This window comes from Balaenoptera physalus (assembly GCF_965194825.1).
Source record: "Balaenoptera physalus genome assembly, chromosome: X".
NCBI classification, from domain to species: domain Eukaryota; kingdom Metazoa; phylum Chordata; class Mammalia; order Artiodactyla; family Balaenopteridae; genus Balaenoptera; species Balaenoptera physalus.
Genome location: NC_138903.1, coordinates 133,180,496 through 133,242,058, shown reverse-complemented (window position 1 = coordinate 133,242,058; position 61,563 = coordinate 133,180,496). Strand labels below are relative to the sequence as shown.

General features: G+C 53.1%; 1 protein-coding gene and 1 long non-coding RNA gene across 4 annotated transcripts in view; both read left to right on the top strand.

Moving 5' to 3' along the window:
* The first annotated feature begins 5,332 nt into the window (after positions 1-5,332).
* Positions 5,333-29,977, top strand: L1CAM (L1 cell adhesion molecule). 3 transcript variants are annotated; one of them, XM_082446723.1, is made up of 28 exons: positions 5,333-5,454; positions 14,903-15,094; positions 17,805-17,819; positions 18,427-18,532; positions 18,775-18,977; positions 19,937-20,059; positions 20,165-20,335; positions 20,605-20,716; positions 20,849-21,033; positions 21,174-21,305; positions 21,426-21,569; positions 22,264-22,375; positions 22,487-22,653; positions 22,766-22,922; positions 23,134-23,258; positions 23,404-23,514; positions 23,769-23,966; positions 24,153-24,223; positions 24,398-24,620; positions 25,227-25,342; positions 25,556-25,757; positions 25,848-25,970; positions 26,082-26,255; positions 26,355-26,474; positions 26,604-26,759; positions 27,270-27,404; positions 27,780-27,852; positions 28,564-29,977. In XM_082446723.1, exons 2-28 carry the CDS (start codon positions 15,019-15,021, stop codon positions 28,793-28,795), a joined length of 3,762 nt encoding a protein of 1,253 aa, XP_082302849.1. In that variant the 5' UTR covers positions 5,333-5,454; positions 14,903-15,018; the 3' UTR covers positions 28,796-29,977. The 3 variants fall into 3 exon arrangements, with proteins under 3 accessions (XP_082302849.1, XP_082302851.1, XP_082302850.1); XM_082446724.1 differs by lacking the exon at positions 5,333-5,454 and adding an exon at positions 5,484-5,674; XM_082446725.1 differs by lacking the exon at positions 17,805-17,819.
* A 6,383-nt stretch (positions 29,978-36,360) lies between these two features.
* The window catches only part of LOC309652852, a 29,704-nt gene continuing 4,501 nt past the window's right edge, over positions 36,361-61,563 (top strand). Inside the window, exons 1-3 of the long non-coding RNA XR_014258907.1 lie at positions 36,361-37,293; positions 40,802-50,859; positions 59,486-61,563. The exon at positions 59,486-61,563 is cut by the window's right edge and continues 4,501 nt beyond it. This is a non-coding gene — a long non-coding RNA (uncharacterized lncRNA). The remainder of the gene's footprint in view (positions 37,294-40,801; positions 50,860-59,485) is intronic.

Below are 61,563 nucleotides of genomic sequence, written 5' to 3'. Positions count from 1 at the left end.
TCTTGTTTGTTCTCTCATGGATATTCATCCTATTATCTCCCTGAGGAAATTAAGGAGTTCTTTTGTTTGTTTGTTTGTTTATAAATTTAATTATTTATTTATTTTTTGGCTGCGTTGGGTCTTTGTTGCTGCGCGCGGGCTTTCTCTAGTTGCGGTGAGCGGGGGCTACTCTTCATTGCGGTGCGCAGGCTTCTCATTACGGTGGCTTCTCTTGTTGGGGAGCACGGGCTCTAGGCACAAGGGCTTCAGTAGTTGTGGCTTGCGGGCCCTAGAGCGCAGGCTCAGTAGTTGTGGCGCACAGGCTTAGTCGCTCCTTAGTATGTGAGATCTTCCTGGACCAGGGCTCAAACCTGTGTCCCCTGCATTGGCAGGCGGATTCTTAACCACTGTGCCACCAGCGAAGTCCGAAATTAAGGCGTTTTTAAGAAAATATTTCTTATCCCTTACAATCCTGTTTCCCACCAATTGTTCTCTTCTTCGTTTTGATCTTTATCTTTTATGCTTTCATGTTGGAGCGTCCTCAGATGTCTAGTGAGCCTTGGTTGTCATCTCATATTTAAGGATGGGATACTAAAAAGCTTACTGGAAGGGATGGGCTTGTCAAGTATGGGCTTCATTGTAGGGTGAAGTACCTGGGCTGTTTTCGTGGGGAATCCCACTGTTACCCTCTTTGGTCCCTTCCTTTTGGAAAGCTAAATAGCCCAGAGAAACACCCAACACAGCCCCAAATAAATAAGTAAATAAATAAATTTTAAAAAATAATAAAAAATAAAAGACAACCCAAAGCTGAGGGAATGGCTGGGATGGTCACTGGTGCTCAGCTTTCAGTCCTAACTAACTCCTTTTTTTTTTTTTCAACTTATTTATTTATTTTGGCTGTGTTGCGTCTTTGTCACTGCGTGTGGGCTTTCTCTAGTTGAGGCAAGAGGGGGCTACTCTTTGTTGAGGCACACAGGCTTCTCATTGTGGTGGCTTCTCTTGTCGCAGAGCATGGCACACGGGCTTCAGTAGTTGTGGCTCATGGGCTTCAGTAGTTGTAGCACGTGGGCTCAGTAGTTGTGGCTCGCGGGCTCTAGAGCGCAGCCTCAGTAGTTGTGGCGCACGGGCTTAGTTGCTCCGTGGCATGTGGGATCTTCCTGGACCAGGGCTCAAACCTGTGTCCCCTGCATTGGCAGGTGGATTCTTAACTACTGCACCACCAGGGAAGCCCCCCAATTCCTTTTTTTTAAAGTACTTTTTACTGGAGTATAGCTGATTTACAATGTTGTGTTAGTTTCTGCTGTACAGCAAAGTGAATCAGTTATACATATACATATATCCACTCTTTTAATTTCTAGCCCCATATAGGTTATTACAGAGTATTGAGCAGAGTTCCCTGTGCTATAGAGTAGGTCCTTGTTGTTTATCTATTTTATATACGGTAGTGTGTCAGTCCCACCTTCTTTTAATGTGCCTTCGTCCTTACTATCCAGGTGGGGCGGTTCCCAGACTGTGCAGCCGGGCTGTGGAAAGCAGGTTGGGCTTTCTCAGTTAGGTGCACCCACATGAGATTTGGAAAGCTGAAGGAAAGGGTGTCTGTCTTTCTGCTGTGCGGAATTGTTTTGCTGCTGGATGTCAAGGCCAGGAGGTGTGGGGCTTTGGCAGCAGAGGCCCTGTGCCTGGCCTATGTTTCTTGTGGCAACAATCCCCGGGTCATGACCATGGTGATGTGTTCTTGAACTCAGCAGGTAGACCATGGCCGCCTGTGCCCCCACCTTGCTGCTGGGGGCAGAGGCAGCAGCCCCTCTGGGGAGCCAGTGCTGTGGTGGTGTCCTGGGAAGCCCGCCCAGAGCATTCTCCGCAGCCCCTCCAAAGGCTGTGCTCACTTCCAGCTCCCCGCACAAGATCTCTTTTTGTGTAAGACGGTTGGACTGCTTCCTGCCCCTAACCTTCACTGATAGAAAGTGGGAGTGGAGGGAGAGAAGTTTGGAAAGCAGGACAAGTAGAAAGGACTTAATAAGTGGACAAAGATAAATCCAAACATACAGCAACCACCACCAGTGTAATCAACTAAACCCTACAGGTAAAGGACAAAACAGGGAGACAAATTCACCATACGATGCAGTGATCCCACTCCTCAATGGTTGCCTTACAGAAACGAAAGCACGCTCAACCAAAAACCTGTATGTTAATGTTTAGAGCAGCTCTGTTCATCGTTCCCCGAAGCTGGAAACAACAAACTATGCTGTATCCAAACAATGCCATACTACTCAGTAATCAGAAGGAACAAACTGCTGGCACATACACACACAGCAACATGGGGGCAGAGTCCACACTGGACGATTCCATTTGCAATACAGTCCAGCAAAGACAGAAGGCAGAGCAGGGGGCTCCAGGGGTCAGGGGCTGGGCTGGAGGGAGTGGCTGACTGCAAAGGGACATGAGGGAATTTGGGGAGGTGATGGAAATGTTTTCAATCTTGATTTTGGTGGTGGTTACACGACATTTATCAAAACTCATTGAACTGTACACCTCAAAAGGGCGAATTTTACTGTCTGTAAATCATACTTCCGTAAAGCTGATTTAAAAAAAAAAAAAAAAAAGACAAGGATTGCTAGACTGGATCAAACTAAACCAAAACCCAACTATATGCTGTTTCAAGAGACACGAAGACACAGAAAGACGGGAAGGAGAAGAATAAAGACACGTCATGCTCAGGAGCCCATCCTGCTAGCCCACTGGCGCTTTCTTCCCCCAACACTGGCTTCTGTGATTCCCGCCCCCTCATCACATGGCCCTTCATCTTGGGGGCGTTCTGGCAAGACTCTGGGGGGCTGCCCTCTCCAGCTGACTGTGCCCAAGAGGGGTGAGTCACGGGGGCTGTGAGGAGCACTTGCCCTCGAAGCGGGTGTGGCTGGGCAAGACCCCGCCGTCTGTCTATTCAGTGCCTCCCAACCTCCCGGCAAGCATGCAGCAGTGGAGGGATGGCTTCCCTCTTATTCGAGGCCAACCCCTCCTGCTTCCCCTGGGACTTGCTCTGCCCGCAGTCCTCCGTTGTTCCTGCTGGTGCTCCCGCTGGTCCCTCCATTTCTGCACACGGCAGCCACATAGAAGAAAGTTCAAATCCCAGCTCTGCCATTTACCTTCTGGGAGATCTTGGGTAAGTCACTTGACCGGTCCGAACCTCAGTTTCCTCATCTGTGAAATGGGGGCAATACTGGTGCCTACTTAGAGTGATGGACTGAGTAGCAGGTGGGTGAATGCCTGTGGAGTGCTCAGCACAGAGCCTCCCGGCTGCGTGATTGCTCCTCTGCCTCTCGGGCTCTTTGCTTGGAGAGGTGGGTAACAGAACCTTCCTCACAGGGTTACCTGTGGATGCAGTGAGCTAATGAGACAAAGACACTCTTCCCAGTCTTGCTCCCTGGGCACATTCCTTGAGCTCTTTGGGCTTCGGTTTCCTCATCTGTGATGTGGACTAATGGTTGACCTCTCTGGTTGGTGTGTAAAATAATTGTGCCAATACATGACATGTGCTTATAACTGGCAGGCCCGGGGCAATGCTCAATAAATGGGATTTAGTGGAATAATAGTAATGAATATAGTATAACAAATGGAGACTGAACCCATCACTATGCACTTAGTAGGAGCATAGGAAATGGCTCTATCCCCTTCTTACTTCACTCTAGTCATTCTCACCCCAGGGATCAGCATGGAACCCTACGCTCCTTAAAGGATTTGTGGAAGTTGGGGCTGGAGGTAGAGGTTGGGAACTTGGCGGGGAGGGTGGTGAGTGGAGGCGGTTGGAGAGCAGAGAGACCAGGCCTATCGGAGGTCAGATCAGAGCAGGCAGGAAGTGAACCGCAGCTCAGTGCCTCATGGAAAATACCCCCTCTTGGGCGCCCAGGCCTGCCCTCTGGCCCAGCTTCCTCCGCGCCCAGCGCCCCGCCCACCAGCCTAAACCCCACCTCCCCAGCCCCAGCCTCCTCACTGCTCCTGAAAGGGCTGCAACCGTGGCACAAGGGCCCAGCCAGCACTCCTACCCTGGGTCTGCTGGAACCAAAGGGTGGGCCACTGGCAGCTCTGGGGAACACCCTGCCCCCAGCTCCCTGGTCCCCCCCAACTCCAGCCCGCACTTTCACTCAAGACTCTAGTCTTGTCCACGCCCCTTCTAAAGACACCTAGAAACCTGGCGTCCAGACCTTCCCCGAGGGCAAGTGGGGCCACTCCAGGCCTCCCCTTCCAGGAGAAACTGAAGCTGGCGGGGAGATGGTCGGATGGGAGGGGGACTCCAGGCCCCTTCCCACGTGGGCCCCCTGCATTGCTTGGAGGGTCTGGGGAGGCTGAGCTGAGGGCCCGGGCATGCTTCACTGGGCAACAGGCATGCCCATAAAAATACCGTGGCCAACAGGGCCGCAATCTGCCATCTGGGCCCTAGGCCTTCCTTGCCCTGCGGCTGGGCTCGGCTCACTCCGGAATAGCTATGCCCTCCGCCTGGCCTCGGAGGTCACGGCCGCGAGCCTGTGGGGGGGGGCGCTGGGGAAGAGATGCTTCCCCTCGCTTTCCAGTGAGAGGAGTGGGGCCGCCGGGAGAGGTCGGGATGGGGCCAATCCCCACGACAAAGAAATACGACGCCGGGGAAACCGACAGGGAGTCGGAGGAAGATCTGGGGATGGGTTATTGCAGCTCGAGGGGCGCCCTCTCAGCAACCTCCCCGCCCCCCCGCCCCGGCTCTGGGCTGCGCAGGAGCCCGCGCCCCTCCGCGCCTCCCTGGCGGGCTGAGATCGACGCCCGCGCGCCCCTCCCGGACCAAGCGCCTAGGATGGAAGGGGGGTGCTTCCGGGAAGAGCCCAGGGCCTCGGGAATCCTGCCCTGGGTGGGGGGGCGTCCAAACACCCCACGGCCAGGGCGCGGCCGAGACCGCGTCGCGTGTGGGTGCAGGTCGCTCGCCAGCGCCCTCGAGGGCCGGGTGGAGGCTGAGGGGATCTGTTTCCCCACCCGACTCCTCTCCCCACCGCCCAGCACCGCGCCCCGGGGGCACCCCTGCCTCGAGATTCCTGCCCGGAGCCTCCACTGCGGCGTGGGTGCCCTGCTGCGGGGCACTGCCGGGCCAGGGACTACAGAGCTGCGGGCGCGGGTCAGGCGGGACCCGGCGGCGGGGGTCCCACTGAGCTCCCTCCCGGAGGGGGTCACCGCGGTTCCCAGTGCCGGCCTCGGCAGCCCAACTCCGCCGGGACAAGGGGCGCGGCGGGGCGGGGCGGGCGGCCGGGGAGGTGATCTCACTCCCCCTCCCCCGCCTCCCCAGCGCTCCCCTCCCCCTCCCCTGCGCGCACGCCCGCCCCGCCCCGCCCCGCCCCCGCCCCCGCCCCGGCGCCGCGGCCGCCGCAGCATCAGCATCGCAGACGCGCTCGGGCGGCGGGTCCGAGGCCGGCGTGTGCGGAGGCTGGGCGGGTAGCCCGAGCGGCGGCCGCAGCGCAGGTAAGGCGGGCAGGCCTGCCCTCGCGCCGGGGCCGCGCCTGCAGCTCCCCGAGCCTCCCGTCCCAGCCCTGCCCCGGGGGCGAGAGCGGGGAGCCCCACCCGGACCAGCCCGCGACCACCGGCGGAGCGGCCAGAGCCCCACCCAGGCCGGGCACCCGGCTCCGGGCCCCGCGGAGCGCAGCGGGGCAGGGAAAGGAGGCCGGGGCCCGCAGCCCGACAGGTGAAGAGTACCTGGGCGGCGCCCGAAATGCCGACCCGGGGAGGGGTGCTCCGGGGGAAGTCAGGCAGGGTCTGTGCGGGCTGGCGGGGGCTGAAGGTGGCACGTCCCTCCGGGTGTGTGAGTGGGTGAGAAGGGGAGCGCGGTGGGCCGTGACCCCCACCCCCCCATCGGCCGCCGTGGGGTGTGGCCCGGGGCGTGGCTGCCCCCCTTCCCCAGTCCAGAGTCCTGTTTGGCCGAAAATCCAGCTGCCGGCACGGTTGGGGGGAGGTTAGACTAGGCTGCCCCTGCGGTGGGGGGCAGGGGAAGGAACTGGGCTGGGCGCTGCCTGGCCCTCAGCCCCAAGGTGGGGAGGGGGGCTTTGTTCTCCTCCTTTCTAAACCCCAGCCTGGACTCCCCGGGCTTCCCCTCCCAGCCTGCACCAGGACCAGAGTCTCCTGCCCTGGAAGCGTGGGGTGCCTCTGGGGCCGCAGATTCTGCAGGCTCTTGTGGCCGAGGAAGGGCGCACTGAGTGAGGCTGGCCTGGGCACCCAGCAGGGTGCGGCTGCGCACATGAGTGTAGAATGTGGGCCCAGTAGGTAGGGGGACGCGGGGAGGGCCTCAGCTCCTGGGGCCCTGCCTTGCCCACTGCAGGTCTTTCGCCCATTGCCAGGTCTCCCTATCGCTGTCTGGTTATGAGAGGGGTCTGCAATTCCTCTTCCCGCCTTCCTAGGGCAAATTTTGGGGGACTCTTGGTTGGCAGGGGTTGCAAAGAGCCCCTAGTACAACCTGCTGCCCCTACAGGGTATCTGGAGCCCAGCCCATCGCTGCCTGTCTCAGGAAGGCAGGCCCAGGGCCATCTACCCCCACCCAAGAAGTGGGGGGCCTGACACCCCCCCTCTAAGTAGGTGCCCTGCTTCCAGTTAACTCCACCCAGAGGCAGGGGCTTCTGGGCAGCCTGGTGCCATCTCTGCTGACTCACGTGGCCTCGAGGGTGAATAAGCCAGTCACCCTTTCTTCCCAAGAACTGCAGCCGAGCCCCATCTTTCTTGTCCCCTGTGAGGTGGCTGGGACAGGGGGCGGCCTGGGGCCTCTCTCCTCTGACCAGCTCCCTGCTGCAGGCGATGGGACTCAGCCTGGCCTGGCCTCTCACCTGGTGCAGCGCCCATGCAACACCCACACGTGCCCCCATGGGCTCCCTAGCTTTCGGGGGGGCCTTAGCTAATCTGTGGCCACATGGCAAGTGCTTGTCAGTGCTGAGGCTGGGGACCCCCCCCAACCCGTCCCCGGCTCCTGGACATTTTCTTTGCTGCATCCTAGTCTCTCTCTCTTCCTACTTATTTGTGTCTGTGTGTGTCCCAAAAGTGATACATCTTACTGTGGTATGCTTGAAATATACAAAAAAGAACAAAAGAAATTAAGGATCCTGGGTGATCTGATCACCGAGGGAGAATCCCGCTCAGCACACCCCAGCCTCAGTCTGTAGCTTTGCTACAACCCACTCCCAAGAGGCTCCTCCCCCAACACCCAGCGCCCAGCCCCCTGCAAAGCTCGGAGCCGGCGCTTAGCGCGCAGTAAGGAGCTCCTCCCAGCCCAGGAGCTCAGTGGCCCACGGGGCGGGCAGTCATTCGCTGGGCAGCTGCACTGCCAAGGTGCCTGCCTGGACCAGGCTCGGGGTTACCCGTGGAAAAGCCAGTAACAAACTGGACCAACACCGTCTTTGTCTTCAGGGGGTGTGGATTGGTTTTCTGTTTTCCTTTGTGACTATTCGCAGGGAAAGGGGAGGCCGGGATTGAGGTTGTGCCCCCATCAGCCTCTTCCCGTGCTGGGGCGCATGCCTTCCACGGTGCGCACTTGGGCGAGGCCAGCTGGGGAGGGTGCAGGGGCGGCCCGTGTGCCACACCCGCCATTGCCCACCCCAGTGACATGGGACCCTCAGTCCTTTCCCCTCTTTGAGTCTCAGCCCTCTTGGCTATCACATGGGGCATGGACTCGTTAATCTCCAAGGTCCCTTTCAAGGCAAACGGTCCCTGGTGCCAGTCTGAATGGCTGCAGCTGGACAGAACGTCTCCTGGGGCACTCTTTCTGCCAGCGGGGCAAGTGGCCTTGCCTTGCCGGGCCTGCCTTCAGGAGAGTCAGGGCGAAGGTGTGAGGGGAGCTCTCCCCCAAGCCCTTCTCGGGGCAAAAGGTTGAAACGGGTCTGGAGTGAGGAGGGGGGCTGCTTCCCGGGGGTGCCCTGGGCCTAGGAAGGGCCTGTTCTGGGGAGAATGGAGCAAAGGGGGGCCCTGGGCAGACGTTGGCCAAGATGGGCATCCCAGCCAACTGCCCTGCTCCGCCAGGCCCCCCTCTGTGGGCGTGAGTGGCGACCCGGAGCGCCATCCCAGGGGTTCTGTCCCACCCTGTGATGCAGACCAGCGGGCGGCTGTCTTTGCCCTGCCCCTCCTCCCATAATTGGGAAGGCTGGGTTGAGGCCCCTGGGGGGGGCTTTACCCCCCACCCCGGTCTTTCTCCCTCCCGCTCGCTGACCTGGCCCATCCTGGATGCCCCGGTCCTGCTTCCCCTGCCCTCGCCTTGCTCTCGCTGCCTCTTTACACCTCCACTCCCACACCTTCGCCTTTCTCCTCCCTGCTCTGTTGGAGTTTTTCACAGCCCTGCCCTCCTCTCCTTCCCCTGCTTCTGCCTGCCCCACCCCTCCCTGGATGCCCCTGTCCCCATCTCCCCACTTCCCCTTTTGTCCATCTTCTCTCTCTGCACCTGTCCCTGCCCTGATTCCTAAAGCCCAAGCTCGGCCCGGCTCTGCACCTCAGCACGGGGGTGACCGCCACCCAGCACACGTCCCCTGGACTCTAGGCCTTCGGGTTGGGCCCAGACCTCCCGTGGGGGCCTCGTCTGACCTGGAAGGTGTACAGGGGGCACCTGGTGGCCCCCAGCAGAGGACCCTGGGGGAGGCGGTGGGCGGTTAGCCAGGCCAGCCCACCTTCCCCCCAGATAGCAACAGGATCTTTGTGGCTTCCTAGAGGCTGTGGTCTGAGAGAGGGAGGAGCCGGGGAGGGTGGCCTTCCTCTGCAGGGGGAGGGTCTGGATGGACTGCTAGTCTTCCCAGAAGGTTTTCTTTGTCCAGTGCCCCCATCCAAGGCCTCGGGCTACCGCCTACGCCCCCCCTCCGTGTTCTCCCCAGGTCACGAAGCTGTGGGGGCGGACCTGGCGCTGTCCTGCCGGTCTCTGGCCCTACACCCGGCAGGGGCGGCCTCGGATGGGGTGGAGCAGGAAGGCGCCAGTGTCCTGGGCTTTGCGCACTCGGCTGAGGGGCCCAGAAGCTGAGGGGCCCTTCTGAGCCGGGCCGTCTTCCTACCAGTCTGATGGTGGAGCTTGAAGGGAGGTGATGAGTCCCCGGGAGGCACACTTCCCTCTGAAGTGTTCAGAGCCAGGCAGATTGGGAGCGGGCCGCCGGTCCGGAGGTTTGCACGGGGCGGCTTTGGGTGTGGGAGTGTGTGCATGGCGTCCCGTGTTCCTGTTCGCACGTGTGGGCATTAGCCATCTGGTTGCACGTGTGCCATCGTGAGTGTATGTGTGTGCTGGTGAGAGTGCGCGCACAGGTCCTCCTGTGCCCGCACTGATCCTGTGCTGGGAAGGGGCGGGGCTGCCGGTGGTGGTGGCTGCGGAGGCCGCAGTGTCTCCCTGTAAGTCGTGGGGCTTCCCGCTGGGGGGGGGGTGGTGCCCTCTGGCCCTTCCCCTGGCCGCCTGCGTTCATGCCTTAGGAATGCTGAAGCCCAGGGAACAACAGAGGCTCCATTGTCCATTCCCAGGCTTCCTGTGCCCCTCTGCTCTTTAACCCTTTGGAATGGGGAGCCCCAAGGCGGCTGGAGGGGCCTGGCAGTGTCTGAGCTTCTTCCAGGCGCCCCCTGCCCTCCTCACTTGGGCCAGGTGTCCCAGGGCCGGCAGGGCTGAGCAGCTCCGGGTGGGCCTCGGGCTGGGCCCCTCCCGCCTCTCTGTTTGCCTGGCACCTTCCCTCCCCCGCACTGCCTGCCTTCCCTCCTCTGGGTCCTGGGGCAGGCCCTGCTGGCCCATAGGAGCCGATATATGTCGCCCCCTCTTGCCCGGCCCCTGAAGCCCCCCGCTGGTGCCAGGTTCACTTCTCAGGTTGGGGGCTTCTGATCTTGTTCTAAGCCCACTTTCCAGAGCTGGAAGGAGGGCTTAGAGGGGGTGAAAGGGCACAGTTTTTAGGCCGTGGGCGTCAGTTTCCCCAACCGTGCATCGGCAGCTTGGCTATACTGCTTGCATTCTAGGGGCCTGGGAGGCCGGGGTCTTGGCCCCCGCTTCACTGGACCTCAGTTTTCCCTTCTGCACGGGAAGGGAGTCCGTGCTGTGCCCGAGCTCTGTCTGGAGAGAGGGGCCTTCCAGGTAGCCAAGTGCTCTTTGTGAGGGGGCCCTGGAGCCTTTGGTTTTGAGAAAGCGGTCAGAGCCACCCAAGATTCTGCATAGCCAGGGCGGGGAGCAGGAAACCCAGGCTGTCCTTCCCTTGTGCAGAGTCCGGGGGCGGGTTGAGGGGTACGGTGGTTCCTGCCCTGTGCTGAGGCGTGATGTGGGTCACATCCTACTTCCGCGCGGCCTCCTCCCAAGATTTCCCTCCCAGTTCCCTGCATTTGCCTGCCATCTGCCTAGCAAATAGGCCCTTCCCCAGGGGGCAGGCCGGCCTGGAGCCCGTCCTTGTCCAGGCCCTGGCCCTCTGCGAACGCAAGCAGGCGTACATGTTGGGATGCCTGAGATGCTGAGAGGCGAGCTAACCGCCCGAGTTGTCTTCGGCGGCTTTGGGTGCCTCCCCCCAACTAGAGCCCCATACCTGCCGACCATCAGTGCTACCTCCGTGACCTTGGACATGGTGCTCCGGTTCTCTGAGCCTCAGTTTCCTCAATTATAAAATGGGGATAATGGTAGTGGTCCTTCCCCAGGGTGATTTTAAGGATTCAACGAGTAATACGTGTAGGGGTGTTTAGAAGAGTCCCTGGCGTGCGGTAAGTGCTCTCCGCGAATTCAGTTAATAAAATGGGGGGGGGGAGACGTCTGTCTGGCTGCCGATGGTGAGATACCCCCTTCCTTTCTCAGTGGAGACTCTCTGTTCTCCCCACTCTCCCACAAAGGGTTAACCTCTGTCCCGCCCCTTCCTTATCCTGTAAGGAGAATGGTCCATTACAGGTGAGCTGTCGTTGCCTTGGAGACCGAAGCCTTAAGGGGGCTGAGGGCGCGCTCTCCCTTAGGGAGGGGCGAGGCAGAGAGCACCAAGGACTAAGCAGCCATCCTCGAAGACTTCCGGGGCCCCCGGGTACCTGTGGGGGCTCCCACCCAGCAGCCTCTTTCATGTATTATCTAAATAACCCATTAGGCTGCAGCAAGCTTTCCAGCATCTCTGCCAGTGGAGGGAGCTGGCTCCATCTCCATGGAAACCCGCCAGCCACAGCCTGGGGGGGGGAGAGTGAGGAGGAGCCTTAAAGGAACACAGTGCCTGGGGTGTAGGTGACACCCACACCCTCATATACACACCGACAGGCTGGAAGGCCCCCAGCAGCCCTGCTGAGGGGACAGCCCAGGCATAGGTGCCGCCAAGTGCCCCCACAAGCCTACAAGTACGTGGACCTGGCACTCACACTCTGACCATCGCACATACCAGGGCTGAGCCCCCAGCGCTGCCCCCACTCGGAACAGACGGGCTGGGCTACCTGCCTGTGACTTCCCCTTGGGCAGGTGCATTTCTCTCAGATGGGAGGGGCAGAGAGGACTCCAGGCAGGACCTGGGAGCTGGCAGGCCTGTGTGCAGCGAGCATGCACAGGGCACCCTTGGAGGTTCCCAGGGTGTGTGTGTGCACAGAGAGAAAAGCAGCCATCCCAGGTCTCAGCCTGGGTCCACGACCTCCCAAGTGTCCCCCACCCCCCGGTCAGAGGACGGAGGCCAGAGGAGAGGACTGGCCGTGGGACCCAGAGTGTGGCCAGGGCTGGCGCTCTCCTAGGGTCCCACTGAGCCCCTCCCTGCTGGCTCTTCCACCTCAGAGCCCGCCACACCCTTTCTCCTTCCCTGCCCCCGTGAGTGTGTTCGTGAGGCCTCCAGAGAGGATGGGTACTCGGCCTGCCTTGGTCGTCCCCTCCCCCAGCACGTGGGCACTCACGGTTGTGCCGGCCCGTGGACGCACGGGCACCCCCTCAGCCAGGCGGCTGCTCTCTCCATGCCAACAGCAATCTTGGAGGGAGCCACTGGGGTCCTCTGGGTGCTTCTCCCTGCTCCCCTGTGGGGATCCCCACCTGCTCCCTGAGGGCTGGCCAGCAGTGGCTTGCTCAGCTTGCCTATAACCGTCTCCTTGCCCTAGTGCCACAAGTGGCCAGGGACGTGCTGCTCTGTATCTGTCGTTGTGGGCTTTGTTTGTCTGTGGTCCTGGCTCGCAGCTTCTCTGCCTTCTGTTTGTCTCTCCACCCTGCCTGTCAGTCCAACCTCACCTCCAAGCCCAAGAAGCTCACCTCCTCTGACTCAGGTCCATCTCTCCTCCTCTCCTGTCTCTTGCCTGGCACACCCCCCAGGGACAAGGATGCCGAGGAGGCGCCACTGGGCTTGTGCGTAGGTGTGCACGCGCGCGTGCGCACACCCCCCCCCCAGTCTTCTTGCTCTTTCGGCCATTTCTCATCAGTGCTTTCTGCAGCTGTCTCTCATCCTTTGTACTCCTTTCCTCTCTTCTCTTCCTTTCCCCGCTGCCTGGGTCTCTGTTTCTGGATTTCTCCATCTTGGTTACTGAGGTGGTCCAGCATCCGTCTTTGTCTCCCATTCCCTGCCCTCCCTCCCCCCGCCCTACTCCTCTGTCTCTCCTGCTCCCTCCTGCCTCTTTCTCACCCTGTCTGTCACCCTTCAGTCTTCCCCAGCCTGCCCCCCCTTTGCAGACATGGCCTTGGCTCCATCTGTACACCAGCTTGTGGAACACTCCCCCGCCTCCTTTGCCCCTGGAGGTGCTGATGGGGGGGTGGGGGCCTGCCGAGCTGACAACCTGAGCTGCTTGCTCTGTAATTGCCTGAGGAATGGGGAGAGATCAGAGAGCCGGCAGCAGTGGGACGGGAGGAGGCAGAGCCCCTCCCAGCTGTCATGGGCCTCTCAGCCTTCTGGCTCCTGCCCTTCTCTGAGTGCCTGGGAAGGTGGTGAGCTGGGTGGCAAATACCAGAGACTAAAAGAGGTTGGATGTGAGACTGTGGGGTGTTGGGATGGGGCAGAGAGTGGGGACCAGGGGGTTTGGGGGTATCACATATCCCCTGCATATACACTGGGGTACACATGCCAAACCCCATTCTGGGAACGTAGTTTGGGGACAAACAGCCATCATCATTCCAGCAAAGGGAGTGCTCTAGTCTCCTCTCCTGCGGGGAGGTCCGCCTTTGAGATTCTCTCTCGTTTCTCTCCCCTCCCCCTCCTAAGACCAGAGCGCTCAGAGCTCCCAAGTCTGCCGTTTGATCACCTGCCCTCTGATCTGAGTCTCCTACTGCTTCCTACAGGCCTTGGAGCTGAGGCCAAGGCTGCATGGCGCCCACGCTGCTTGCACTGGCTTTGTGGAGGAAGGTGGGGGCAGAGCAGGGCCGCTGTTGCTCCTCCTTTCTGGGCCCCAGCTTGGCTCTTGCCAGTTGGGAATTGTCCGCGCCTTTGCCGCTTCTTACCCTCCAAGTCACTCTCTTGGCCTTCAGCCCGTCCACGTTGACCCACCCTGGCGCTTCTCCCCCTCCCCCTCCAGCTTTGGGTCTGAGAGCTCTAATCTAATTGCTATTCGCCCCCGTCCATTTTCCCTGCCCAGTCCCCAGGCAGTCTGCTGAATTCACCACTCTTCTCGGGTCACCTTACGCAAAACCAACATGTGGCTTCTGGTTGCCTCCTGACAGTCTGGATGTCTTAGTATGGCGTTCCAGGCCTCCCCACCCACCCCTTCAGCATTCTGGCTGAGGCTTGGTGCACGCTTTCATAAGGTCCTGGCTGGGCACAGCGAGGATGCCCGGGATGGACTTGGTGAACGCATCCAGACCCAGGCCCCAGCCTCCAAGCTCTCAGTCACCCAGCCACCTGTTCTTGCCCTTCTTGCACTTTTACCATGGTCTCTTTCTCACACCTCTTCTTGGAGTCAAAACGATCTGTCTTCTTGGGAGTGTCTTCTCTTCTAGTCATTGGCAGAGAAGCCCCCTCCCCCGGGCCCTCAGTCGTTGGGGCTTCTTGCATGCAGCTGGGATGTGCATATAGCTGGCATCACTTGGGCTTGCGGTGGACACATCTATCAGTTGAGCCCTGAAGGCTCAGAAAAAGACCCAGAAGGTGGGCTTGCCAGACACTCGAGATGTCAGAAACACTGTCCCAGAGCTTTTCCTGACCCCTGCTCTGACCCTGGCCTGGAGCATCTCGAAGGGGAGAGGCCACAGTCGCTTCTATTGTCCCCCCAGGAGCCTGAGGGACAGCAGGGAGGTGCTTTCCTCCTTGCCTCCCTCCTGCCACTTTTCCTCACCCTGTTCTGTGAAATGCAGCCTTCTTGGGCCCCTTTCCTTCTTTCCGTGTTCCCACTCCCCAGGTCCCCCTTGCCCCCCACCAGCTTTTTAGGCCTGAACAGCGCGCAGGGATCAGTTGGCTGTGAAACGCACAGCAATGAGACGGTGACAAGAGTTCTTCTCCGCATATGTGCGCAGGCATGCTTGTGCGTGCAAACAGATAGCAGACATGAGGATTCATCCCGCACAGATACAGACACACAAGACATGCACATACTTCTGCGTGCACACGCCCACGCGTGAGTGCGTCCACCTTCGCGAGAATATGAAAATGGACACACACGGCCACAAAGACACTGATGTGCATATTTGGCTACATGCAGACCCACATGCACACTCATGCCCGTAGGCATCTGCTTGCTGGGATGTTGAGTCACACATGGGGATGACATGCACAGAGCAGCCTGTGGCATGCCCAGGGGAGCTGATGGGGCAACAAGTTGGTGCTGGAGAGGCAGCTGGCGGAGGAGGCACAGACAGAGAGTAGAAAGGGGATGAAAGGGAAACTGGAGCCCCAGCCTCTGCTGTCTCTTGCAGGTTGCCTTCTCCAAGGTGGGGGGGAGGGAGGGATGGAGGAGCCGGACAGCCGGGGGCGGGGCTGGGGGCGGGGCCAGGAGCCCAGGCTCGCCCAGATGTTAGTCACTAACATCCGTCCGTTCTCTCTCCTCCCTTACCTTTCCCTTCCCTCCTCCCCTCTCGCAGTGTCCCCACCCCCGGCTCCCTCCCCAAGCCGCCCACCAGCCCCCTTCCCTCTGGCCGGAGCTTGAGCCGAGCCCGGCCGGCTTTTGCCGCGCCGAGCCGCCGGCGCCGCCGGGAAGATGGCCGTGGCGCTGTGGTACTTGTGGCCTCTCCTCCTGTGCAGCCCCTGCCTGCTCATCCAGATCCCCGAGGAATGTGAGTAACCGGAGGGAGCCGCGGCGCCTCCCTTCACCGCCGCGCTCGGCTTCTCTTTATCTTCTACCTCTTCACCTTCTCCCGGTTCCGGCCCCTCACCCCTCCTTTCCTGGGCATGGAGTGGGCAAGAGGTACCCAGGACGTTGAGTACCTCTGGAAAGGACAGGGTGGAAGGCTCGGGGTATCTCAGTACCACGGACAGGGACCAGAGGTGAGGGAGGGCCGGTGAGATTTCAGCACCACGGACAGCAGGCCAGGCCCTGGACCCTCCTCCTCCGGGCCTCCGCGCTCTCCTTCGGCCCGCCCCAGCCCTCCTCCAAGGATGGGGCGGGCAGGTGAGTGGGGCCATCCCCAGTCCTCAGCTAGCTCGATCTAGCCTCACTCCGGCTTCTGGCTTGGGTAATCCTATCTTGGGCCCTTGGTAGCCCTTTCTGTGAACTGAGACAGGAACGGACCCCTTAGCCTTCTGGATCCTCGCGATTTGATGTGTAGTTACTTGGTGGGGCTGGGGGTGGGGCTGTTGGAGTATTACCTTTGGGGGGGTCACGGGTAGGCGTGTGGGTGTTGGGGAGTGTGGCTGGAGGTTTGTGACTGAACATGAGTATTTGTGTATGCTTTTGAGTTGGCCAGACGTTATATTTGTCTAGATGTATTTGCGGATGTGTGTGGTGTAATGGGCTAAGTGTGGGTATTCCCGAGTGTGAGTTTGATTTCCTATATGGGTAAGTTTGTGAGTCAGTATAACCGTTACTTACTGGCCACATTTGTGAAGGTCTGTAGGTATTTGGCTGTTGACACTGGATGGTAGTGGGTCGTGTGTGCATGTGAGTGCCTGTGTGTGTGTGGAATGTGTGTTACTGTGATGACATTTTCTCCTGAAAACACACCGCTGTAAGTGGCTGTTGGGCTTGGGGGAGGGGCGGTATCCTCGGTAGCTCCACTCCCTTCCCCCCTCACCTTTCCACCTTTGTCTCTGAGCCTGGACCTATTGGAGGCCAGCATCACTGAGAGATGAGCCCTGGGCTGAAGGTGGGGACTGTCCAGGCCAGGAATGGGACAGGGGCTGAGGGAGGTGGGCTTGGAAGGCGCCTAGCACTGGGGGGCAGTGAGGGTTTGGAGGAGGTGGAGAGGGGCTGATGGGAAGAAAGGTCGGGGATGTCTCCTTAGATACACACACGTAGGTGCATGCAGTCACGCCCGTGCCACTCCCCCAGCTGCGGATGCACACGGACAAGTACGTGGGTAGACGCGGATGAGCCACCTGTATCCACCCAGGCGCAGAGACTCCGAGAGGCACAGTGAGAAGTCTAGATACAAAGGGACACAGTCATCCACACAAACACAGAAGTGGGCGTGCAACACAGAATTGCACACTGAATGTAAGCAGGCACACACAGCCTGCAGACGCACTCCGGCAAGACACACCCGTGTACAGACACATGAGTGGATGGACGTGAGATGGCACTCACAAAGTCACTGCAGCTCAGCCTGGAGCACCCACGCACGTGCCCGGACTCCCCCTTTTCCACATTCCCACACACGTGCTTGTCCTCCTGCCCCTGCTTCTCCTCTCGATTGCTGTCAGGCCTTGCCCTGAGCATCAGCCTGCCCTGCTACACCTGTGTGTGGAGGGGCAGGGAGAATTTGCAGAAAGGCAGGGTAGAGGAAAGAGAAGTAGATCAAAGACCACGGCAAGTCTGAGGCTGCCCTGGGCACCGGCTGGCGCTTGTTATTGACCCCAATACAATATGGCGGGCGGTCTGGTGCCTCCCTGTTGGAAACTATCCTCCAGCTCTCTCCCTCCCCGGCCACTCCAGGCCCCTTTGTCTCCTTTCCTGCTTTCCCCATCCTGTCGTCCCTCTCTCTGTCTCTGGCTCTTGGGCTGCCTTCACTGGCCCCTTCCCAGCGCAGGGCCCTCTCCGCAGTGTCCCCAGGGAGCCCCCTCTTCTCTCCTGGGGGCCTTACACTGAGGTCCTCAGCAGAGAAAGCCCACTGCTCTCCACCCTTCCCTCCGCTCTCTCCCCTCCTCACAGCCACCCTGGCCAGTGCTGGGCTGAGTCCAGCGGCACTGGGGGCAGTAGCTCTGGCCTCAGCTCCAGGGAGCTTGGTGGCAGGCTGAGAGGAAGGAAGGGGAGAAAATGAGGGCTGGCGCCGGCCCTGCAGGCAATGGAAACTCAGATTCAGCAGGGCCTTTGGGAGGGTTTGGAGGGGAGGGGGCAGCTGGGCTCTGAAGGCTGGGCCTGGGTAATTGAAAACACTGAGCTGTGCTAATTGGATTAGGAGGGAAGCGGGCTGGAGCAGGGGAGGGTGCCCTGGCTGAGGACTGTCTGCCTCCCAGCCTTCTGAGGCATCCTGCGTGGGGTGGGGGTCAGTTCTGCAGGCCCTGCCAGGAAGATGCAAGGATCTGTTCAAAGCACACTCTTTGTTAAAGTCACGGATTTCTTTCTCCCTGCCTGCTGGAGCCGAGGCCTGGCTCCCCCTGGGCATTGCCCCACCCCAGGACTGGTGATGCGGGCTGGGTCCCCTCTTTCTGGGTCTCGGCTTGCCACAGCTCTAGGCCGGCACGTGTCCCCACATTACACCTCCTCTCCCGGCCTCCCCTCCCACAGGGGTGCCTTCCCGCACTTACTTCTTCCCGTGCCAGGGCCCCCTGCTGGGGTGGCATGTCAGCTTTTCTCTCCCTCTCTCCCTTGCTGCCCGGATTTCTCAGATGAAGGACACCACGGTAAGTTGCGGGGAGGGTGGGAGTGTTTCCCAGAAGGCCAAGGAGAGAGGAAAAGGGGGGGTGTCAGCACGCCCCTCCCCCTCTCCTGCACATGCTCAGCTCTCCCTGTGTGCCGTGCGCCCTGCGCGGGTTGCAGTCTTTTCTGGTCCTTGGGTCCTGTGCTGGAGGCCTGGAGGCCACATCAGCTTCCCTCCTCTCTCCTGGGGTGCCTGGGGGGCATCTTTGCTCTGTGTCCGCTGGGTTTCCTGCCTCAGTTTCCCGTCTCTCTCTGCTGCTCCGCCCTTCCCTCTGGTCCCCTCTCTGCCTGTGAGGGGTTTGCCCTTTTTGGTTTCTGTCTTTGGCTTTTTCCTTGTCTCTCTTCTTCCTTTCCCACTCTTTGTCCTTCCCTTTGGCTTCATCTCTCCCCTCTGGTTTCTTTCTCGGTAACCTTTAGTGCCGTCCTCTCTCTATCCTGTCTCGTCCCGCATTTGCCCCAGCAGCTTCTGGCCGGGCTTCTTCCTTCTCTCCTCGAAACCCCATTGCCGTGGGGCCTATAAGGCTCCAGACCTTGCTTCCCTCACCACGGAGCAGGCCATCCTCACCACCGCTGTCCCCATCCTGTCCCCAGTGATGGAGCCCCCTGTCATCACGGAACAGTCCCCACGGCGCGTGGTCGTCTTCCCCACAGATGATATCAGCCTCAAGTGTGAGGCCAGCGGCACACCCGAAGTGCAGTGAGTGACCTTCACCCTCTAAGCCCTGGGGTTGACCACTGACTTTATCTCCAGCCCTCGTGTCTCCCAGGGCCTCCCAACTGCTGGGCGCAGACACCCCAGATCTCCCTCGTCACGCTTGGTCCTCGCCCCACCCCAGCCCGTCCCCGGGGCCCCTGGCGGCTTGCAGCCTTGCCTTGGCCTGTGCCAGCCCCGGTCCTGGGCTCCCGACCTCAGGCCTCTGAGCCTTTTTCTGCCCGCAGGTTCCGCTGGACTCGGGACGGTGTCCTCTTCAAACCCAAGGAGGAGCTGGGTGTGACCGTGAACCAGGCCCCCCACTCTGGCTCCTTCACCATCACAGGCAACAACAGCAACTTCGCCCAGAGCTTTCAGGGCGCCTATCGCTGCTTTGCCAGCAACAGGCTGGGCACCGCCATGTCCCACGAGATCCAGCTCATGGCCGAGGGTGCGAGGCGCTGCAGAGACCGGGGAGGGCCTGGGGCACATGACAGGGTCCCCAGACAGGCCTGGGGAGCTCGTGTGGGAGTCCAGCCTCAGCTGGCTGTTAAGTGTGCCCGTAGCCACGTCCTCCTTCCTTGCCTTGTTCTTTCTCCGCTCTTCCTGGTCGGCCCCATCTCCCCTTTCCTCTCTTCTTCTTCTGTGCTCTACCCCCTCTTGGCCCCGGGGGCCTGCCGCCTGGGGGATGCACGTGGGCTTGGGCTTGTTGACTGACTGAATGGGTGGAGGATTGAGCCTGTCTGAGCCACTACCTGGGCTTTGGCTTCCGCCCCGTCCATCCCCGAATTACCATCTCTCTACCACTCTCAGGTCACCTCCTTCCGCCTCCCCCATCGCTCTGTCTCCTCTCCCCTCTGCTTTCCACCTCTCACCTGGCCTCTCCAGCTCCCTCCTTCCTGCTCTCTGGCTCTGTCTTTATCTGTGTCGCCCTTTCCCTGGGGTTTTCCCTCTGCATTCCATCCTCCCTGAGCTTTCTGCCTCCTGAGCTTGCACTCCTCTCCCCTCTCTGCCCCTCCAGTTACCTTGGGAACCGTTGCCATGGTTTCTGTGTCAGGATGATGGAAGGGTCTGTGACTCCAGCATCCCTCCGCAGCTCCCCTCCCCCCACCGCCGCACCTCAGCCTTCCCCCACCCACCCTCATCCTGTCCTCCTGGTGGGAGCTGAGAATTGTGGAGAGTTAACCCTTCACAGCCATCTGGCCTCCTGCCCGTCCTCTCCTCTGCATGGAGTGCCGGTCTCTGCCTTGAGCCCAAAAAGAACCCAGAGTCTCTGCCTGCTTTACGTGAACTTCCTCATGGCTTGGCCCTCTGACCCACCCCCTTGGCTAGCCCTCCTCCTTTCCCCTTCTCTGCCTTGGCCGGGAGGAGACTTGAGACCCACAGTGCCAGCCTCTCTGTCCCTTCTAGGTACCCCCAAGTGGCCAAAGGAGACAGTGAGACCTGTCGAGGTGGAGGAAGGGGAGTCGGTGGTTCTGCCTTGCCACCCGCCCCCCAGTGCAGAGCCGCTCCGGATCTACTGGATGAACAGCAGTGGGTGCCCACGAGGGGCTGCTGCCTGGGGCGGGAGGGTGTCAGTGGGTGTGACTCCTGGATGGGGGTCCTGACCTCTGCCTCCTTGCCTCCCGCACCTCGCAGAGATCTTGCACATCAAGCAGGATGAGCGGGTGACCATGGGCCAGAACGGCAACCTCTACTTCGCCAATGTGCTTACCTCGGACAACCACTCGGACTACATCTGCCATGCCCACTTCCCTGGCACCCGGACCATCATTCAAAAGGAACCCATTGACCTCCGGGTCAAGGCCAGTGAGTCCCGAAGGCTCTGATATACCGCCCTACTGCTCTCTCACCTTCAGGCATGGCCCATCCCATCGGTCAGGCCCCCCCAGCATTCCTCGAAGACAGCTTGGCCCAAACGCCTCCCCGGGTGGGGAGGGCAGAGATGGGGCCCTCTCTTTAACAGAGGAGGAAGCTGCAGCCCTGGGGGCTCGCTGGGGTGTCCAGAGTCACCCAGCCTGGGACCTTCGTGGGCGGAGGGAGGGGTCAGCCACGCCGCCCGCTCTGTGTCCTCACAGCCAACAGCATGATGGACAGAAAGCCGCGCCTGCTCTTCCCCACCAACTCCAGCAGCCACCTGGTGGCCCTGCAGGGGCAGCCGCTGGTCCTGGAGTGCATCGCCGAGGGCTTGTGAGTCTGCGCCCCTTGCGAGGGGAGGGGGCGGGGCGGGCAGAGCCTTTGCCGCGGGGCGGGGCTCAGCGGCCTGGTCGTCTCTCCCCTGTGCTCTCTCCCTTGGCCGCCGTGCACCGTGGCCCCGGGCAGCCCCACGCCCACCATCAAATGGCTGCGCCCGAGCGGCCCCATGCCAGCTGACCGAGTCACCTACCAGAACCACAACAAGACCCTGCAGCTGCTGAACGTGGGTGAGGAGGACGACGGCGAGTATCGCTGCCTGGCTGAGAACTCCCTGGGCAGTGACCGGCATGCCTACTACGTCACCGTGGAGGGTATGGTGCCTCTGCCGGCTCATCCCATTCGGGCTCCCCAGAATGCAACACCCGCTGTCACAGGGGTGGGCAGGGTCTGGGCCAGGGCCAAGAGCCGGCTGCAGGCTGCGGGCTCAGGGCAGCTCTCCCCTTCCTCGCAGCGGCCCCGTACTGGCTGCACAAGCCCCAGAGCCATCTGTACGGGCCGGGAGAGACTGCCCGCCTGGACTGCCAAGTGCAGGGCAGGCCCCAACCAGAGGTCACCTGGAGAATCAATGGGATCCCTGTGGAGGGTGAGCGGGGCCTCGGGCAGGGACAGGGAGTGAGCCCTGGGGACGGCGGGGACGAGGAGGGGCCTTGGCGTGGCTCACTGCTCTGGCCCTGGGCCCGTGGGCCACCTCCCACACACACAGAACTGGCCAAGGACCAGAAGTACCGGATCCACCATGGAGCCCTGATCCTGAGCAACGTGCAGCCCAGTGACACGATGGTGACCCAGTGTGAGGCCCGTAACCGGCACGGGCTCCTGCTGGCCAATGCCTACATTTATGTTGTCGGTGAGTGCCAGCCAGCTGGACCCAGCCGCCGCCGCCTCTTTGCCTCGTAGCCCCCAGTCCGTCCCTGCAGCCCACCGGGCAAGGCCACCAGACTGACTCACCCAGCAGCTGGTCTGTCTACCGTGGCTGCCTTTCTCCTCTCTGGAGCCTTCCCCTCTTCTCCCGCCCAGCCTCCCAACAGCGGGGTGGGGACCATGGAGGAGAGGCAGGCTCTTGTCGGTATTTCCAGGCGAAGAAGCAGCCTCAGAGAGCGGTCTGGCCCACCACAGGTCACTGAGCAGAGGCTCACCCTGGCCAGGGTGTGCCCGAGGCCAGCCTAGTGGCTCCTGTCCCAGAGTCTTGGGGAAGACTAGGGGGCTAGGCCTGGGGGGCTTTGGGGAAGAGGTAGACTGTCAGGGGGACCTCAAATAATTGGTACGACCTGGGTGGCTGGGACGGGAGGCGCATCTGAGGCAGAGGGGATGGCGTGTCCTAAGGCCGAGAGAGGCTCAGCCTGGCGAGGGCCAGAGCCGGGTGCGGGCAAGCAAGATGGGCAGGGCTCTTGGGGGCCTGAGAACGCCTGGAAGGGTCACTGGCAGCTTCCAGAGGCTGCGAGCCCTCCTGGGAGAAGCTGCCCTGCCAATCCCTGCATGTGCCTCGTGATCGCGCGTGCGCACTCACCCGGCCCTGAGTCCTGCCATGTCTCCTCCCTCAGAGCTGCCGGCCAAGATCCTGACCCCAGACAACGAGACGTACATGGCGGTCCAGGGCAGCACCGCCTACCTTCTGTGTAAGGCCTTTGGAGCCCCTGTGCCCAGCGTCCAGTGGTGAGTGCCCCAACCCCGGCGGGGGGCACCATCTTCTGGCCCAGGGAACCAGGGAGGGCCGGGGGGCCGAGCCCACTGGCGTCTGAGCCAGGCCTGCCCTGCTCGCACCAGGCTGGACAGGGAAGGAAAGACGGTGCTTCAGGACGAGCGCTTCTTCCCCTACACCAACGGGACCCTGGGCATCCGAGACCTCCAGGCCAATGACACTGGCCACTACTTCTGCCAGGCTGCCAACGACCAAAACAACGTGACCATTGTGGCTAACCTGCAGGTCAAAGGTCCGGTGACACCCCCGCGCCTCGCTGATGTGATCAGCAGCCCCTCCAGGAGGGAGGGTCAGGGTCTCTGGAGGACCCCGGAGTGACCTTCCCCTCCCGTCACTGCCCTCAGATGCCACTCAGATCACGCAGGGGCCCCGCAGCGCGATCGAGAAGAAAGGCTCGCGAGTGACGTTCACGTGCCAGGCCTCCTTTGACCCCTCCTTGCAGCACACCATCACCTGGCGCGGGGATGGTCGCGACCTCCAGGAGCTCGGGGACAGTGACAAGTGCGGGCCCAGCCCCAGCCTCGGCTCGGTGGGAGGCGGCAGAGTGGGGAAAGCAGGACATCCAGACCTCCTGGCGTCATCCATGGGGGGCGTGCCCCACTTTGCGGGGGAAGGTTCCGGCAGGAGAGGGAAGCGGGCGGGCAGAGTGCAGGTGGCAGGAAGTAGCGGGTCCGCTGGGAGCACAGGACAAGCGTGCCCCCACCCCCTCTAGGTACTTCATAGAGGACGGGCGCCTGGTCATCCACTCCCTGGACTACAGCGACCAGGGCAACTACACCTGCGTGGCCAGCACCAAGCTGGACGCGGTGGAGAGCAGGGCAGAGCTCCTGGTGGTGGGTGAGTCCCGGCATGGTATCGGGCTCGTGGCCCAGAGGTGTGGGGGGCACGGGAGCCCAGGCTTACACTGCAGGGCCCTTTCGGGCAGGGGGCTGGGGCGGCCGGCTTGTGAGTGGGCCCGAGATCTACCCTCTGTGGCCCTCAGGGAGCCCCGGCCCCGTGCCTCAGCTGGAGCTGTCTGATCGCCACCTGCTGAAGCAGAGCCAGGTGCACCTGTCTTGGAGCCCCGCTGACGACCACAACGCCCCCATTGAGAGTAAGAGGCCCACCAGCATGGCGCCCCATTAGCCCTCCCTCCTGGCGGGCCCACCCGTCTCCCAGAGCTGCGGCTCCGTGACCGCCCACCTCACCGAAGCACGCACTTGTGTTCGGGGGCTCCAGGTTGGTCACAGGAGCCTGAGAACACCAGTTGCCTGGGGCCCCCTCTCCCTTCCTCAGGGAGGGCCAGACTTTGCCGCCCCATCACCGCTCCCCCACTGGCCACACGCCGATTACTCCACTTCTTGGCAGAGTATGACATTGAATTCGAGGACAAGGAGATGGCGCCTGAGAAGTGGCACAGTCTGGGCAAGGTGCCCGGGAATCAGACCTCCACCACCCTCAAGCTGTCGCCTTATGTCCGCTACACCTTCAGAGTTACTGCCATCAACAAATACGGCCCCGGGGAGCCCAGCCCAGCCTCGGAGACTGTGCTCACGCCAGAAGCAGGTGAGCACCCGGGAGGGGCCTCAGGCGCCGGGCCCCCTGGGCTCTGCAAGGAGAGTCTAGAGAAATGACTGTGCCCAAGCTCCTCTGCTTCCAGGGCCAGAACGGCTCGTTGCTTCCTTGGTCCTCGGCCTTCACGGCCTCAGCAGGAGCCCCACAGCGTTGATGTGTTAACACGTTACTTTGCAGCCCCGGAGAAGAACCCCGTGGATGTGAAGGGGGAAGGAAACGAGACCAACAACATGGTCATCACTTGGAAGGTGAGGGGGTCCCTGGGCTGAGCTCACCCCCAGACATAAGACCGGGACCCAGGTATTTGCAGCTCCCCCTGGCTGTCCTAAGGGCCAGGGACCTGAGGCTGGGCTGGGGAGCGGGTCGCAGGGCGGGGAAGGGGCTCTTGGCCACCCGGCTCCTCTTCTGCTCTCCCGCTCCAGCCGCTGCGGTGGATGGAGTGGAACGCCCCCCAGGTTCAGTATCGCGTGCAGTGGCGCCCTCAGAAGACGCAGGGGGCCTGGCAGGAGCAGATCGTGAGCGACCCCTTCCTGGTGGTGTCCAACACTCCCACCTTTGTGCCCTATGAGATCAAGGTCCAGGCCGTCAACAGCCAGGGCAAGGGCCCGGAGCCCCAGATCACCGTCGGCTACTCTGGGGAGGACTGTGAGTATTGGGCTGGCCCCACCCACACCCGGGGGTGGAGCCTGCATGCGCCGCATGGCCCACTCCCCTCCCAGCCCTCAGGGGTCCGGCCAGGTGCCCAGCTCCTACCTCTTAATATACAATAGTGCATTTCCTAAGAGTAAGGATGTTTTCTTACATAACCAAAGTGCCGTTATGAAAATCCAGAAAGAAATTTACCATCAATAAGTTGGCATCTATAACTTTGCATCTATCTGGGTGGCAGCCGATACCCCCGTGTGTGGACCAGTGCTGTCTTTACTCCAGTCCAGGGTCCCATTCAGGATCCTGCATGGGGTCTAGTTATCCTGCTTCTTTCCTTTCTTTGAGTCTAGAACGTCACCAGATGTTAAGTGTGATCATCCAGTCAAGATCTTGTCTAGTTACTCCTCCATGTAGTTACCGTTTTCCCTCGCGACTAATAAACAGCCTGCAGGGAGAGACCCTGAGACCATGCGAACGCCCTACTCATCAAACTGCCCGCCCCTCACATCGCATCCAAATCCACCTTCCCCCTGCGGGAGGGCAGGGTTCTGGGCTGGCCTCAGGATGCCACAGGCCCTCATCCATGTCATTGGCCGTTTCCAGACCCCCAGGCAAGCCCTGAGCTGGAAGGCATCAAGATCCTCAATTCGAGCACGGTGCTGGTCAGGTGGTGGCCTGTGGACCCAGCCCAGGTCAAGGGCCACCTCCGGGGATACAATGTAAGAGTCCAAGGCGTAGGGGCTGGGGAGGTCCCCCGGGTGAGGGGTGAGGCTACCAGGAGTGACAAGATTGGGGGCAGGCCTCTGCCAGCTGCTCTCCCGGAAGTCCTCAGGTTGGAAGAAAGGCTCCCCTGGGAGGGCAGTGGGGAGCACGTGCCCCAGGGTCACTGCCAGAGGCCTTCTGCCCTTTCGGGGTCTCCTGTCCACCTGCAGGTGACGTACTGGTGGGAGGGCAGTCAGAGGAAGCACAGCAAGAGGCATGTCCACAAAGGCCACGTGGTGGTGCCTGCCAACAGCACCAGCACCATCCTGGGAGGCCTGCGGCCCTACAGCTCCTACCATCTGGAGGTGCAGGCCTTTAACGGCCGGGGACTGGGGCCCGCCAGTGAGATGACCTTCAGCACCCCCGAGGGAGGTGAGCTTTGCGCCCTGCACCCCTGCCCCGCCCTCCGCCCCACCCGGGTTGCCAGGGCGACGACCTGCCTCTGGTCTCTGTGCCCCGCAGTGCCTGGACACCCCGAGGCGCTGCACCTGGAGTGCCAGTCGGACACCAGCCTGCTGCTGCACTGGCAGCCCCCGCTAAGCCACAATGGCGTGCTCACGGGCTACGTGCTCTCCTACCAGCCTCGTACGTGTGTCGTGGGCCCAGAGCTTCGGCGCAGCCCGGCTGGGAGGTGCGGGGGAGCCGGGGGATGGGCAGTGCTGGCGGCCGAAGCCGACTCCTCGCCTGTCCTCGCAGTGGATGATGGGGGCAAAGAGCAGTTGTCCTTCGACCTCCCGGACCCTGAGCTGAGGACGCACAACCTGACCAACCTCAGCCCCCACCTGCGGTACCGCTTCCAGCTCCAGGCCACAACGAAGGAGGGCCCTGGAGAGGCAATCGTGCGGGAAGGAGGCACCATGGCCTTATCTGGTGAGCTGGAGGGGGCTGAGGAGGCGGGCTAGGCAGCCGGGCCCACGAGGGTGGCCCGGGGGCTGCCTCAAGGTCCCACACCCTCCTCTCAATCCCCAGGGACCCCGGATTTTGGCAACATCTCGGCCATGGCTGGCGAGAATTACAGCGTGGTCTCCTGGGTCCCCAAGGAGGGCCAGTGCAACTTCGGGTTCCAGATCTGGTTCAAAGCCCTGGGGGGTGAGCGCAAAAGGGGACCCCGTGGTAGGGGGGAAGGGGGCTCAGGGCCCAGAGGGGCTGGGGGGTGGCGTGGAGCCAGGGTGCTGCCGGGCCCTCCCATTCACCCCTGCTGCCCTCTCACCCCTACAGATGAGAAGCTGGGCGCTCATCTCCCGCCGCAGTACGTCAGCTACAACCAGAGCTCCTACACGCAGTGGGACCTGCAGCCTGACACCGACTACGAGATCCACTTGCTCAAGGAGCGGGTGCTCCTGCACCAGATGGCCGTGAAGACCAACGGCACTGGTAAGGGAGCCTCGGGCACTGACTGGCCAGCTTCCCTCCACCCCCGGCCAGGCTACAGCCACCTCAGGCCCCGGGTCACGGCTCCGCTCTTTCTCCCAGTACCTGGGTGCCCCTCGGCCCAGGGTGGAGAAGTCTGGGTCCCTGGAACGATCCCTTTTTGTATCCTCTGTTTGAACTGTTGCCAGGGCAACCATTTTTGCAGAAGGTCCTCCTCCCTGCCCCCCAGAGGGTCCCCCGCAAGCATCAGCTACAAGCACGCTTCGCCCCAGCTTATCGCTCCTCCTGGGCCCTCTGGCATCCGTGGGCCTGGCCCTCACCTGCCCTTGCCCAGTCCCCGGGGGTGGAGGGGTCGGAAGTGGACCGATGGAACTAGGGGCTCTGAGGGAAGCCCGCGCACAAGGCTGGGAACTGGCGGGGTGGGGGCGGGCTCAGGTGGTGCGTCTGCAGCGCCCGGGACCCAGCATCTTACCCCGGGCCTGGGCTCATTCTCCTTCCCACTGTCCCTGCCAGGCCGAGTGAGACTCCCTCCTGCCGGCTTTGCCACGGAGGGCTGGTTCATCGGCTTCGTCAGCGCCATCATCGTCCTGCTTCTCATCTTCCTCATCCTTTGCTTTATCAAGCGCAGCAAGGGTGGCAAGTACTCAGGTAACTCCTGACCGCAGGGCTCAGGGAGGATGGTCGCGCCGAGGGCCCCCCTTCATCCCTCCTACGAGTTCTCCTTGGTCCCGGGAGCCCCTGGCAGGATGGGGTGGGTGTGTTGGGGGCGTGGGCGTGTTGGGGGCGGGCAGGAGGCCTAAGGGGAGTTTGTGCACACACCGGAGCGCGTGGTAGCCAGGCCCACGTGGGGTGAGCGGTCCACCCTTGAAGGCTTCTCGGTTCCTGAGAGCCGCTGAAACAGGGTGCTGTCAGCGTTCAGAGCCCAAAGGGACAGCCTCACATGCGTCCCCGCCTGGGGCGAGGCCCATTGTCCAGTGAGAGGCTGGGGCGGGAGAAGCAGCTGGGCGCTGTCTGTGTCTGCAGTGAAGGACAAGGAGGACACCCAGGTGGACTCGGAGGCCCGGCCCATGAAGGACGAAACCTTCGGCGAGTACAGGTGAGCCGGGGCGGAGCAGGCGTACAGGTGGGCGCACAGGTGAGCCGGGGCGGAGCAGGCGCTGGCGGGCCGCCCAGCCGCTCACCTTCAGGCCTGACCCCGTCTCTCTCTCTTTCCTTTGTGCTGCGGGGTGCCGGCAGGTCCCTGGAGAGGTAAGGCAGGGCTGTTGGGAAGATGCTGTTAGGCTGCAGGGCCGGGAGCCTCCCGTGGCCGCCGTGTGCCCGGGAGTGCGATTGGCCCCTGCCTGCCGGGCCTCTGCGCTCCCCCGCTCTCCGGCCCGGCAGCTCCCGATTTCAGGGAGAAGCCAGCACTGACACTCAGCCCCCGGGCCTGCCTGTCCCCATCCCAGCTCCCACTCTGGGCTCTGCCGGGGCCACAGCTGTACAGGTACCCCTGCCCATCTCGTCTGCAGATGGGAGCCAGGCCCCGCGAACACCCCACCTCCCCCAGGATCCAGGGCACACCCAAGCCTCGCCCCACTCGTGCTATGCACGCCACCTGCCCTCCCGGCAGTGTGTCCAAGCTGAGGGCCTCTGCCCCAGTGCATTCAGAGCACACGGAAGACGGAAGACGGAAGACGGAAGACGGGCGGAACCCAGGCCCCTGGGGCTCTGCCCCGCCCCCAGCCAGGCCTCCTTTCGCAGGCCAGCCCCTGCCAGCTCCTGGGCACTGCTGGCCAGCCTCCCACTCCCTTCCGCCCTCCCCCTGCAGTGACAACGAGGAGAAGGCCTTCGGCAGCAGCCAGCCATCCCTCAACGGCGACATCAAGCCCCTGGGCAGCGATGACAGCCTGGCCGACTACGGGGGCAGCGTGGACGTCCAGTTCAACGAGGACGGCTCCTTCATCGGCCAGTACAGCGGCAAGAAGGAGAAGGACGCGGCAGGGGGCAACGGCAGCTCGGGGGCCGCCTCCCCCACCAACCCTGCGGGGACCCTGGAGTAGCAGGCTCCACCCAGCCAGGCCAGGCCGAGCACAGCCCAGGGCCAGGCCGCAGGGGAGCCAGAGGCCAAGACCCCCCAGTCCGAGGCCTGTGCTGGGTCCCTGACCTTGGGACTGAGGCCCCTCCCTCTCTTCACCAGGCTGTGGCCCGGCCCTCTGACCCTGAGCCTGAGGGAGGCTTAAGTCGGGGGCAGAGAAGAGGAACTCACTGCCTCTAATCCCCTTCTGACTACCTGGTCCCCACTTGATTGCCAAAACCCAGCTGCACCCCTTCTTGGGCACACACTGCTTTGCTCCAGCTCAGGGGCCAGTCACCCACACGTCAGGTGCTGCCTCGCCGGCCTTTGGGCAGAGGGAGGCTGTGGTCAGGGCAGAGGAAGCGGGGCTGCTGCCTGGTGGGGCCTCCTCAGGACCACGGCTGGCACCTGCACCCCCAGCCGTTCCTTGGCCAGCCTGGCTGGGACAGGGGACAGGACTCGGTGTCCCCACCATCTGCTCCCTTTTCTTTGCCATCTCTGCTCCAACTGGGATGGGAGCTGGGCAGGCTGGCCATGGGTGCAGAGGAGGCCATCTGGAGAGCCCAGAGTCCCACCTGCCGGTGTCGCACTCGGCCCACCGCACCCTGCGGCCGGCTTTCAGGAGTTCCATACACACGCTGCCTTTGGTACCCACCAGACGACATCCAAGTGGCCTCCGTCACTGCCCAGGTGCAGGGCAGGCTCACCTCCTCCCCCTGGCCCCGGCCTCTCCCAGCCTCCACCGCACCCCAGGACCCCTTAGCAACCCCCCGCCCCCGACCCCAGTCTGAACAGTCCCCTTCCTCAGCCTCCCCCAGCCCCACCTTGGGAATGTAAATACACCGTGACTTTGAAAGTTTGTACCCTTGCCCTTTCCCCATATGCCACTAGTGTGTAGGCAGATGTCTGAGTCTCTAGGTGGTTTCTAGGTTTTATAGCAATTAGCTTTGATGATCCCATCCCAGGAAAAATAAAAACAGACAAAAAAAAAAAAAAAAAAAGGAAAGATTGGTTCTCCCAGCTCTGCTGCGCTCCCGCCCAGCAGCCAGCATCTCCCCATATGCCTTTGCTTGGTCTGTTGATGAGCCCTTTACAAAAAGCAAAAGTATATATATATATGTACATAAATATCAGAATTATAAAAGGCAAATAAAAACCTGGAAACAAAGAGGAACTGCTGTCATTTTACCCAACACCCTGTCCCCTACCGTGTTCCACACGGCAGTTCCACCCGCCCCGCCAGGCCCGGCTCTCTGCGCCCTGGGGCCCTGCTGCCTGCTCCTGGCTCGCACTGGTGTCCGGGGGAGCCGAGCTCTAGGCTCTCACCACGGCTGGGCCCCTTGTTCCCGCAGCTTCGGGCCCCAGGGGAGTAATGCTCCCTGGGCTGCCCAGCCCTCTAAAGCAGTAAAGCGTGCTTTAAACCAGTGACCAAAAACCTCAAGTGGACCCACAGGGACAGCCAGCCTACCCTGGGGATCTGTGCGTCGGTTCACTCCCAGGCTTTCCCAGGCCCGATTCCCGCACCTCTCCCCAGCCCCTGGCCTCTGCACTCAGCCAGGCCTTGGTTTCATCTTTAACTGAGCCACTAGAAACCACCAGAAGAGGCCGTCTTTGCCCATGTTCCCACCATCAAATCTGTCCCCCCCACCCCAGCCCCAGCCCCAGACCCGAACGCTCTGTCCTCCGGCCCCTGTGGGTGAGCTGAAGTCTGAGGTCAGCCCACCACCCAGGCACTGGGTCCCGCCCCACCAGGACCCATCAACGACTGTTCTCCTGCTATGTCTTCCTTGCCTTTTCTGTATCTCTAACTTTTCTGTCCCTGTTGATCAGTTCCATGGGCAAACATGCTGTAACAGCCTCCATCGCTAGAAACACCCACGACTAACACCACGCGCCCCTCCAGCTCTTGCCCACTTCTCTGCCCCTATTGACCGCACCGCTGCTCAAGAGCTGTCTACGCTCATCAGCCCCACTTAATCTCCACCTGTAGCAGCATCTGCTTCTTGTCTGCAATACCTGTCTTCTTGTTGGTGCATAACGATAGAATTTCGCTCAGCTGAAGATACATCTCCCAGACTCCTTTGCATCTAGGCGGGGCCAGTGGAATGTGAGTGCAGGGGCGACCTCTGGGCTGTGCCCTTAAAGAAGCACAGCGTGCCTTCCCCTGCCCGGCTCCATCTCCTCCCCAGCCTGAGAGGAGGGCCATCCTGCACCGCTGGATGGAACTTGGCTGTTGAGGATGGCAGAGCGGCAACATAAAAAGAGCCTGGGGTCCTGCTGAGGTGCAGCTGCCATGTCTGCCCTGGGCTGCATCCTTGTTTTTAAGAGCAATTTTAGGTTTACAGAAAAACTGAGCAGAGAGTAGAGAGTTCCCACATAGAGTCCCTCAGTCCCGTCCCTCAGCAGTTTCCCTCATTATTCATGTCTCACATTTGTTACAAGCGATGGTCCGGTAGTGATTCGTTTTCATTAACTGAAGTCCACAGCTTACATTAGCATTCACTCTTGGCGTTGCATGTTCTATGGATTTGGACAAATGTACAGTATCATACAGAGTAATTTCACTGCCCTAAAAATCCCCCCAAAATGTCATTGTTGGGAGTTAGCACGCATGACATAAGGTGCACACCTGCATTTTTCACTTTTGAATCCACCACTCAGAACATTTGCGTCACTGCGGAAAGCCCCTCTATGCCCCTACCCGGCCAACACCTCGCTCCAGAGACAGCCCCTCTTGTGACGTCATCCCTCCCATGCACTGCGGGGGGGTATCCATCGTATGGACGCACCGCAATTTGCTCATCCATTTGCCTGTTGGTGGACATTTGGGTTGTTTCCAGCTCTGGCTCCTCTGGGTACAGTGGATCTGTGCAGTCCGTTTTTGGGGGTGTATGCCCTAGGAGGAGCGTGGCTGGGCCAGGTATTAAGCCATTGTCTCTTGGGTCCCAACCCACTTTGCTGTCCTCTGCTTCTTGATGCCTGAGCAGAGGCTCTGCAAGCCACGTTCCTGCTTTGCCAGCTGGCCCCATCTCAGGCTCTGCTCTCGCAGGGTGTGAGAAGGAGACTGCGAGGCCAGAAGAGGAAGAAGGGATGTGCGCCTCGCTGGAAGCATCACCCTCGCGAGTCCTCTTCAGCCTAGCTGTCAGCAGCTCATTTGCATGGCACCAGCCGAATCCAATTTTCAGATTTCCCAACACTTGCAAAAACAGCTTTGTTGCATCCCACTTCTGAGACACCAACACCAGGCAACCAGTGCCCCTCCTCCTCACAGGTCTGGGTCCCCGCCCCCTGGGGCTCTTTTCTGAGCTCAGAGACCCCAGCACCAGCTAGGCTCTGCCCCTACTCGGACACTGAGTGTCACCGATCAGGGCCCCTGTCCAAGCTGCTAAGTTTGAGGAGTCGCAGCCCCTTCCCTTCCTTCCAGGCTTAGGGGCTGTATGAGTTTGTGGGGCTGCTGTAGCAAAGGACTACAAGCTGAGGGGCTTAAACAGCAGAAATGAATTGTCTCCCAGTTCTGGAGGCTGGAAGTCCAGGATCAAGGTGTTGGCAGGCTTGTGCAGGGCGCTAGGGAAGGACCTGCCATCGTTTCTGCTTCCTGATTGGATCTAGGCTGATGGAGAAACTGGTAACAGGGGTGGTGTCAGTAATCACATCCTGAGAGGGGCTTTGGGGATGGGTTTGTTTGCATCTTTCGGCTTGAAGGTACCATTCACTCCTCCCCACCCACTGCCCTGCCTTTCACATGAGAAACGTGGAGAGGCTGGGAACTCATCTGACCTTGGGATTCTGCAACCCGCACAATGAAACGTTGCGCTTGATTTGCAGCACTTTCAGCTACACGGCTACAAAAAGTAAGAGAATTTTTAGGGCTGTCGTGGAAGCTCTCTGATGCTTTGCAAGGGGACACCTATTCCCCTCAAGACCCGTTGCCATTAGACCCATGACTAACGCCCAATCTTAGCATGCTCTGGGGGGACAGGCACAGGCAAGAAACAGGAGGAAATAGCTCATACACCAAAAGAATGGCAAGATTTCTGCTAGTTAATACTGGCAGAAATCTGGGAGAATATGTGTGGGAGTGGATTCTAAGGATGTTATACCAAGAGGATGGAATGTAACATTGGGTTAGACACAATTTATTGAGCTGGGTGCATTTATCAGAGAGTCAATATATTTTTTAAAATTTTTATTTATTTATTTATTCTTTTTTTTTTGGCTGCGTTGGGTCTTCGTTGCTGCGTGCAGGCTTTCTCTAGTTGCAGCGAGTGGGGGCTACTCTTCATTGCTGTGTGCGGGCTTCTCATTGCGGTGGCTTCTCTTGTTGTGGAGCATGGGTTCTAGGCACGCGGGCTTCAGTAGTTGTGGCTCTCGGGCTCTAGAGCGCAGGCTCAGTAGTTGTGGCGCACGGGCTTAGTTGCTCCGCGGCATGTGGGATCTTCCCGGACCAGGGCTCGAACCCGTGTCCCCAGCATTGGCAGGCAGATTCTCAACCACTGCGCCACCAGGGAAGTCCCCCAGAGAGTCTATATTTAATGTTAGCCCATGCAGCTGGAAGGGATTCTAACAGCCTACTTGGTTGGTTGATTTAAACTTGGACTCAACTGTGGCATAAGTTCAATGACATCAAGATGCCAGAACAACCCTGGCTTGATGTAGAGGAAGGAACACACAGATGTGTCCTAGGGGGAGCTGCAGGTATTTGTGTCTTGAACTTGAACTTGAAAGTTGCAGTTGTAATGATATTGCTCATATCCCCATTTGTCTATTTGAGTCTGGGCAGAAGGTGGATGGATCTTGGAGAATGACTATGGATTGATGTCAACTTCATCAGGCAGTGACTCCAATTACAGCTGCTGTTCCAGATGTAGTCTCTTTACTGAAGCAGTAAACACACAACCCCTGGCCCCTGGTACGCAGCTATTGCCCTACTGACTATTTTACTCCATACCAATTTGCAAAGTCCACCAGAAGCACTTTGTTTTTACTTGGCAGGGCCAACAGTGCACCTAAGGGCCATGTCATCTCTCCTCCTCTCTGACATAATGTAGTGCTTAGAGATTTTGTCTCACCATTTCTCACAACATCCACTGGTTCACTACATCAATGACATCATCCTGATTGAATATGATGAGCAAGAAGCAGAAAGTACTAGAGATGCCTTAGTGAGACATACACAAACTAGAAGGTGGGAGATTTACTCCATGAAAATTTAGGGAAGTAAAACCTCAGTGAAGTTTCGGGAAGTTCAATGCTCTACAGAATGTAAAGATACCCTCTTCAAGGTGACAGACAGGACGCTGAACCTACACCAAACACCTCTAAAAATAATGTTTGGTGTACTCTTTCCGATTGTGGAATATATATCACAGGTGAGTGTGCCACATTGACCCATCGACTGTGTAACTCAAGGCTGCCACTTCGTGTGGGGATCTGAGCAGGAGATAACTCTACAGTGAGTCCAAGCTGCTGTGCAAGGAGCACTTCCAACAGGGCCTTGTGACCCAGCAGGTCCAATCATTCTCAAAATGTCTGCGGAAGGTAGTGAGGCTGTGCGGAGTCTCTGGCCAGCACCGATAGGGGGATCGCTGTGCAGACCTTTAGGGTTTTGTAGAAAATCCACGTCCTCATCTTTCCTATAACCATTCTCCTTTGGAGAAGCAGATTTGGCTTGCTATCGGGCCCTGGAAGAGACTGAACTCTTAGGACTCTGGGTGACCTGAGTTTTCCATCCGGAACTGGCTGTCGGTCTGACCTGTCAAGCCATAGTTTGGGCACGTGCAGCGGTGCGTCGCCATGAGTGGAAGTGGGATTTTAGAGACAGGAGCTCAGGTGGTTTCAGAAGGAAAGCGGCCTGAGGAAGCGCCTCGGGTTCCTTTGACCCCGGCTCCTGCAGCACATCCACTCCCTCTGCCACGTCTGTGCTTCCTGGGATGTTTTGCGTGACAGGTGAGTGAGGAGGGAGCAACTGGAGCCTGGCTTGTGGGTGGCGCTGCACAGTCTGCCAGCACCACTCACGGGCGAGCCTGACATACACTATTATGTAAGTTGAAGGCGTACAACATGACGATTTGGTACACGTATTTGTTGCAAAATGTTTACCACAATAATGTTAGTGAACACATCCTTCATCTCACAGAATTATCATTTTGTCGTTGTTGTTGTTAGTGAGAACGTTTAAAGTCTACTCTTATAGAACAGAGTTGTGGTTGCCAAGGGGGAGGGGGGTGGGGGAGGGAAGGATTGGGAGTTTGGGATTAGCAGTTGCAAACTAGTATATATAGGATGGGTAAACAACAAAGTCCTACTGTAGAGCACAGGGAACTATATTCAATATCCTGTGATAAACCATAATGGGAAAGAATATGAAAAAGAATGCATATATATGTATGACTGAGTCACTTTGCTGTTCATAGCAACTTTCAAGTATACAATACAGTATTATTAACTATAGTCACCATGTTGTACCTTAGATCCCAGAACTTATTCCTCCTCTAAGTGGAAGTTTGTGCCCTTGACCACCATGTCTTCATTTCCCCCAGCCCCTGACAACCACCATCCTACTGTCTATTCTATCACTTCAGCTTTTTTAGACTCCACACAGAAATGAGATTATACATACAGTATTTGTCTTTCTCTGTCTGATTTATTTCACTGAGCATAATGTCCTCAAGTTCTATGCACGTTGTCCCAAGTGGCAGGATTTCTTTCTTTTTTTATGGCTGAATAATATCCAATTGTATATAAACACTGCATCTTCTTTATCCATTCATCCATCGAAGGCCACTTAACTTGTTTTCATGTCTTGGCTATTGTAAATAGTGCAGCTATGAACATTGGGGTGCAGAAAACTCTTCAAGAAAGTGATTTGATTTCCTTTGCATATATACCCAGAAGTGGAATTGCTGGATCCTATGGCAGTTCTATCTTTAATTTCTGGAGGAACTTCCTTACTGTTTTCCAAAGTACCTGCACCAATTTACATTCCCACCAACAGTGTACAAGGCTTCCCTTTTCTCCGCATCTTCACCAACACTTGTTATCTTTCTCTTTTTGATGATGGCCATTCTGACGGGTGTGAGGTGATATCACCCTGTGATTTTGATTTGCTTTGCCCTGATGATTAGTGATGTTGTACATCTTTCCATGATCCTGTTGGCCATCTGGATGTCTTCTTTGGAAAAATGTCTATTCAGGCCCTTTGACCATTTTGAAATCAGATTATGTAGTTTTTTGCTGTTCAGTTGCATGTTATGTATATTTGGATATTAACCCCTTATCTGCTGGATGGTTTGTGAATATTCTCTCCCTTCCCATAGGTTGTTTTTTCAGTGTTCTTTCTTTTGCTGTGCAGAAGCTATTTAACTTGATGTAGTTGATTGCCCATTCTGACTGGCCTGAGAGATGGCCAGAAGTATGGATCTACATAGATTCATAGGAAACTGCTACTGATTTGGCTGAATGGTCATGACTTGGAAAGAACAGGGCTGGAAGTTTGGCAACAGAGGTTTGGGAAAGAGGAATGTGGATGGACCTTTCAGAAGGGCATCCCAGCAACCCCAGTGCTCGCTCAACAGGCCCCTGAACAAAGTGGCCGTGGTGGCAGGGGTGTGTTATTCATGGACTCAGCAACATAGACTTCCCCTGGTCAAGGTCGACCTGGCCCTCACTACTGCAGAGAGCTTAGCCCGCCAAAAGCAGAGATTCACACTGTCCCAGACGTGGTATATATACTACATATATACATATATATATATATACATTATATATATATAATTCTCTGCTTCCTCTCCTCTCCCCTTATTATTTTATATAGCAATTGTTTCGATGCGTGACTTTACAATTTAGTCTCGGGATCACAGGGTATTAAAGTGGAACTATGACATGTAGAGGAGAAATTAACATCAGCAGCACTGTGGCTGTCATCAGAGGTGATTAAAAAGGCTCTTGGGGGAATTCCCTGGTGGGCCAGTGGTTAGGATTTGGCGCTCTCACTGCCGGAGCCTGGGTTCAATCCCTGGTGGGGGAACTAAGATTTAAAAAAAAAAAAAAAAAAGGGCTCTTGGGAATTGGCCTCTCTCCTCTTTGGGGAGAGGGTGGGAGCATATTTTTATAGAAGATGCTGGCCTTTGGTCAGGCAGAAACAGAAAGTTGTCACCATTGCTGCTGGCAGTTCAAATACATGTAGAAGGGTTTGTGCTGACGCTGAGACGCTGAAGAGGGTAAGAGCCGGGAACTATGCCACACTGGGCTCCGCAACACTTCTGCCTTGTCTTCGGGCTCTGTCTGCTGGGTTCCGCCAGTAGGGGCGCTAGAGGAAGACCGAAAGGCTGGAGGAGTGGACAAGGGTCTTGCTCCTTCCTGTTCGCTTCCTGCTCCTAGCACTCTTGCCCAGCCTCGGCCCTCAGCCTGGCAGTGTCAGTTGATTTCCGTCCCGAGCTCATTTCAGCGTTCTCAGAACCGGCCAAGGGGCGCCCTTCCTCAGAGGTGAGAGTCCCAGATCGATGTGGCCCTTCCCCTGAGCCTCTGCAACGGCAACTCAGCACCCTCTCCTCGGTGTCTGATTTCCAACTCTGCAGGGCCCCTCCTCTGAGCTTTGAGACCCACATCCAAGCTCTTCCTTGTGTTCTCCCAGCCCTGAAGGTGGGCAACGGCTCCCTGTAGCTATTGCCTTTGTGCTATCTCAGTTCCTCCAATGCCCAGTCTTCTGCTTCCTGCTTAATAAATTCTCTGTATTAAATCCTCTCTGTTGAAATACTTAGTGTAGTTTCCGTTTTCCTGGCTTACAGTGTACTTCAATGGTTATATGTCAATTACATCTCAATTAAGCTGGAAAAGAATTAAAATTAAAATGTCAAAAACGGGCAAAGCATATGAATAGGGAGTTTACAGAAGAAAAACCCAAAATACTGAGAAGCATAAAAAGAAGATGCTCAAGCCCATTGATTATCAGAGAAATGTAAATTAAATTAAAACAGCAATGAGGGCTTCCCTGGTGGCACAGTGGTTAAGACTCCGCCTGCCAATGCAGGGGACACGGGTTCGAGCCCCGGTCCAGGAAGATCCCACATGTCATGGAGCAACTAAGCCCGTGCGCCACAACTACTGAGCCTGCGCTCTAGAGCCTGAGAGCCATAACTACTGAAGCTCGTGTGCTGCAACTACTGAAGCCCAGGCTTAGTTGCTCCACAGCATGTAAAAAAATAATTTCTATTTGTTTAATTTTATATCTATGTGAGACAATGAATGTTCACCCAACTTACTGTGATGATCATTGCACGATGTATTTAAGTCAGATCATTGTGCTGGACACTTTAACTCATACAGTTCTGGATGTCAGTTATATCTCAATAAAACTGGAAGAAAAAAAAGGATAGTAACAAACTTAAATTTAAAAAATAATAAATTTAATATAAAAAAAGTATATATACACCTGGGACTTCCCTGGCAGTCCATTGGTTAACACTTCTACAACAGGCGGTGTGGGTTCTATCCCTGGTCGGGGAACTAAGATCCCACATGCCTTGTGGCATGGCCAAAATGTAAAAAAAAAAAAAGTATGTATACACCTGGCCTAAGACCCTGTAATTCTGTGTCACCTAAGACACAAAGTGTAAGGTGTCACATGTGTGACAAAGCTCATTGTAGCTTTATTTTCAGTGACAAGAAGGTGCAGGCAATCTGAACGTCCATCATTGAGGAAGCAGATAGGACGTTAGGGAGCACTGTGCCGTCTTTGCAAGCAAGGTTTATGTGTAGAGAATTCCCTGGTGGTCCAGCGGTTAGGACTCAGGGCTTTCGCTGCCGGGGCTCGGGTTCAGTCCCTGTTTGGGGAACTAAGATCCTGCAGGCTGCTGGGCACGACAAAAAAAAAAACAGGACTTCCCTGGTGGCGCAGTGGTTAAGAATCCGCCTGCCAGTGCAGGGGACACGGGTTCAAGCCCTGGTCCGGGAAGATCCCACATGCCGCGGAGCAACTAAGCCCGTGCGCCACAACTACTGAGCCTGTGCTCTAGAGCCCGCGAGCCACAACTACTGAGACCGCGTGCCACAGCTACTGAAGCCCACGCGCCCAGAGCCCGTGCTCCGCAACGAGAGAAGCCACCGCAATGAGAAGCCCAAGCACTGCAACGAAGAGTAGCCCCCGCTCGCTGCAACTAGAGAAAGCCCGCGCGCAGCAACGAAGACCCAGTGCAGCCAAAAATAAATAAATAAATAAATAAAAACCCAACCGACCAACCAAACAAACACAAAAAGATTTACATGTAGACCCAGTGGCATAAAGAGAGCCTCAAATCATGGTGCTGAATGACTTCTGTGGCTGGCAATGATAGAATAAGCAATTTGAACCACAGTTCTCATTGAGAACAACTAGACAAGCTCAACAAAGTATGAAAAACATTTGCTTGAAAATGTCCAAGTGATAACAGGTGGTGAAGAATTGAGGCCAAAATATGGAAGAAAGAGGAAAGTGAAAGAGATGTGAGCTCAGCATTTAAGGGGACTTATCCCCTAAGGCCACCTGCTGAGTCCAGGAGAGGCAGCTGAGAGTCTGAGAAGCTGAGCACAGCTGTTGACAGACATGTGGCAGGGGATCAAAACTTGGAGTTCAGGGCCCATCAAAGAGGTGGCACCTCATGCTTTGGGTTAAAGACCCAAAGGTCTAGGAGTAAGTGTAAGGTGGAACTAGAAGAGCCCTCTAAAAGATTGCAGCTCTGTCCTGTAAGGGACTGTACTCAAGATCTGAGCTATTTAGATCCCTGGAAACTGGATTAAGGAAATCCGGGATTTCTAGTGTCCCAACTGTCTGCCAGATGCAAATATAGATTGTCTCTGGAGCAAAGACCTGAGTCCTCACCACGGGACCACCAGGGAATTCTCTATTTGTCAACTTTTTGGTGATGGCCATCCTGACCGGTGCGAGGTGATACCTCATTGTAGTTTTGATTTGCATTTCTCTAAAAGATTCTTTAAATTTGACTACGACTTTACAGGACAATTTGTTGGAACTGGCTATTGATGAAAGATTGAAGGGACTTCCCTGGTGTCGAAGTGGATAAGACTCCTCGCTCCCAATGCAAGGGGCCCAGGTTCGATCCCTGGTCAAGGAACTAGATCCCATGTGCATGTCGCAACTAAGAGTTTGCACGCCACAACTAAGGAGCCCGTGTGCCGCAACTAAGGAGCCCGCCTGCCACATCTAAGACCCAGCGCAACCAAATAAAAAAAAAATCATGAAAAAAAAGAAAGATTGAAGATGAATTTTGAAAATACAGCATCACTTGCTTCATTTTAGAGAAAAGTGTAAAATGAATATCCTGAGCTTGTGAAAATTACTTTAAAAACTCTCTTCAATTCCTGACAATATGTCATTGCTTTGCTACCATGAGATTTATTAACATAAAACATTAAAACAGTTGAGATGATAGACATTATCCCCTGCAAGTAAATTGTTGTCAATCTGACCTAAATTCAATAAGATAAGCAAGAAGCAAGATAATTTACCAAATGAAAACACTTTAAATATTAGTGCATATGGTGTTCATTCTATGATGGAAGGTGCAGCAACGTGGACTTCCACTCACCAAGTCCAGCCCGGCTATGGCCACTGCTGAGTGCCCAATCTGCCAGCAACAGAGACTAGTACTGAGTCCCAATATGGTACCAATCCCCAGACTGATCAGCCAGCTCCCTGGTGGCAGGTTGATTACCTTGGACCACTTCCACTGTGGAAAGGGCAGCTGGCTTGATAGATGGGTGGAAGGGCCCCTTGCAGACTCACTTACAGTGCCAGCTAGGTGGAGATACCCTCTGGGGCAGGGGCAAGGTTCTCCAGAAGGCTGTATACACTCAGAGTCAGCGTTCAGTGTACGGTGCCGTTTTTCCCACAGCCAGGATTCACGGTGCAGGCATCAGGCGCTGGAAATGGGGGTGGCACCACTCTCTATTACCCCCAGTGACCCATGGGCAAAAGCTTTGCTTCCTGTTTCTGCAGCATCATGCTCTGCTGGCCTAGAGGTCTTAGCTCCAGAGGGAGGAGGCTTCCACAAGGAAACACAACAATGATTCCATTGAACCGGAAGTTAAAACTGTCCCTCAGCCACTTTGGGCTCCTCATGCCTCTGAATCAACAGGCAAGGAATGGACTTCCTGTGCTGGCTGGGGCGATTGATCCTGACTACCAAGGGGAAATTGGACTGCTGGTCCACACTGGAGGTAAGGAAGACTATGTCTGCAATGTCTGGAATACAGGAGATTTTATATATATATATATACACACACACATACCATGAGATTTATTATAAGGAATTGGCTCATGCAATTATGGAGGCTCAGAGGTCCCACAATCTAAAGTCAGCAAGCCGGTAATATAAATTCCAGTCTGACTTCAAAGGCCTGAGAACCAGGGGACCTGATGGTGTAAATCCCAGTCCAAGGTCAGGAGAGACCACCAATGACACCAGCTCACAGTCAGGCAGAGAGAGGAGATTCTCCCCGGGTCATTGTGTTCTATTCAGGCCCTCAAGGGGTTTGTGGAGGTCCACCCCCATTGGGAAGGGCCATCTGCTTTCCTCAGTCTAACCGATTCAAATGTTCATCTCTTGTGGAAACACCCTCACAGACACACCAGAAATAATGTTTAACCAGATATCTGGCATTCCAGGGCCCACCCAAGTGGACACATAAAATGAACCATCACAACCACCAACAATAGATGAAGGTTCCAGTCTCTCCACATCCTCTCCAACAATTGTTTTTTGTTCTGGCCATTCCAGTGGGTGTAAAGTGACATCTCATTTTTTAAAATTAATTAATTAATTTATTCATTAATTTTTGGCTGCGTTGGGTCTTCGTTGCTGCACACAGGCTTTCTCTAGTTGCGGTGAGCAGGGGCTACTCTTTGTTGTGGTGCACGGGCTTCTCATTGCAGTGGCTTCTCTTGTTGCGGAGCACGGGCTCCAGGCGCATGGGGTTCAGTAGTTGTGGCACGTGGGCTCAGTAGTTGTGGCACGTGGGCTCAGTAGTTGTGGCACACGGGCTCAGCAGTTGTGTCACAAGGGCTTAGTTGCTCCGCAGCTTGTGGGATCTGCTGGGACCAGGGATCGAACCTGTGCCCCCTGCATTGGCAGGCGAATTCTTACCCACTGCACCACCGGGGAAGTCCTCTCATTTTGGTTTTAAATTATTTCCCGAAGGACAAATAAGATGAGCTTCTTTTCATGTGCTTATTATCCACTCATATGTTTTCTTTGGTAAAATGTCTATTTAAGTCTTTTGTCCATTTTTCATATTGAACTTTTTCAGTTTGAGATAATTGCAGATTCACATGCAGTTGTAAAAACAACAACAACAAAAACAATACGGAGAGCTCTCCTGTCCCCTTCACCTAGTTCCCCAATGGTGGTAACATCTTGCAAAATTAAAATGTGATATTACAACTAGGTAGTGACATTGACCACGAGGTTCCCTCCTGTTCCCTTTTATAATCACACCCACTTCCCTCGGCCCCACCCCTTCCTTATTCCCGGGTAGCCAGGATCTGTTTTGTTTTGTTTTTTTGGCTGCACCATGTGGCATGCGGGATCTTAGTTCCCTGACCAGGGATCGAACCTGTGCCCCCCTGCACTGGAAGCACAGGGTCTTAACCACTGCACTGCCAGGGAAGTCCCAGAGTTGGATTTTTACACTGAGCACAGTTCTCTGGAGATTCTTCCAAATTATTGAGCGTATCACTAGTTCCTTTCTTTGTATTGCTGAATGCTCCATGGTGTGGATGGACCACAGTTGTTTAACCATCCCTTATTGAAGAACATCTGAATTCTTTGCAGTTCTTGGCTATGACAAATGAACTACATACTGCAATAAACATTCATGTACAGATTTTTGTGTGAACATAAGTCTTCACTTCTCTAGGATAAATACCCAGGACTACAATTGCTAGGTCATATGGTTGCTGCATGTTTAACTCTATAGGAAACTGCCAAACTGTTTTGCAGAGAACATTCCATTCCCATCAGCACGTATGAGTGATTCAGTTCTCTGCATCCTCACTGACATTTGGCATTATCACTACTTTTTATTTTAGCTATTCTGACAGGCATGTAGTGATAATCTCATTGTGATTTTAGTTTGCATTCTCCTAGTGGAAAATGATGTTGAACATCTTTTCATGTGCTTATCGGCCATCTGTATACCTTCTTTGGTAAAATGTCTTCTCGTGTCTTTTGTCCATTTTCTAATTGGATTGTTTGTTTTTACTTTTGGATTTTGAATTCTTTATATATTGAAGATACTAGTCCTTTTTCAGATATGTGGTTTATAAATATTTTCTCCCAGTCTGTTGTTTGTCTTTTCATCCTCTTACTTAACAGAGTCTTTTAGAATGCAAAAGTTTTTTAATTCTAATGAAGTCTAATTTATCAATGTTTTCTTGTACGGATCATGCTTTTGGTGTCAAATCTACGAATTCTTCACCTAGCCCTAGGTCCCAAAGGTTTTCTCTCTTTTTTTTCCCCTAAAAGTTTTACATTTATGTCCATGATCCATTTTGAGTTAATTTTGAGAATAAAGTGTGAGACGTAGAGACTTAGGTCAAGGTTTATTTTTTTTGTCTCTGGATGTCCAGTTGCTCCAGGACAATAGCTTGAAAGTTTACCCTTCCTCCATTAAATTGCTTTTGTACATTTGTCAAAAATCAGTTAGTTATGGGCTTCCCTGGTGGCGCAGTGGTTGAGAATCTGCCTGCCAATGCAGGGGACACGGGTTCGAGCCCTGGTCTGGGAAGATCCCACATGCCACGGAGCAACTGGGCCCGTGAGCCACAACTACTGAGCCTGCGCGTCTGGAGCCTGTGCTCCGCAACAAGAGAGGCCGCGATAGTGAGAGGCCCGCGCACCGCGATGAAGAGTGGCCCCCGCTTGCCGCAACTAGAGAAAGCCCTCGCACAGAAACAAAGACCCAACACAGTCAAAAATAAATATAAAAATAAATTTAAAAAAAAAAGACCTAAAAGAAGAAATACATGGCGAATATCTTAAAAAAAAAATCAGTTAGTTATATCTGTACAGGTCTATTTCTGGGTCTCCCTTCTCTTCCATTGATTTATTTGACTTTCCCCTGCCAACAACATACCATCCTAATTACTGTAGCTGTGTAATAAGTCTTGAAATTGGGTAGACTGATTCTTCTCATTTTATTCTGCTTTTCAAAAACTATTTTAGCTATTCTAATTCCTTTGCCTTTCAATATAAATTTTAGAATAATGTTGTTTATATCTATAAGAAATCTTCCTGGGATTTTTATAGGAATTGCATTAAATCTGCATGTCAATTTGGGGAGAATTGATATCTTTACTATGTTGAGTCTTCCAATACACAAACAAGTTGTGTCTCTCCATTTATTTAGATCTTTCATGAGTTTTTTGTAATTTTCAGCATGTAAGTCCTATATAAGTTTTGTTAGATTTCTACCTAAGCATTTAATTTTTTTGAGCTCTTGTAAATGATATAAATGATATTGTAATTTTTTTTTGACCATGCCACGCAGCATGTGGGATCTTAGTTCTCCGACCAGGGATTGAAACTGCACCCCGTGCAGTGGAAGCATGGAGTCTTAACCACTGGACCGCCAGGGAAGTCCCTGATTAATTTTCAAATATTTAACCAGCCTGCATCTCTGGAATAAGACTCTCCTTGGTCATGGTATATGTCTTTCCATATTTTGCTGAATTCCATTCACTGATATTTTGTTAAGCATTTTTGTGTCTATGTTCATGAGGGATACTGGTTTGTAGTCTTCTCTTTTTAAATGTTCTTTGTCTGGTTTTGGTGTCAGAGTAATACTAGCTTCATAAAATAAATTAAGAAATACTCCCTCCTCTTCCATTTTTTAGAAGAGATTGTGTAGAATGGATATTAATTCTTCTTTAAATGTTTGGCAGAATTCTCCAGTGAAACCATCTATGACTAGAAGTTTCTTTTTTGGGGAGATTTTAAATCATCAATTCGATTTCCTTAATAGTTACAGGATTATTCAAATTATTTATTTTATATTGGGCGAGATTTGGTAGTTCGTGTTTTTGAGGAATTTGTCTACTTCAATTTCTTTTTTTTATTTTTATTTTTGGCCGTGCAGCACAGCATCTGAGATCTTAGTTCCCCAACCAGGGATCGAACCTGTGCACCCTGCAGTGGAAGCGTGGAGTCTTAACCACTGGACTGCCAGGGAAGTCCCTGTCCATTTCCATTTCTATTTAAATTGTCACATTTATGTAAATTATTGGTAGAATTCCTTATGACCCTTTTGATGCCTGAAGGGTCTATGGTGATATCCCCTATTTCATTCCTGGTACTCGTTATTTGTTTCTTCTCCCTTTTTTCTTTCTTTCTTTTTAAAAAATATTTATTTATTTATTTATTTGGTTGTGCCAGGTCTTAGATACAGCAGGCAGGCTCCTTAGTTGTGGCACATGGGCTTCTTAGTTGTGGCATGTGAACTCTTAGTTGTGGCATGCATGTGGAATCTAGTTCCCTGACCAGGGATCGAACCCAGGCCCCCTGAATTGAGAGCACAGAGTCCTATCCACTGTTTCACCAGGGAAGTCCCTCCCTTTTTTCTTTCTCAGTCTTCTAAAGGTTTGTCAATTTTATTGCTCTTTTGTTTCATTAGTTTTCTCATTTGTTTTTCTGCTTCCATTGTCCTTGATTTCTGGTCCTACCTTTATTGTTTCCTTCCTTCTGCTTGCTTTAGGTTCCTTTTGTGCTTCTTTTTCTACTTTCTTGAGGTGGGAACTCAGGTCATTGATTTGAGACTTATCATCTTTTCTAATGTACGCATTTTAGTCTATAAATTTCCCTCTCAGCACTGCTTTAGCTGTCCCACACATTTTGCTCTGCTGAATTTTCATTTTCATCCAGCTCAGTAGACTTTTAAAATTTCCCTCAGGACTTCCTCTTTGACCCATGGATTGTTTAGAATTGTGTTGTTTAGTTTCCAAGTGTTTAGAGATTTTCCTGTTGTCTCTCTGTTATTAATAAGGTGTTAAGCTGTTGGACGTCAGTACTGGAAAGGAGAGCAAAATGCAATATAATTCTACCTTTTTCTTGTCGCAGTGAGAGGAAAACGAGCTCTTCCTATTTAGATGGTCAGCAAGGCTGATGCCATTGAGAAACTGCCCAGGACTCTGAGGTCATCCACATGCCTTCCTGGCCACCTGATATTACCATTTAAAGCCCCAGAAGTGGACTTCCCTGGTGGTGCAGTGGTTAAGAATCTGCCTGCCAATGCACAGGACATGGGGTTGAGCCCTGGTCCGGGAAGATCCCACATGCCACGGAGCAACTAAGCCCATGCGCCACAACTACTGAGCCTGCGCTCTAGAGCCCGTGAGCCACAACTACTGAGCCCACGTGCTGCAACTACTGAAGCCCGCACGCCTAGAGCCCGCGCTCCGAAACAAGAGAGGCCACCACAATGAGAAGCCCGCACTGCAACGAAGAGTAGCCCCCACTTGCCACAACTAGAGAAAGCCCATGCGCAGCAATGAAGACCCAACGCAGCCAAAAAAGAAATAAATTTATTAAAAAATAAATAAATAAAGCCCCAGAAGTTGCTGAAGCACTTGGCAGCGTGAAGCAGTGTCAGTTGCTCAGTTGGAACTCTCTAAAGGGAGTGATCTCCACTCTGGCCAACCTGTAAGGGGGAGAAAGGAAGAAAGACCCTGTATATCTTTATCCGAAGAAGCCGAAGACTCCCAGGCAGAGGGATTTTGGAGAAACAGATCGGAGGAGGCAGGAATTGCAGGGACCAGAGAATCAGGAGAGCCTAGAGGGCAAGACCCTCAGCTAGGAAACACTTGGCAAACGGCTCAAAGCTCACAGACTGTGGGACTTTGAGACATGGGAAGTGGGGAACCTCTGTGTCAATAACATTTCCTCCTTTCCTGGGGCTAATCCATTCTTGCCTTTTCTGGCAGATACTGGTGCTGCTTACTCTGCAACTTCCTGAGAAATGTCTCGCTTCCCACCAATACGGGCTGCTGTTCCTTTCCCTCTGCAGTTCCCACACAGATACTTTCTCTGACCAAGGAATGTGTGTTCTCACTGCCTCTGGAATCACCACAAACCTGCTGGGGAGAGGGGCTTGCTGTGCAACTTAGAGGCTGCCATATTCTGTCCTCCAGAGGGAGTGTCTGTGTAGCTCCTGGGGGGAAAGCACCTGATCTGGTTACTCTGTGGCTTCTGAAAGGAAATGGGGATGACAGAAGTGGTCATGTCACACCGTGCTGGAAAAGCACCCCAAGCTGAAACAAATTGTTGCATCTTTTGAACCCTAGAGAATAAAGATGTTAGTTAAATTCGAGATACAGAAACAATACAAATAGTTTACTAAAGGGATAAGCCATAGTCATGTGTAAAACAAAATCCTTTGTGAAGAGCTCAGCTAGAAGGAATGTAACACACACGTTATAAAAGAATTCAAAAAACAAGGGATAATTTTTAAAAGGCACTCACCCCCTAAACTCCCACACTTCCAGTAAAAAATAAAGATGCCTTAGTCAGCTTGGGCTGCTATAACAAAATAACATAGACCTGGGGGGGGGGGCAGGGTGCTTAAACTATAGACATTTATTTCTCACAGTGCTGAAGGCTGGACATCCTAGATCAAGATGCCAGCAGATGTGGTTCCTGGTGAGAGCTCACTTCTTGTAGCGAGCTCCCTTCTCACTGTGTTCTCCCACAGCCTTTGCTATGCGCTTTTGTTTGGAAAGAAGGAGATCTCTATCTTCTTCTTCTCTTAAGGGCACTAATCCCTTATAAGGGCCCCCCCTCATGATCTCATCTAAACTTAATTACCTCCCAATGTCTCCACCTCCAAATACCATCCCATTGGGGATTGGGGCTTCAACATATGAATTTTTTTTAAATTAATTAATTAACTAATTTTTTATTTTTGGCTGCGTTGGGTCTTTGTTGCTGCACACGGGCTTTCTCTAGTTGCGGGGAGCGGGAGCTACTCTTTGTTGTGGTGCATGGGCTTCTCATTGCAGTGGCTTCTCTTGTTGCAGAGCACGGGCTCTAGGCACAGGCTTCAGTAGTTGTGGCACACGGGCTCAGTAGCTGTGGCTCATGGGCTCTAGAGTGCAGGCTCAGTAGTTGTGGCGCACAGGCTTAGTTGCTCCGCGGCATGTGGGATCTTCCCGGACCAGGGCTCGAACCCGTGTCCCCTGCATTGGCAGGCGGATTCTTAACCACTGCGCCACCAGGGAAGTCCCCAACATATGAATTTTTGGGGGAGACACATTCATCCCATAGTGGAAGGAAAATTTGGTAAAAATAATCAACCATCACATAGATTTGTACAAGAGCCCGAAGAAGTAAATACATTTATTGTTTCATGAACTCCTGCGACTCTTCTGACTTTGGTACCATTGTCTGCACAAGTTTTTCTGTATCTGATCATTGTCCTGCATTTTCTTTCTTTCTTTCTTGTTCCTCTAGCAGATGAGTCTAAATTCTTGTTTGCTTTTGCTTATGGAAAAAGTCTAATATTTATAGCAAGGGACTCCTCGAGAGTTTCACACTCTCTTCTTCTTCTTCTTTTTTACATATGGAATGCTTCACGAATTTGCATGTCATCCTTGCGCTGGGGCCATGCTAATCTTCTCTGTGTCGTTCCAATTTTAGTATATCTGCTGCCAAAGCAAGCTCCACACTCTCTTATTATTGCCTCTAGGCATTTATGGGAAAACTTAGAGAGATGTGTCCACCAGAGAGCTCTAAGGTTATTCAGGATACAGATGACTTGCTGGCCAACAGGCAGCGCAAGATTGTGATCAGAAGGCAAACACATGTGGCGACTGCTACGCGCAGCCTGCACTTCCGCCTGGAGGTACTTTCCAGAATATGGTGCAGGAGGAGGGGGCTCCTGAGCAGAACCAGTGGTCTCAGTTATTAGAGCTCACAAGCCAATAGCAGAGAAAAAACAGAATACCAGAAATATTTGATTAATCAAAAGAAATCAGGAATAGAGGAGAAAAGGAACAAAGAACAGATGGGACAAATAGAAAATAAATAGCAAGATGATAGACTTAAACCTAACCATCACATGTAAATGGATTAAACAGACCAATTAAAAGGCAGATATTATGAGAGTGGTTAAAAAAGTAAGACTGAGGGACTTCCCTGGTGGCGCAGTTAAGAATCTGCCTGCTTTGGGGTTTTCTTACAATTTCTCCCTGAATAAGCACATAAGCCTCACCAGACGAATTGCAGTCTTGCTAAAATCAGGTCGAGTATTTAGAGCATCTGTTGTCAGTTGCCAACCATAGAGTGTTAGAGTCTAGGAGTCGGCCCATTTCGCAGATAAAACAGCTTACTCCGACTGAAAATAATTAGCCAGTTTGGGGACTAGTGCAGTATAATCCACAGTGGATTCACTCCAGCTTTTGCACAGCAGACCAAACCTCAGATGGAGCAACTGCATGGACATTCTCCCGGTCTCTGCTTTGTGTCTGGAACCTGAAGAGGCTTTTGAACAACTGAAATTGGCTTCCAGTCTCTCCCCCAGCTTTGGAGGTTCCAAACTGTGAAAACCCCAACCTGATTCATCCGATATCCCTATTCATATCGCACATTTGATGACGTTTACTCATGGGTCATGTACTTGGGATAAAAGTGGCCCACTTAAATCTAAAATATGACACAAATGAACTCATCCATGGACTTCCTTGGCGGTCCAGTGGTTAAGATTCCGCGCTTCCACTGCAGGGGGCACGAGTTCGATCCCTGGTCGGGGAACTAAAATCCCGCATGCTGCGAGGTGCAGCCAAAAAAAAAAAAAACTTATCTACGAAACAGAAACACTCACAGGCATAGAGAACAGACTTGTGGTTGCCAAGGGGATTGGGGTGGGGGAGGGAAGGAGTTTGGGATTAGCAGATGCAAACTATTATATACAGAATGGATAAGCAACAAGGTCCTACTGTATAGCACAGGGAACAACTATATTCAATATCCTGTGATAAACCATAATGGAAAAGAATATGAAAAAGAATGTATATATATGTATATGTATAAATCAATCACTTTGATTGTACGGTAGAAATTAACACAACATTGTAAATCAGCTGCTATACTTCAATAAAATAAATTTAGAAAAAAAAGCAGCCCACCTAAAGCTTCCTGTACTGTGGTGACTTGTCATAAAACCGTGGAGGTTTGTTTTGTCTGCAATTAAGCCTGCACAAGCAGACAAGTTAATGTCAGTGAGTAGGGCTGCAATTCTTGGTTATGGACTTAAAATGAATACATATTTTATATATACAGTTTATATACAATATATAAATAATAACTATATGTTTGGTATCAGGCCAAACCACAGGATGAATTTGAAAAAATAGAGGATTTCTGGATTCCATGGGAACTAAAATATCTCATGGAAAAATTGATAGTTGATTCATCAGAGGCTTTACAACTGCCTGCTCAGATATCAATAAATCATTGCAGAGCTCACACGGGACAGAAGGAGGAAGTTGCTAAAGGCCAGGATTGTCTGGCTAGAGCTGCCAAAGCTGCTGGTAAAACACGGCAGACTCCAGACACAGGAGCTCCGCTTTTCACGATAAGAAGCTTTTGTTCATTAAAAAAAAAAAAAAAAGCTCCACAGAAGGAAATGGGCAAATGAACTGAAAAGGGGGCTAAAAGAGGTTTGGGCTATGGGAATTCAAAATCATTCTTATACCACAATCCCTATTTGCCTGGTTAGTGCTGTTGTGTCATCAACAAAAATCATCTGAGTAAGAGAGGAATTTTAAAGGTACTAGACTCTTACTATGTCCACTAAAAAAAAAATGAAATTATTTGGGGCTTCCCTGGTGGTGCAGTGGTTAAGAATCCGCCTGCCAATGCAGGGGACACGGGTTCGAGCCCTGGTCGGGGAAGATCCCACATGCCGTGGAGCAACTAAGCCCGTGAGCCACAGCTACTGAGCCTGCGCTCTAGAGCCCACGAGCCACAACTACTGAGCCCACATGCCACAACTACTGAAGCCCGCGTGCCTAGAGCCCGTGCTCTACAACAAGAGAAGCCACCGTAATGAGAGCCCCGCGCACCGCAACAAAGAGTAGCCCCCGCTCGCCACAACTAGAGAAAGCCCACGCGCAGCAACGAAGACCCAACACAGCCAAAACTAAATAAATTAAAAAAAATTTTTTTTTAATGAAATTATTCAAAACACATCAAAGAGATGTGCCATTTATCAGCAGAATCCTCTACAGGCAATTGCCAAGTTAAGTGCAGGAAGTTCTCCCTGACCCACTTTACTGGGAACCTAGTAGAACTAATGCTTGTAAAAGGTAAGAGGTTTAAAATTTGAAATAGTTTGCTCAACAGCGCTAATCATCAGGGAAATGCAAATCAACATCACAATGAGATATCACCTCACACCTGTCAGAAAGGCCATCGTCAAAAAGACCACAAATAACAAATGTTGGTGAGGATGTGGAGAAAAGGGGACCCTCCTACACTGTTCCTGGGAATGTAAATTGGTGCAGCTGCTGTGGAGAACAGTATAGAGGTTCTTCAAAAGACTGAAAATAGAGTTGCCATATGATCCAGCAATCCTGCTCCTGGGCATATATCCAGACAAAACTCTAATTCGAAAAGATACATGCACCCCCTATATTCATAGCAACACTATTCACAATAGCCAAGACATGGAAGCAACCTAGGTGTCCCTCTATAGATGAATGGATAAGGAAGATGTGGTGTGTATATATATATATATATATATATATATATATATATATATATATATGTAGTATATACACATATACTACATATATATGACTATTCTTCAGCTATAAAAAAGAATGAAATTTTCTGCAACTAAAGGTTATCATACTAAGTGAAATAAGTCAGAAAGAGAAAGACAAATACCATATGATATCTCTTATATGTAGAATTTAAAATATGCCACAAATGAACCTATCTACAAAACAGAAAAAGACTCAGAGACATAGAGAACAGCCTTGTGGTTGCCAAGGGGTGGGGGGGGAGGGAGAGGGATGGACGGGGACTCTGGGGTTGGTAGATGCAAACTATTACATTTAGAATGGATAAACAACAAGGTCCTACTGTATAACAAAGGGAACTATATTCAATATCCTGTGATAAACCATAATGGAAAAGAATATGAAAAAAAAAGAATGTCTATATGTGTATAACTGAGTCACTTTGCTGTACAGCAGAGATTGGCACAGCATTGTTAATCAACTAGACTTCAATTAAAAAAAGAAAGAATGGGGCTTCCCTGGGGGCACAATGGATAAGAATCTGCCTGCCAATGCAGGGGACACAGGTTCGATCCCTGGTTCGGGAAAATCCCACATGCGCGGAGCAACTAAGCCCGTGCGCCACAACTACTGAGCCTGCACTCTAGAGCCCACGAGCCACAACTACTGAGCCCGAGTGCCACAACTACTGAAGCCTGTGTGCCTAGAGCCCGTGCTCTGCAACAAGAGAAGCCACCGCAATGAGAAGCCTGCACACCGCAATGAAGAGCAGCCCCCGCTCGCTGCAAATAGAGAAAGCCCTCAGGCAGCAACAAAGACCCAATGCAGCCAATAAAAAAAAAAAATGAAATTTTCTATACTTCAATTTAAAAAATTGGTTTTAAAAAAAAGAGTGAAAAATTGTCATTTGCAGCAACATGGATAGACTTGGAGGGCATTATGCTAAGTGAAATAAGTCAGACAGAGAAACACAAATACTGTATGATCTCACTTATATGTGGAATCTAAAAAAACTACAACAGGAACTTCCGTGGTGGTTCAGTGGTAAAGAATCCACCTTTCGATGCAGGGGACATGGGTTTGATCCCTGGTCGGCGAACTGAGATCCCACATGCCACAGGGCAAATAAGCCCGCAGGCCACAACTAGAAAGAAGCCCACGCACCACAACTAGAGAGAAGCCCACGTGCCCCAACGAAGGATCCCGCATGCCTCGACAAAAGATCCCACATGCTACAGCTAAGACCCGATGCAGCCAAAAAAATAAATAAAATCAATATAAAAAAAGTAGATAATTTAAAAACGACAACAAATTAGTGGGTATAACAAAAAAAGAAGCAGACTCACAGATAAAGAGAACAAACTAGTGGTTACCAGTGGGGGGGGGGGAGGGGCAATATAGGGCTGGGGGAGCAGGAGGTACAGACTATTGGGTGTAAGGTAAGCTACAAGGATGTATTGTACAACACGGGGAATGTAGCCAATATTACGTAATAGATGTAAATAGAGTGTAACCTTTAAACATTGTATAAAAAATTAAAAAGATAATTACATTTAAAAAATTTGAAATAGTTTAATACTGGGAAAAAAATCATCCCACCACGATCTCAGAGACCTTCACTAGAATAGTCCAGCAGCAATCAGCTATAAAAGAGCACTGAGATATCATTACTAGTTCAAAGTTACAGGACTATTGATATTTAAAGGAACAGTTAGGTATTGGGCCACGACTTCCAAAAGAGATGAAGGGATGGTGTTGAGAAGAAAAGAATCTAATTAATAGACAAACAGAAATCTGGCATTTGCAGACAGAGGCTCCAAAAGACAGGTCTAATATCACTTGATTAACTTTCGGACACAAGCTCCCCCAATCCCAGTATGGAGGGATAAACAAAGGTTGGCTTTTATTCAGGGAGATGTAGTTGACTTAACGTTATAATACTATTGATTTGGACTGCTGCAAGAAAAAAATGGCCCAAGGGACTGGTTTGTCCCAAGGCTAAAAACAAATACGGCCATGGATGTCAAACACTGGAAGCTCCATCTGTGCCCTTGAATTGGTGCCACCTAAGACTTGGATGATGGCCATGGGTGTCTTTGTATTCCACATATGAGACACAGTATTTGAGAAGATAGAACAATTACAGAAGGGCCTAAATTGATGTAAATATGATGTTACCTATATATTTGATGAAAACTCAGGAGAAAGGTATTGGGCCTTACAAGAAAAACTCTTAATTAATAATTTAAATGATAAAACTCCAGAGTTAAGCTACTCTAGACTTGGATTGGACAAGACTTTGTAAGGAACTTCAAAATAATACTCAAATTGTTAACCATTTGAAATCTCAGTTAATAAAGAGGTCATAACAGCTAGTAAAATTAATCTATGAAGAAGGAAAATGCGCATTGCTTCCCAAGAATCTGATTTAACCCTTCCCCATTGGTATGATATATTTAAAGCTTGTTCTCTTCCAAGGCAAATATGGTACTGAATTGTGAAATTCATCCTATTGTAATTTTTTTAAATTAAATTTTATTTTTTTTAACATCTTTATTGGAGTATAATTGTTTTACATTGTTGTGTTTGCTTTGTTGTGTCTATAACAAAGTGAATCAGCTATATATACATATACATATATCCCCATATCCCCTCCCTCATGCATCTCCCTCCCACCCTCCCTATCCCACCCCTCTAGGTGGTCACAAAGCACCGAGCTGATCTCCCTGTGCTATGCGGCTGCTTCCCACTAGCTATCTATTTTACATTTGGTAGTGTATATATATCCATGCCACTCTCTCCCTTCGTCCCAGCTTACCATTCCCCCTCCCCGTGTCCTCAAGCCCATTCTCTATGTCTGCGTCTTTATTCCTGTCTTGCCACTTGGTTCTTCATGACCTTTTTTTTTTTTTCCCCTTAGATTCCATATATATGTGTTAGCATACTGTATTTGTTTTTCTCTTTCTGACTTACTTCACTCTGTATGACAGACTCTAGGTCCATCCACCTCACTACAAATAACATTTCGTTTCTTTTTATGACTGAGTAATATTCCATTGTATGTATGTGCCACACCTTTATCCATTCCTCTGTCGATGGGCATTTAGGTTGCTTCCATGTCCTGTCTATTATAAATAGTGCTGCAATGAACATTGTGGTACATGACTCTTTTTGAATTATGGTCTTCTCAGGGTATTTGCCCAGTAGTGGAATTGCTGGGCCGTATGGTAGCTCTATTTTTAGTTTTTTAAGGAACCTCCATACTCTTCTCCATAGTGGCTGTCATCCTATTGTAAGTCTGATCATCGTTCTGCCTCGCATTTTTACTTCTGGCTATTTAGGCATCTGCAACTTGTCCCTTGCCCAGAAAAAGTTAAAAGGACAATGGAGATAATGAAATATTGTAATGTTACTATTTCATAGGAACACAGGGAGGCGATTGTAAGGACAAATACAAATTAAGAGTAAGAGCCTTAATTCTCCCGGGAGAAGATAAGGTGAGCGACTCCCCTTCCTAGACATTTTCTTTCAGAATTTCTCCCTCTGTCCTTTTAAATATATGTAAATCTTTTTAATGGCTAAATAAGCCTCCGGTCATTCTCACAACTCAGGAATGTTTCCCCCCCTCCAGGGTCTGGGAGCGTCTTTTTGAATTGTAATCAAGGAAGATGCTGGCCCTGCAGACCTCCCAGCTTCCTGAGAGGAGAGGGGTCTGACTTCAGCCGACCAGACTCCAAATGGCAAAAGCTAGTGCGGGAGCCGGGGTCGGGGCTGTTGTCTGCTACCCTTGTGGAGGAGATATTCCTTCTGTCTCCGCATCCCTCAGGCGGGGTGCCTGCGTTTGCACAGATCATTCTGTTTTCAGGCTTTTTACACCCGTTTTCTATCTTTTCTGCTTTCGTGGAGAGGTGTTCCGGGTTGGGAGATTTTGTTTTTAGTTATGTTTCTCCAACACACTTCGCAGCCAGGGAGAAAGGGCAACTTTTGCTTCAATGGAGATGTGTTCATTGAATATCCACATGGAGAAAAAAATCTTCTCACTGAACTTTTCCTCAGTTGTAACCACCAGGCAGGAAAGTGAAAGGTCATAAATGTACTGAGCCTTCTTCTTCCTGAGAGCTGGAGCTAGCCCGCCCCCACGAAAGTGCCTCCGTGCACCAGGGACGGGAGCGAGGACCTGGAAATCTGTACAAACCTTGTTAGTCTCACCCTAGTATTCTGAGTTGTTTCTTTACTACCTGCCACCCAGGCCCAAACCCCTTTCTCTTGTCAATTCTTCACAAATGCAACATGCCTGTGTCTAAAAGGTAGAAAAGCTTCCCGTTCTGGTCACTTCTTTGGGTCTTCATTCTCTTGTGAAGGCTCCCAGGTACATGTAAACATTTAATAGAATGTGTATGCTTGTCTCCTGTTAATGTGTCTTGTGTCAGTTTTATTCTCAGGCCCAGCCAGAGACCCAAAGATGGTAAAGAAGCATTTACCTTCCACATCCCTTTGGGTCACCACCCTTCCCCAGAACAGAGGTGCTTTTGCAAAGCCTTCCCCAGCAGCAGCAGGAAAGATGGGGGCTGAGGGGACTTCGAGAGAAGGTGGGACCCAAGGCAGCAAGGAGAGGAAGGGTCAACTGGAGATTGTCAAAGCAAGAGACTCCACAGCAGGCCCTCCCCCAGGAACTCACGAGGTGCATTTCCTCCAGGAAGGAATTGTGATCTGGCCCAGAGAATTTCCAATGGCCCCCTTACAATTGAAAAATGGTCAAGCCCCGATATGGATAAGCAAATGCCTCCGCCCTCAGAAGGACTTGCATTTCAATGCACTTGAGTTCTTAGAGGAGTGGAGAGTAGTCGGAGTGAGGGCACCCACGGCATCCCCTCCCCAGGAACTCGTGAGATGCATTTACTCCTGGAGGACTTCGCTTAAAACTTAAAAGTGCCCAAGACCCAGTCTGTAGAAGCAAATGCCCCGCCGGCAAAGGGACTTGCATCTCAATGCTGTGTCCTTTTAAAGGAAGAGAGTACTTTGGTCAGCTTCCTGGCATTGTTAAAAATAACAATCTGGAAAACCAACCTGGACCTCGTGATTAGACCCTACAGAGCATCTTCAAGCTGGAAGAGTCTTTTTCTTCTCTTTTAAGAAAAAAAAAATCTTGACCACTGCCTGACAACATACACAAAAATCAATTTCAGTTGTACTGGAAATTAAAAATAAAAGGCGAAATAACAAGACTTGTAGAAGACGACAGGAGAACATCTTTATGATCTTGGAGTTGGGAAAGATTTCTTAGGTGGGACACAAAAAGCACTAACCGTAGGAGAAGATATTGATAAATTAGTGTCTTCTGAGCTCTGCCGGCATTGGGCCAATTTGCTATTCTTCAAGTCTTCCCTGCACCCTGCCCCTCCCCCCGCAGTGTGGCTTCTGCCCTCTCCTTTCTCTTGACCCCCGTCTCCAAGCTCCTGCTTTAGGCAGGTAGGATTACTACGTCAGGATGAGCCCCTCATCTACAGAAGTGTATTTTGTTTCTGGTGTTTTCTGAGATTTTCTGCCCCTTGGCTGCTTTTCTCCGCTCTTTACCCTTTAATTGCACGTATCCCCTGTGTGGCTTCGGTCCGCCTCCTCCCAATGTCCCCCAGGTCCTATAGCTCTTGCTGTAGTTAGGGACATAGGGTTACCATCACAGAGTCAGCTCCCTACTTGGACAGAGTGCTCTGGTCTATCTGGGACACGCCAGGGTGGGGCCGCCTCACTGTGGACTCTGCACGACAAGAATTCTAACTGCCTTGGGGCTGAGGAGATCTGTCTCTTAGTTTTGCTGAAAATGGAATTTTTTTTTTTGGGGGGGTGTTCCATGCAACTTACTGCTTTTGTGACATCACCAGAAGAGTCAAAACGCTGTCTCACTGCCTTGCACTTTTTAAAAAAATTTATTTTATTAAAGTATAGTTGATTTACAATGTTGTGTTAGTTTCTGCTGTACAGCAAAGTGATTCAGGTATACGAATATATATTCTTTTTCATATTCTTTTCCATTATGGTTTATCATAGGATACTGACTATAGTTCCCTGTGCTCTACAGTAGGACCGTGTCGTTTACCCATCCTATATATACTAGTTTGCATCTGCTAATCCCAAACCCCCAATCCTTCCCTCCCCCATCCCCCTTCCCCCGTGGCAACCACAGGTCTGTTCGCTATGGCTGTGAGTCTGTTTCTGTTTCGTAGATAAGTCTGTGTCATATTTTAGATTCCACATATAAGTCATATCATATGGCATTTGTCTTTCTCTTTCTGTCTTATTTCACTAGTATAAGATCTACCTCGTACTCTTTTTTAAAGGAATGAGCGTTGAATTTGATCAAATGCCTTATTAGCACCTACTGATGTGATTAAGCTGTTTCCTCTAATTTGCTGAGTAATGATTTCTCTGAAAAGACTTTCTCATGTTGAACTGATCTCCGGGGGCCTCGGCCTGCAGCGGCTTGAAGCAGGGCTTCGGTTCCGGCCAGAGATGGAGGTCAGGCAGCGGCAGTGAGAGCGCTGAACCCTCACCACCAGGCCGCCAGGGACCAGCGGCCCGTGACAAGGGCCTGGCCCGTCAGCTGTGTAGGAATGAACCTCCACATAGAGGAGGAAAGTAGTGAAGCAAGTAAAGTGTTTATTAGGAGGAAGAAGAGTCCAGTACGTGTGGATAGACGCACGGGCAGGCTCAGAGAGAGAGTCGCGCCCGCGTGGTGGTTTGAATCACTTTTATGGGGCGTTTCTTCCGGGTTTCCTCTGGCCAGTCGTCTTGCTTTGCTGGGTTCTGAGTCCGTATTTGGTATAACTCAGGGTCCTCCCCTGTGTGCGTGCGCATCTCTTAGCCAAGATGGATTCTAGCGAAGAGGCCTATGGGCAGCTGGTGTTACTTACTATGGGGTGGCACCCCCTCCCTTTTTGACCTCCAAGGAGCCTTTCTGCGCATGTGTAGTCGGGGAGGTCTTCTTGACTTCGGGAATGGGAATATGTGGCCTCTTATATCTCTTATCTGGGCGGGGCCAGCCTTCTCCATCACCCTGTTTTTATGGAGTTTCTGCTATTATGGAGTTTCTGTCCACAGGGGAGAAACTGTTCAGCCTGGGGCCCATCTATCTCCTGCTTCAGAACTACCTTTGTATTTCTGGACTAGATCCTACTTGGTCATACATAATATCTCGTTCTTTTGGTATATTGCTGGAATCTACTCGCTTATCTTTTTAGAATTTTTGCACTTGTCTTCAAAAGGTTTCATTCTATACTCTCTTTACTAGGTTTATATATTTGGTTTATTGTTGGCTTTATGGAACAGCAAAGGTCAAGACTAGGTAATACACCCCTGAAGAAGATGAATGAGCAGGGGCTTGCCTAGCAAATGACAATTTTATTTATTTATTTATTTATTTGGCCACGCCCCCTGGCATGTGGGACCTTAGTTCCCCAACCAGGGATCGAGCCCACGCCCCCCTGCATTGTAAGCGTGGAGTCTTAACCACTGGACCACCAGGGAAGTCCCCAGCAAATAACAATTTAAATGTCAAAAAGGAAACTTTAAAATTCTTATAAGAAAATATAGGCAAGTATCTTTTTGACCTTGGGGTAGGGAAGGACTTCTTAAACCAGACATAAAACGCATTAATCCTTAAAAAATTTTTTTCTGGGGGCTTCCCTGGTGGCGCAGAGGTTAAGAATCCGCCTGCCAATGAAGGGGACATGGGTTCAATCCCTGGGCTGGGAAGATCCCACATGCCACGGAGCAACTAAGCCCGTGCTCCACAACTACTGAGCCTGCGCTCTAGAGCCCGTGAGCCACAACTATTGTAGTCCGCGCGCCCTAGAGCCTGCACGCCACAACTACTGAAGGCTGCGCGCCTAGAGCCCGTGCTCTGCAACAAGAGAAGCCACTGCAATGAGAAGCCCACGCACAGCAACGAAGAGTAGCCCCCGCTCGCTGCAACTAGAGAAAGCCCGCGCGCAGCAACAAAGACCCAATGCAGCCAAAAATAATAAATTTAAAAAATAATTCTAATAAAATAAAAAATGTTATACAATCCCACTTATATGAAATATCTAGAATGGACAAATTCATACAGACAGAAAGTACATAGAAGTTACCAGGGGCTCAGGGACAGGAAGGGGGAGCTATTGCTTAATGGGTACAAAGTTTCTGTTTGAGGTGATTAAAGAGTTTTGGAGATATGGTGATGGTTGAACACTGTGAATGTAATTAATGCCCCTGAATTGTACTTAAAAGCGGTTAAAATGGCAAATTTTGTGTTATACATATTTTTTCCCAATTTTAAAAAGCAAGAGAATGATAAATCCAACTGTGGCCTATTGGTCACTGTGGGGCATGGGGGAGGCGGGGTCACGATGGTATACGTAAGTTACTGGTAATGGTCCTGTGTCAGGGTTGGGTGTTAGCTTAGTAGGTAATAATGAGCTTATTTTTAAAATAAACAAAATGAAAGTGGGCCTTAAGTGGACAAATTTGGTGGATAGTAAGTAATCCAATTCTGTGCATCTGAATTAAAAAAACAAAACAACAAAACAAAACTAGAAAAGCAAATACCTATGTTCCCATGAGCCAGGACATGTTCTCATATAGAACATGAGAAGCCTGGGCCCACCATTTGCTTCCTCCATGTCATCAACAGGCTTTTCAGTTTTGCAAAATGGAATAGCAGAAATAGTCCCTTACAACTACTGTCAACTGATCTTTGACAAAGGAGCAAAGGCAATTCAATGGAGAATGGATAATCTTTTCAACAAATGGTGCTGGAACAACTGGACGTCCACATGCAAAAAAATGAATCTAGACACAGACCATATACCTTTCACAAAAATTAACTCGAAATGAATCATAGACCAAACTATAAAATCCTAGAAGATGATAACCTAGAGGGACATCTAGGTGGCCTTGCGTTTGGTGATGACTTCTTTGGCTACAACACCAAAGACACGAGCCGTGGAAAATAGAGTGGCAAACACAAAGAATTACGAGAGTGCAATCTCTTCATTCTAGGATGACAGACAACAATGAGTCCAGACTCTCCAGAGATGAGAAGCTGGACAGTTTCCGGGTTGTGGTCTGGCCTCTGCTTCCCTGGGAGCTCCCTTCTGCGGATGCCAGTGGGCAAGGTCATGAGTGACTACTGGGAAACAGGGCTTCCCAGTTGGGCATATGGCAGGGCTGGGGTGAGGACCAGGCAGGGATCGTACATCCACTGGAAAAATAGGAGATTGGCTTCCTGACCTCTTTGCAGCAATCAGGGGTGAGTTGGAGTGCAAACTTCCTGTGGGGTGACATGGTGTCCTCAGCAGGACCAAGCTTCAGGGCATGGAGGGAAAGAAACACAGAGTCACAGGATAGGACCAGTCCAGATAAGAACCTGGGCCGGCTCACCTTGGTATTTGGTCTTCAGGTTAAAGAATGCTGCAATGGCCATGGAGATTATGGTGGTGACTGCCCTTACCATGTCTGTCTCTTGAGTCGGCTGTTCTGTTCCAGCCTGGTTGCCTGCCACACCTGTTGCCCTCCTGCCATGCTGGGGCATCCCTCCACCCTCCTCCTCATTGCTGAATTGCTGAGCTCAGATCAAAGTAGCTGCTCCTTGATCGATCGACTGTCTCCGATCTTCCTCTCCCACACTCTCAGAGGGTTTTGCATGTTAGGACTTTTTGATTGCAGGAAGAAACTGACTCTAACTTAAGCAAGAAAAGGGATTTATTTGGCATGATGCTGGGTAGATCACTGAATTGGTAGAATGTCTATAAGCAGGTCTTGAGATGCACAGGTGTCACTTGTTTTGAGAGTGGCCCAGAGCAAGAAAGGGCCCTGCAGAAGATCTGGGCTGCAGTGCAAGCTGCTAGGCCACTAGGGCTATAAGATGCAGCCAGTCTAAAGACTCAAGGGGATCTGTCCATGGTAGATAATGATGCTGGGGGGAGTCT

Bases quoted from the DNA above. Each gene is read 5' to 3' on its own strand.
- L1CAM (XM_082446723.1), top strand. From the start codon at position 15,019: ATGGCCGTGGCGCTGTGGTACTTGTGGCCTCTCCTCCTGTGCAGCCCC. The intron at 24,224-24,397 runs GTGAGGGGGTCC...CTCCCGCTCCAG, and splicing joins ACATGGTCATCACTTGGAAG to CCGCTGCGGTGGATGGAGTG. The intron at 25,971-26,081 runs GTACGTGTGTCG...CTGTCCTCGCAG, and splicing joins CGTGCTCTCCTACCAGCCTC to TGGATGATGGGGGCAAAGAG.